The sequence below is a fragment of the Phyllobates terribilis genome, unplaced genomic scaffold, assembly GCF_046119375.1.
Source record: "Phyllobates terribilis strain yellow unplaced genomic scaffold, ASM4611937v1 Scaffold_12__6_contigs__length_324123572, whole genome shotgun sequence".
NCBI classification, from domain to species: Eukaryota; Metazoa; Chordata; class Amphibia; order Anura; family Dendrobatidae; genus Phyllobates; species Phyllobates terribilis.
This window is the reverse complement of record NW_027362772.1, coordinates 219,849,218-219,921,306: the sequence shown is the minus strand read 5'-3', so window position 1 is coordinate 219,921,306 and position 72,089 is coordinate 219,849,218.

Below are 72,089 nucleotides of genomic sequence, written 5' to 3'. Positions count from 1 at the left end.
TATATTGCTCCATGCAGAATAGTGGACCCCATATAATGTTTCATACAGAATTATGGGCCCCATATAATGCTCCATACAGAACAATAGACCCTGTGTATTGCTCTATACAGAATAATGGACCCCATATAGTGCTCCATACAGAATAATGGACCCCATATAATGCTCCATACAGAATAATGGACCCCATATAATACTCAATAAAGAATAATGGACCCATATATTTCTCCATACAGACTAATGGACCCCATGTATTGCTCCGTACAGAATAATGGACTCCATATATTGCTCCATACAGAATAAATGACCCCATATAATGCTCCTTACAGAATAATGGGCTCCATATATTGCTCTATACAGAATATTGGGCCCCATATAATGCTCCATACAGAATAATGGACCCATACATTGCTCCATACAGAATAATGGACCCTATATAATGCTCTATATAGAATAATGGACCCCATATATTGCTCCATACAGAATAATGGACCCCATATATTGCTCCATACAGAGTAATGGACCCATGTATTGCTCCATACAGAATAATGGACCCAATATATTGCTCCAAAAAGAATAATGGACCCCATATAATGCTCCATACAGAATAATAAACCTTTTTTATTGCTCTATACAGCATAATGGACCCATATATTGCTCCATACAGATTAATGGACCCCATATATTGCTTCATACAGTATAATGGACTCCATACAATGCTCCATACAGAATAAAGGGCCCCAGATATTCCTCTAATCAGAATAATGGACCCCATATATTGCTCCATACAAAATAATGGACCCATATATTGCTCCATACAGAATAATGGACCCCATATAATGCTCCATACAGAATAATGGACCCCATATAATGCTCCATAGAGAATAATGAGCCCCGTGTAATGCTCCATACAGAATAATGGGCCCCATATAATGCTCCATACAGATTAATGGACCCATATATTGCTCCATACAGAATAATGTACCCCAGATATTGCTCCATACAGAATAATGGGCCCTATATAATGCTCGATAAAGAATAATGTACCCCATATATTGCTCCATGCAGAATAATGGACCCCATATATTGCTCCATACAGAATAATGGACCCAATATAATGCTCTGTACAGAATAATGGACCCCATATATTGCTACATACAGAATAATGCTCCATAAAGAATAATAGACCCATATATAGCTCCATACAGAAAAATGGACCCAATATATTGCTCCATACAGAATAATGGGTCGCATATATTGCTTCATACAGAATAATGCACCCCATATATTGCTCCATACAGAATAATGGGTCCCATATACTGCTCCATGCAGAACAATGGACTCACTATATTGCTCCATACAGAGTAATGGTTCCCATACTGTTATAATCTGCTACAGGGACTAAGGAAAGACAGGAGAACTGTCCCTACAATAGAACTAAACTAGATCCCTACGATGTAACGGGGAACCTGATCCTGCGATCAGACCCGCTAAAGTCCTCGGCTAGTCTGAATGAAGACCTATAGATTTGAGGGAGGGATCCCTACAAGAACTAGGGACTGGGATAAGTTGGACACCTCCTAGCAGAAATAGTAGCAGTCAAAGACAAACACACAACAAAAAGCATAGAGGTCAGAAGACCTAGCAAAACTAACAGAGAACGGCAACAGAGCACCAATCTAGCTCAAGAGTAGTAAATACAATGAAGTCCAGCAAGACCAGGAGGGCGGAGCCGTATTAAATAGGCAAAAATGGTCATGTGACCAGCAAACTAAAAAAAAACTAACAGGAGAGTTCTAACAGCACCCCCTCTTCTAAGAGGATCCTCTGGATCCCCTAGGCCCAGGCTTACCAGGAAACCTCCTGTGAAACGCTCTGACAAGTCTGGAAGCAGAAACATCATCCGCCCTCACCCATGAGTTATCCTCAGGTCCGAAACCCTTCCAAGCGACGAGATACTGCAAACTCCCTCTATACCGTCTAGAATTTAGGATGCGGGAAATTTCATATTCCCCGTCCTCCACCACTGGAGGAACAGTGGCAGAGGCGTCACCATCAGACACATCAGCTTTTTTCAACAGAGAAACATGAAACACTGGGTTAATCTTCCAGGACGTAGGAACCTCCAACCTAACAGCAGATTGGTTAACTATCTGAAGCACCTTAAAGGGCCCTACTGTAACGGGTCCGGGAGGCGGAACCTCTGAGCTACTATACAAGGGGGCGGCCCTTGTAAGGGAGCGGGTGGCAGTCTCTGGATGAACGGACAGGGAGATACGGCAAGTGATCAGGGCAGTCTCTGGGTGAACGGACAGGGAGATACGGCAAGTGATCAGGGCAGTCTCTGGGTAAGGGGTAGGTACGACCTGTGATGGCAGAGCCTCCGGGTAGGCTAGCAGGCAGATGGTAGATGGGTGCTCCCAGGTGAGCAAGCGAGAGTCTCTGGAATAGCAGGTGGTCACGGCACGTGACGGCGGAGCCTCAGGGCTGGCAGGCAGGCAGGTAACGGAGAAGCGCTCCCAGGTGAGCGGGCAAGAGTCTCTGGAATAGCTGGTGGTCACCGCACGTGACAACGGGACCTCCGGGCTGGCAAGCAGGCAGGTAACGGAGATGCGCTCCCAGGTGAGCGGGCAAGAGTCTCTGAGATAGCTGGTGGTCACAGCACGTGACAACGGAGCCTCCGGGCTGGCAAGCAGGCAGGTAACGGAGAAGCGCTCCCAGGTGAGCGGGCAAGCTGGTCCAAAGACAGACTGACCGGAGTAGTAAAGCAGACCGTCGGACCTCAGACAAGCAGGCAGGTAGCTGATATGCGCTCCCAGGTGAGCGGGCAGGCTGGTCCTTAGACAGACTGACAGGAGTAGTAAGGCAGACCGTCGGACCTCAGACTGGCAGACAGGTAACAAGTATTCAGGCAGGAAACAGGCAGGTAACTGGCAGGAATCAGGCAGGTAACTGGCAGGTAACTGGCAACGGGACCTGAGGGCTGAAGCACAGGTGAGACACAGGTGCAAACAACATTGCTCGGGCACCTCCATTTTGGAGGAGGTGCCTTTTATATGATGAAGTCCTCCGGCCATTGGCCGGGGACTCTTTAGGGCGGCGCGCGCGGCCCCTTTAAGAGGAGGGGAGCGCGCGCGCGCGCGCCCTAAGCACAGGGGCCGGGAAGGAGCGCGCGCCGAGAGCAGAGCAGGAGGAGGACGCCGGGACGGAGCGCGCGCTGACAGCAGAGCGGGGAGAGGACGCCGGGCAGGAGCGCGCGCTGACAGCAGAGCGGGGAGAGGACGCCGGGCACGGAGCAGAGCGGTGAGGGGAGCAGCGTCCCTGCCTAGCAGAGGGCAGGGACGCCAGCGCTACAGTACCCCCCCCTTTAGGCCCCCCCTTTTTTAGGCCAGACAGAAATTTAGCTAGGATGAGAGGGGCATGGATGTTCTCCCGGGGCTCCCACGTTCTCTCCTCAGGACCAAACCCCCTCCAATCTACCAGAAAAAAGGTCTTTCCTCTTACCCTTTTGCTGGCAAGAATGTTCTCTACCTCAAACTTGTCCTCAGCAGAAACCAGAGCAGGAGGCGTACCTGTAGACTTAGAAAAAGAGTTAAGTACCACAGGTTTGAGGAGAGATACATGGAAGGAGTTAGGGATCCGTAAGTTGGCCGGGAGTTTCAATTTATAGGCTACCGGGTTGATCTGACCGATGACCACCAGTGGGCCGATGAACCGAGACCCTAACTTATAGGAAGGGATCTTGAGTCGGACATATTTGGACGAGAGCCAGACTTTATCCCCAGGACGGAATTGAGGAGGGTCCATCGCTAAATGCTGCCAGGGGGCAGCAGGTACTGGCAGAGGAAGAAGGCGGCCGGCCGACAGGTGTCTCGGAACTTTGTTGCGGGCGCAGGACACACAGGCAGAAACAAAGTCCATAACATCCTTGTGCAGGTTAGGCCACCAGTAGTGTCGGGTAATAAGCTGGAGGGTCTTTTTCCGACCGGCGTGGTCAGCTAGTTTAGACGAATGACCCCAGTGTAGGATTCTCTCCCGATCAGGTACCGATACGAACGTCTTACCAGGAGGGAGACAATTTAGACTCACGGGAGCCACCTGCATTACTCTGGCGGGATCGATGGGGCAGTCACATGGTCTATGAGGTGGTGATGTCTCTGCCTCCTCCTTAACAAAGACATCAGCACTAGACCAATAAGGAATCGGAAGTCCAGGTAGATTAGCTGGGATAGGAGAGGGACGGACGGAATGGACGGGAACCAGGCAGGTTTTATGACAGGCCTGTCCCCAGTGAAGGACTTCTCCGGTTTGCCAGTCAAGCACGGGTGCATGTCTCTGGAGCCAAGGCAGACCTAGCAAGAGGGCGTGAGGGAGACCAGGCAGAACGTGAAAGGAGATACTCTCTGAATGCAGCATTCCCACCTGCAGAGTAATGGATTCGGTGATGAATTGGATGGGGCGAGGTAAGAGGCCCCCATCCACGGCAACAACAGACAAGGGTACAGCCAGAGGTTTGGTGGGGATGCGGAATTTCTCCACCAGGGACTGTGAAATAAGATTTCCGGCTGCTCCAGAGTCAAGTTGGGCTAGTTCGGAATAACGATTCTCCCCGCAGATGATTGAGACTGACAACAGCAGGGATGGAGAGGATTTATTTTTGTCTAGATCGACCCCTCTGAGTGAACCTAGATACAGGCGTTCTCCCGACCTCTCCGGGCAGGCACGGATCAGATGCTCCTTACTGCCACAGTAGAAGCAGCTCCCCTCGGCACGGCGGAAATCCTGACGGGATTTGACCATCTTGGTCTGGTCGACCTGCATAGGCTCAGGAGAGTGTACCTGTGGAGAAACGGAAGGAATGACGGGTTCCTGGAAAGTAGGAGCTAGACGTGGAATCCTTCTCTCACGGGTGACCTCTTTGGCACGCTCCTGGAACCGTAGGTCAATCCGGGTGGCAAGGGTTATTAGATCATCGAGAGTGGTAGGAATGTCCCGACCAGCAAGTTCATCTTTAATACGGCCGGACAGACCCTCCCAGAAGACGGATACCAGGGCTTCGTTATCCCAGGCCAGCTCCGAGGCAAGGGTACGGAACCGTATGGCATATTGGCCCACGGTGAGGCTTCCCTGACGGAGGCGAAGCAGAGAAGATGCGGATGAGGTCCTCCGTCCGGGTTCGTCGAAGGCTTTCCGGAAAGCCATGAGAAAGGCAGGCAAGTCGGACACCAGGGGATCTCCTCTCTCCCATAGAGGATTTAGCCAGGCCAGGGCCTCCCCGGTGAGATGGGACATGATAAAGGCAATTTTGGCTCGGTCGGAGTTAAACTGGTGGGATAATAGTTCAAAATGCAGGGTGCACTGATTTATGAAGCCCCGAGCCAGGACGGAGTCGCCTCCGAAGCGAGGAGGTGCAGAGAGCCGGGGTCCGGAAAAGGATACCATGGTACTGGCGGAGGTTGTTGGTGGATCAGACAGAGTGTTCAGGCGAGTATTAACATTCCGCAGGTGACCCAGGATGGTCTCCTGTTGGGACCTCTGACGGGACAGTTCAAGACAGAGGTCCGAGAGCGAGGGAGCTTGGGTGCCACCGGGTTCCATGGCCCGAGCAAACTGTAACGGGTCCGGGAGGCGGAACCTCTGAGCTACTATACAAGGGGGCGGCCCTTGTAAGGGAGCGGGTGGCAGTCTCTGGATGAACGGACAGGGAGATACGGCAAGTGATCAGGGCAGTCTCTGGGTGAACGGACAGGGAGATACGGCAAGTGATCAGGGCAGTCTCTGGGTAAGGGGTAGGTACGACCTGTGATGGCAGAGCCTCCGGGTAGGCTAGCAGGCAGATGGTAGATGGGTGCTCCCAGGTGAGCAAGCGAGAGTCTCTGGAATAGCAGGTGGTCACGGCACGTGACGGCGGAGCCTCAGGGCTGGCAGGCAGGCAGGTAACGGAGAAGCGCTCCCAGGTGAGCGGGCAAGAGTCTCTGGAATAGCTGGTGGTCACCGCACGTGACAACGGGACCTCCGGGCTGGCAAGCAGGCAGGTAACGGAGATGCGCTCCCAGGTGAGCGGGCAAGAGTCTCTGAGATAGCTGGTGGTCACAGCACGTGACAACGGAGCCTCCGGGCTGGCAAGCAGGCAGGTAACGGAGAAGCGCTCCCAGGTGAGCGGGCAAGCTGGTCCAAAGACAGACTGACCGGAGTAGTAAAGCAGACCGTCGGACCTCAGACAAGCAGGCAGGTAGCTGATATGCGCTCCCAGGTGAGCGGGCAGGCTGGTCCTTAGACAGACTGACAGGAGTAGTAAGGCAGACCGTCGGACCTCAGACTGGCAGACAGGTAACAAGTATTCAGGCAGGAAACAGGCAGGTAACTGGCAGGAATCAGGCAGGTAACTGGCAGGTAACTGGCAACGGGACCTGAGGGCTGAAGCACAGGTGAGACACAGGTGCAAACAACATTGCTCGGGCACCTCCATTTTGGAGGAGGTGCCTTTTATATGATGAAGTCCTCCGGCCATTGGCCGGGGACTCTTTAGGGCGGCGCGCGCGGCCCCTTTAAGAGGAGGGGAGCGCGCGCGCGCGCGCCCTAAGCACAGGGGCCGGGAAGGAGCGCGCGCCGAGAGCAGAGCAGGAGGAGGACGCCGGGACGGAGCGCGCGCTGACAGCAGAGCGGGGAGAGGACGCCGGGCAGGAGCGCGCGCTGACAGCAGAGCGGGGAGAGGACGCCGGGCACGGAGCAGAGCGGTGAGGGGAGCAGCGTCCCTGCCTAGCAGAGGGCAGGGACGCCAGCGCTACACCTACGAACTTGGGACCCAATTTTTTAGAAGGAATCCTCAATCGCAGATTCTTAGAGGACAACCAAACCATGTCACCAACAGCAAACAAAACCTCTTGCCGTTTCCTATCAAAGTACCTCTTAGATTTTTTGTTAGCCTCCTGAAGATTACCACGCACATCCGTCCAAACTCTCTCCAAATCACCGGAAAAACTCTCCTCCTCAGGCACAGCCGAAACCAATTTGGAGAATGACCCAAAAGACGGATGTCTCCCAGAACAACAAAAAAAAGGCGAACACCCAGCAGAAGAGGATGTATGGTTGTTAAGAGCAAATTCAGCAAGTGGCAGAAACTCAGACCACCCCTCTTGATTGTCTGCCACAAAACAACGCAAGAACTGCTCAACATTCTGGTTCTTCCTTTCTGTCTGGCCATTAGACTCAGGATGATATCTGGATGAAAACGACAAATGAACTCCCAACCTGTCACAAAAGGCACGCCAAAAACGAGCCACGAACTGAGGTCCCCTATCAGAAACAATGTCAGTAGGAACACCATGTAGTCTGACAATTTCCTTGACAAAGGCCTTAGCGAGTGTCTTAGCGCAAGGCAGTTTGATGAAGGGAACCAAGTGACACATCTTGCTAAAACGGTCCACGACCACCCAGATGACCGTGAAACCTTCAGAGGGGGGAAGGTCAGTAATAAAGTCCATAGCCAGATGTGTCCAAGGTGCACTAAGAACCTCCAGAGGGCAAAGCAACCCCGCAGCAGGAGCATGCGAAGACTTGGATCTAGCACACACAGTACATTGGCGCACCCACTTAATGACTTCCTTCTGCCATCCAGGCCACCAAAAACTGCGACCCACAAGTCTCTTGGTCTCAGAAATTCCTGGATGACCTGCCAACCGAGACTCATGACACTCAACAAACAAATCTCTCCTAAAGGTCCTAGGCACAAACAACCTCCCATGGGGAGTGTTAGATGGGGCATTCTCCTGAGCTTTAAGAATCTCATCCTCCAAAATGGAGTCCAAAGCAGCAATCACAACACCTTCTTGTAAAATGCTCTCCTCTTCCTCCTCAACACCGACCATGGGAGAAAAGCTGCGAGACAAAGCATCCGCTTTAACATTCTTGGTACCCGGGATGTAAGTAACGGAAAAATTAAACCGCGAGAAAAAAAGTGCCCACCTAGCCTGACGGGCATTCAAGCGCTTGGCAGCATCAAGATAGATCAGATTTTTATGATCAGTGAAAACCTGAATGGGAAATTCAGCACCTTCCAAGAGGTGACGCCAGTGTTCAAATGCGAGTTTAATCGCCAGCAATTCCCGATTACCAATATCGTAATTAAGTTCAGTCTCAGAAAATTTTTTTGAAAAAAAGGCACAAGGATATAACTCCATCCTTGTTTTCCTGAGACAACACGGCACCGACCCACACCGAAGAAGCATCAACCTCAACCAAAAACGGCTTAGTCACATCAGGCTGCATAAGGATGGGAGCAGAGGTGAACCTCTCCTTTAGAAACACAAAAGCTTCAATGGCCTCAGAAGTCCACTGAACCGCATTAGCACCTTTCCTGGTGAGATCGGTCAGCGGTTTGACAATAATAGAAATTTTTTTTATGAATTTTCTGTAATAATTGGCGAAACCCAAAAACCTCTGTATCGATTTCAAACCAATAGGCCTAGGCCATTCCTGCACAGCTTGAACTTTAACCGGGTCCATCTCAAAACCTTCACTGGAGATAATGTAGCCCAAAAAACTAATTCTCTGTACAGCGAACTCACATTTCTCCAGCTTAGCAAAAAGCGAATTGTCCATTAATAACTGTAACACCTCACGTACGCTCCGCCAATGAGACTCCAGATCAGGCGAATAAATCAGAATGTTATCCAAATACACAACCACATTTTTGCCGATTAAAGGTCTAAGGATGTCATTAATAAGATTCTGAAAAAATGCTGGAGCATTGGTAAGACCAAAAGGCATAACCAGATTCTCAAAATGACCCACAGGAGTGTTAAAAGCAGTCTTCCATTCATCACCCTCCTTCATGCGCAACAAATTGTATGCCCCCCGGAGATCAATTTTAGAGAACCACTTGGCCCCCACTAACTGGTTAAATAAATCAGGAATCAATGGCAGTGGGTAAGGATTGCGTACAGTAATTTTATTAATCTCACGAAAGTCCAGACAAGGACGTAAACCGCCATCTTTTTTTTTTTACAAAAAAAAATCCAACAGCCACAGGAGACTTGGAAGGCCTAATGTGACCGGCGGCCAAGCTTGTCTGTATGTATTCCTCCAAAACCGTTCTCTCAGGAATAGTAAGATTAAATAAACGACTTTTAGGAAGAGTCGCTCCAGGGAAAAATTCAATGGTACAATCATAGTCTCTATGGGGAGGCAAAATTTGTGACTCCTCCTCAGAAAAAACTCTCCAAAAATCCTGAATAGGTACAGGCAATTCCCCTTTATCCACAGCAGCAATACGTCCGTTACAACACTTGTCATAACACTTACGGCTCCAGGACTTAATTTCATTGGTAGACCAATCCAGTACAGGATTGTGCAATTTTAACCAGGGTAACCCCAATATTACTGGAGAAGGCAAATTATCCAATACCACCTAATCCAAATTTTCTTGGTGAATACCATTAATAGTGAGGGGTAATTCACAGACCTTATGAGTAACACTTTTCAAGGGAGAGCCATCAACAGAAACCACAGCAATAGGGGATGACAAAGTTTTAGGTTCTAATCTAAGTTTTTCCAAGAATCCCCCATCAATCACATTCAGAGTGGAACCACAATCCACAAATACCCGAAATTCAATTAATTCATCCTGAGCAGCAGTAGTGGCAGATAGGAATACTCCCTTAGAATTTAAACAGGCAATACGGGCATAACTGACCATTTTTTTTTCTTTCTTCAAACGAAGCACACAGTTCTTAATAAAATGACCAGAATTTCCGCAATAGAAGCACAAGCCTTCAGAAAGCCTGCAATCTTTTTCCTGAGAGCGGGGTGTCATCGCTCCAATCTCCATCGGCTCTCCATTGTCAGCACAGACCCTCTCAAGACTCGGAGCTGACATAGCAGAGGATTTGCTCTCATTAACCCTTGCACGCAGTCTCCTGTCCACCCGTATAGCTAATTGCATAGCCTCCTGCAAGTTTCCAGGTGTGGGATAAGCAATCAGTAAATCCTTAACCCTTTCACCTAGCCCTGCAAGAAACAAGCTTTTCAAAGCTGAATCGTTCCACCCCACCTGGGCAGACCACCGACGGAAGTGAGAACAATATTTTTCCACATTACCTGATCCCTGCCTCAAACGTCTCAATTCAGACTCAGCAGATGAGACACGATCAGGATCATCATACAACAAACCCAAAGCAGAAAAAAAAAACTATCCACTGATCTAAAGCACGGATCACTAGGTTGGAGAGAGAAGGCCCATCCCTGAGGATCTTTGCGCAAAAGTGACATTATGAACCCTATGCGCTGTGATTCATTACCAGAGGATCCGGGTCTCAAACGAAAATACAATAAACAAGCATTTTTAAAAGAAAAAAAATCTTGTTGTTCGCCAAAAAATAAATCAGGCAGACGTACCTTTGGTTCCACAAAATGTGCTCCAGAACAGCTACTCACGTGTTGTTGGAGCTTGGCCACCTCCAGAGAGAGTCCCTGCAAGCGTTGAGCCAAATCTTGAACCGAGACCATGATGGAAAACTGGAGGTCTTTCCTTAGAGAAAATTTTTTTTTTTCTTTTAGGGCTGGACTTACTGTTATGATCTGCTACAGGGACTAAGGAAAGACAGGAGAACTGTCCCTACAATAGAACTAAACTAGATCCCTACGATGTAACGGGGAACCTGATCCTGCGATCAGACCCGCTAAAGTCCTCGACTAGTCTGAACGAAGACCTATAGATGTGAGGGAGGGTTTCCCTACAAGAACTAGGGACTGGGATAAGTTGGACACCTCCTAGCAGAAATAGTAGCAGTCAAAGACAAACACACAACAAAAAGCATAGAGGTCAGAAGACCTAGCAAAACTAACAGAGAACGGCAACAGAGCACCAAGCTAGCTCAAGAGTAGTAAATACAATGAAGTCCAGCAAGACCAGGAGGGCGGAGCCGGATTAAATAGGCAACAATGGTCATGTGACCAGCAAACTAAAAAAAAACTAACAGGAGAGTTCTAACACATATATTGCTCCATACAGAATAATGGACCCCATATATTGCTCTATGCAGAATAGTGGATCCCATATATTGCTCCATACAGAATAATGAGCCTCATATAATGCTCTATACAGAATGGATCCCATATATCGCTTCATACAGAAGAATGGATCCCATCTAATACTCCTTACCGAATAATGGATCCCATATATTGCTTCGTACAGAATAATGGGCCCCCTAGAATGCTCCATACAGAATAATAGACCCTTTATATTGCTCTGTGCAGAATAATGGACCCCACATATTGCTCTATACAGAAAAATTGTCCCCATATAATGCTCCATATGGAATAATGGACCCATATACAGTTATATGAAAAAGTTTGGGCACCCCTATTAATCTTAAGCTTATTGTTTTATAAAAATTGATGTTTTTGCAACAGCTATTTCAGTTTGATATATGTAATAACTGTTGGACACAGTAATGTTTGTGCCTTGAAATGAGGTTTATTGTACTAACAGAAAATGTGCAATCTGTATTCAAACAAAATTTGACAGGTGCATAAGTATGGGCACCTCACCAGAAAAGTGACATTAATATTTAGTAGATCCTCCTTTTGCAAAAATAACAGCCTCTAGTCGCTTCCTGTAGCTTTTAATGAGTTCCTGGATCCTGGATGAAGGAATTTTTGACCATTCCTCTTTACAAAACAATTCCAGTTCAGTTAAGTTTGACGGTCGCCGAGCATGGACAGCCCTCTTCAAATGATCCCACAGATGTTCAATGATATTCAGGTCTGGGGACTGGGATGGCCATTCCAGAACATTGTAATTGTTCCTCTGCATGAATGCCTGAGTAGATTTGGAGCGGTGTTTTGGATCATTGTCTTGCTGAAAGATCCACCCCCTGCGTAACTTTAACTTTATCACTGATTCTTGAACATTATTGTCAAGAATCTGCTGATACTGAGTGGAATCCATGCGTCCCTCAACATTAACAAGATTCCCGGTGCTGGTATTGGCCACACAGCCCCAAAGCATGATGGAACCTCCACCAAATTTTACTGTGGGTAGCAAGTGTTTTTCTTGGAATGCTGTGTTTTTTTGCCACCATGCATAACGCCTTTTTGTATGACCAAACAACTCAATCTTGGTTTCATCAGTCCACAGGACCTTCTTCCAAAAAGAAATTGGCTTCTCCAAATGTGCTTTTGCATACCTCAGCCGACTCTGTTTGTGGCATGCTTGCAGAAACGGCTTCTTTCGCATCACTCTCCCATACAGCTTCTCCTTGTGCAAAGTGCGTTGTATAGTTGACCGATGCACTGTGACACCATCTGCAGCAAGTTGATGCTGCAGCTCTCTGGAGGTGGTCTGAGGATTGTCCTTGACTGATCTCACCATTCTTCTTCTCTGTCTTTCTGATGTTTTTCTTGGCCTGCCACTTCTGGCCTTAACAAGAACTGTCCCTGTGTTCTTCCATTTCCTTACTATGTTCCTCACAGTGGAAACTGACAGGTTAAATCTCTGAGACAGCTTTTTGTATCCTTCCCCTGAACAACTATGTTGAATAATCTTTGTTTTCAGATCATTTGACAGTTGTTTTGAGGAGCCCATGATGTCACTCTTCAGAGGAGATTCAAACAGGAGAACAACTTGCAAGTGGCCACTTTAAGTAGCTTTTCTCATGATTGCATACACCTGGCTATGAAGTTCAAAGCTCAATGAGGTTACAAAACCAAAAAATGTGCTTTAGTAAGTCAGTAAAAAGTAGGAAGGAGTATTTAAGACAAGAAAATGATAAGGGTGCCCATACTTATGCACCTGTCAAATTTTGTTTGAATGCAGATTGCACATTTTCTGTACAATAAACCTCATTTCAAGGCAGAAACATTACTGTGTCCAATAGTTATTACATATAACAAACTGAAATAGCTGTTGCAAAAACACCAATTTTTATAAAACATTAAGCTTAAGATTAATAGGGGTGCCCAAACTTTTTCATATAACTGTATTGCTCCATACAGAATAATAGACCCCATATATTGCTCATTACAGAATAAATAACCCCATATAATGCTCCATGCAGAATAATGTACCCCATATATTGCTCCATACAGAATAATGGACCCATATACTGCTCCATACAGAGTAATGGACCCCATATAATGCTCTATACAGAATAATGGACCCCATATATTGCTGCATACAGAATAATGGACCCCATATATTGCTCTATACAAATTAATGGACCCATGTATTGCTCCATACAGAATAATGGACCCCGTATAATGCTCCCTACAGAATAATTGACCCTGTGTATTGCTCTATACCAGGGGTCTCAAACACGCGGCCCGCGGGCCGCATGTGGCCCCTGAGGCTGCTTTATGCGGCCCGCAGGCACCACAGAGTCAGACCCCTTGACGATCCCGACCTGGTCCAGGAGGAGCCGCCGACAGCAGCGCTGAATTGCCACACAGAGACTGTTTCCCAGCACAGCATTTCCAATGACAGCCGCTGGCCAATCAGAGTAACAGAGCTCTCAAGACAGTGTCTCAAACGTATCGTGTCTCAGCCCACAAGAACCTTAATACATTTACACAATTGATGGTGAGCCTTTAAACACCTATAAATATGTTAATGTAACGACCTCACCAGATAGAATGTTGGTTCTTGCTCTCTGGCTTTAAGACAGCTCCAGCTTATCCATTAGCATTAGACAGTCTAATGGATAAGCTGAGCGTTTGATGCCAGCTTCTATACCGCATGACACCCTCTTCTCCCCTGATGATTAGCTGAGGCAATGAAACGCGTTGGGAGCGGTGTGCTGTGAGTTGCTGGAGGCTGAATAAGGTTTTGGATGCCCCATCACATGGAGCTGTCTTAAAGCCAGAGAGCAAGAACCAACATTCTATCTGGTGAGGTCGTTACATTAACATATTTATAGGTGTTTAAAGGCTCACCATCAATTGTGTAAATGTATTAAGGTTCTTGTGGGCTGAGACACGATACGTTTGAGACACTGTCTTGAGAGCTCTGTTACTATTTTCCTGCCATTTTCTGTGTGATGTTACAGGTAAACTATGTTGGTATCACATATGGTTATATTCCTGGACATAATGAGCTATTGATTGTTAGGGTCACTCACTATCACAGACAGGCTTATACTTGTTTTTAGGTCCTTTGGACTTGTGTATTACTTTTTTATTCAGTTGTAATAAATGTTAAGTTTTAACTAATTGTAGCACTACACTCGCTTTAAATACTCATTTTTCCTGTGTGGTTTTCTTGAACCCCTTTTGCTGTACCCCATATAATGCTCCATACAGAATAATGAGCCCCATTTAATGCTCCATACAAAAAACGGGCCTCATAAAATGCTCCATAGAGAATAATGGTCCCCATATAATACACCCTACAGAATAATGTACCCATATATTGCTCCATACAGAATAATGGAACCAATATATTGCTCCACACAGAATAATGGATCCATATATTGCTCCATACAGAAAAATGGACCCCATATATTGCTCCATGCAGAATAGTGGACCCCATATATTGCTTCATACAGAATAATGGGCCCCATATAATGCTCCATACAGAATAATAGACCCTATGTATTGCTCTATACAGAATAATGGACCCCATATATTGCTCCATACAGAATAATGGGCCCCATATAATGCCCCATAAAGAATAATGGACCCATATATTGCTCCATACAGACTAATGGACCCCATATATTGCTCCATAGAGAATAATGGACCCCATATATTGCTCCATACAGAATAAATGACCCCATATAAAGCTCCATACAGTATAATGGACTCCATATATTGCTCTATACAGAATAATGGGCCCCATATAATGCTCCATACAGAATAATGGACCCATATATTGCTCCATACAGAATATTGGACCCCATATAAGGCTCTATACAGAATAATGGACCCGATATATTGCTCCATACAGAATAATGAACCCCATATATTTCTCCATACAGAGTAATGGACCCATGTATTGCTCCATAAAGAATAATGGACCCCATATAATGCTCCATACAGAATAAATGACCCCATATAAAGCTCCATGCAGAATAATGGACTCCATATATTGCTCTATACAGCATAATTGACCCATATATTGCTCCATACAGAATAATGGACCCTATATATTGATCCATACAGTATAATGGACTCCATACAATGCTCCAAACAGAATAATGGGCCCCAGATATTCCTCCAAACAGAATAATGGACCCCATATATTGCTCCATACAGAATAATGGACCCCATATGTTGCTTCATACAGAATAATGGGCCTCATAATGCTCCATACAGAATAATGGACCCATATATGACTCCATACAGAATACTGGACCCCATATATTGCTCCATACAGAATAATGGACCCATATATTGCTCCATACAGAATAATGGACCCCATATATTGCTCCATTCAGAATAATGGACCCCATATAATGATCCATGCAGAATAGTGGACCCCATATAATGCTCCATGCAGAATAATGAGCCCCATGTAATGCTCAATACAGAATAATGGGCCCCATATAATGCTCCATACAGAATAATGAACCCATATATTGCTCCATACAGAATTATGCGTCCCATATATTGCTCCATACAGAATAATGGACCCCATATATTGCTCCATACAGAATAATGGACCCCATATATTGCTCCATACAGAATAATGGTCCCGTATATTGCTCCATACAGAAAAATGGACCCCATATATTGCTCCATACAGAATTGTGGAACCCATATATTGCTTCATACAGAATAATGGGCCCGATATAATGCTCCATACAGAATAATACACCCTGTTTATTGCTCTATATAGAATAATGGACCCCATATATTGCTCCATACAGAATAATGGACCCCATATAATGATCCATAAAGAATAATGGACCCATATATTGCTCCATACAGACTAATGGACCCCATATATTGATCCATACAGAATAATGGACTCCATATATTGCTCAATACAGAATACATGACCCCATATAATGCTCCAAACAGAATAATGGACCCATATATTGCTCCATACAGAATAATGGACCCCATATAATGCTCTGTACAGAATAATGGACCCCATATATTGCTCCATACAGAATAATGGACCCCATATATTGGTCCATACAGAGTAATTGACCCATGTATTGCTCCATACAGAGTAATGAACCCCATATATTGCTCCAAAAAGAATAATGGACCCCATATAATGCTCCATACAAAATTATAAACCATTTTTATTGCTCTATACAGCATAATTGACCCATATATTGCTCCATACAGAATAATGGACCCTATATATTGATCCATACAGTATAATGGACTCCATACAATGCTCCATACAGAATAATTGGCCCCAGATATTCCTCCAAACAGAATAATGGACCCCATATATTGCTCCATACAGAATAATGGACCCTATATGTTGCTTCATACAGAATAATGGGCCTCATAATGCTCCATACAGAATAATGGACCCATATATGACTCCATACAGAATAATGGACCCCATATATTGCTCCATACAGAATAATGGACCCATATATTGCTCCATACAGAATAATGGACCCCATATATTGCTCCATACAGAATAATGGACCCCATATATTGCTCCATACAGAATAATGGACCCATATATTGCTCCATACAGAATAATGAACCCCATATATTGCTCCATTCAGAATAATGGACCCCATAAACTGCTCCATGCAGAATAATGGACCCCATATAATGCTCCATACAGAATAATGAGCCCCATGTAATGCGTCATACAGAATAATGGGCCCAATATAATGCTCAATACAGAATAATGGACCCATATATTGCTTCGTACAGAATAATGGACCCCATATAATGTTCCATACAGAATAATAGACCCATATATTGCTCCATACAGAATAATGGACCCCATATATTGCTCCATACAGAATAATGAGTCCCATATATTGCTCCATGCAGAATAGTGGACCCCATATATTGTTTCATACAGAATTATGGACCCCATATAATGCTCCATACAGAACAATAGACCCTGTGTATTGCTCTATACAGAATAATGGACCCCATATATTGCTCCATACAGAATAATGGACCCCATATAATGCTCAATAAAGAATAATGGACCCATATATTTCTCCATACAGACTAATGGACACCATGTATTGCTCCGTACAGAATAATGGACTCCATATATTGCTCCATACAGAATAAATGACCCCATATAATGCTCCATAAAGAATAATGGACTCCATATATTGCTCTATACAGAATATTGGGCCCCATATAATGCTCCATACAGAATAATGGACCCATATATTGCTCCATACAGAATAATGGACCCTATATAATGCTCTATACAGAATAATGGACCCCATATATTGCTCCATACAGAATAATGGACCCCATATATTGCTCCATACAGAGTAATGGACCCATGTATTGCTCCATACAGAATAATGGACCCAATATATTGCTCCAAAAAGAATAATGGACCCCATATAATGCTCCATACAGAATAATAAACCCTTTTTATTGCTCTATACAGCATAATGGACCCATATATTGTTCCATACAGAATAATGGACCCCATATATTGCTCCATACAGTATAATGGACTCCATACAATCCTCCATACAGAATAAAGGGCCCCAGATATTCCTCCAAACAGAATAATGGACCCCATATATTGCTCCATACAAAATAGTGGACCCTATATGTTGCTTCATACAGAATAATGGGCCTCATAATGCTCCATACAGTATAATGGACCCATATATTGCTCCATACAGAATAATGGGCCCGATATAATGCTCCATACAGAATAATGGACCCATATATTGCTCCATACAGAATATTGGACCCCATATATAGTTCCATACAGAATAATGGACCCCATATAATGCTCCATACAGAATAATGGACCCCATATAATGCTCCATAGAGAATAATGAGCCCCATGTAATGCTCCATACAGAATAATGGGCCCCATATAATGCTCCATACAGATTAATGGACCCATATATTGCTCCATACAGAACAATGTACCCCAGATATTGCTCCATACAGAATACTGGGCCCTACATAATGCTCGATAAAGAATAATGTACCCTATATATTGCTCCATGCAGAATAATAGACCCCATATATTGCTCCATACAGAATAATGGACCCAATATAATGCTCTGTACAGAATAATGGACCCCATATATTGCTCCATACAGAATAATGGACCCCATATATTGCTCCATACAGAGTAATTGACCCATATATTGCTCCATACAGAGTAATGAACCCCATATATTGCTCCAAAAAGAATAATGGACCCCATATAATGCTCCATACAAAATTATAAACCATTTTTATTGCTCTATACAGCATAATTGACCCATATATTGCTCCATACAGAATAATGGACCCTATATATTGATCCATACAGTATCATGGAATCTATACAATGCTCCATACAGAATAATTGGCCCCAGATATTCCTCCAAACAGAATAATGGACCCCATATATTGCTCCATACAGAATAATGGACCCTATATGTTGCTTCATACAGAATAATGGGCCTCATAATGCTCCATACAGAATAATGGACCCATATATGACTCCATACAGAATAATGGACCCCATATTTTGCTCCATACAGAATAATGGACCCATATATTGCTCCATACAGAATAATGGACCCATATATTGCTCCGTACAGAATAATGGACCCCATATAATGTTCCATACAGAATAATAGACCCATATATTGCTCCATACAGAATAATGGACCCCATATATTGCTCCATACAGAATAATGGACCCCATATATTGCTCCATACAGAATAATGAGTCCCATATATTGCTCCATGCAGAATAGTGGACCCCATATATTGTTTCATACAGAATTATGGACCCCATATAATGCTCCATACAGAACAATAGACCCTGTGTATTGCTCTATACAGAATAATGGACCCCATATATTGCTCCATACAGAATAATAGACCCCATATAATGCTCAATAAAGAATAATGGACCCATATATTTCTCCATACAGACTAATGGACCCCATGTATTGCTCCGTACAGAATAATGGACTCCATATATTGCTCCATACAGAATAAATGACCCCATATAATGCTCCATAAAGAATAATGGACTCCATATATTGCTCTATACAGAATATTGGGCCCCATATAATGCTCCATACAGAATAATGGACCCATATATTGCTCCATACAGAATAATGGACCCTATATAATGCTCTATACAGAATAATGGACCCCATATATTGCTCCATACAGAATAATGGACCCCATATATTGCTCCATACAGAGTAATGGACCCAATATATTGCTCCAAAAAGAATAATGGACCCCATATAATGCTCCATACAGAATAATAAACCCTTTTTATTGCTCTATACAGCATAATGGACCCATATATTGCTCCATACAGAATAATGGACCCCATATATTGCTCCATACAGTATAATGGACTCCATACAATGCTCCATACAGAATAAAGGGCCCCAGATATTCCTCCAAACAGAATAATGGACCCCATATATTGCTCCATACAAAATAGTGGACCCTATATGATGCTTCATACACAATAATGGGCCTCATAATGCTCCATACAGTATAATGGACCCATATATTGCTCCATACAGAATAATGGGCCCGATATAATGCTCCATACAGAATAATGGACCCATATATTGCTCCATACAGAATATTGGACCCCATATATTGTTCCATACAGAATAATGGACCCCATATAATGCTCCATACAGAATAATGGACACCATAAAATGCAACATAGAGAATAATGAGCCCCATGTAATGCTCCATACAGAATAATGGGCCCCATATAATGCTCCATACAGATTAATGGACCCATATATTGCTCCATACAGAATAATGTACCCCAGATATTGCTCCATACAGAATAATGGGCCCTACATAATGCTCGATAAAGAATAATGTACCCCATATATTGCTCCATGCAGAATAATGGACACCATATATTGCTCCATACAGAATAATGGACCCAATATAATGCTCTGTACAGAATAATGGACCCCATATATTGCTCCATACAGAATAATGCTCCATAAAGAATAATAGACCCATATATAGCTCCATGCAGAAAAATGAACCCAATATTTTGCTCCATACAGAATAATGGGTCGCATATATTGCTTCATACAGAATAATGCACCCCATATATTGCTCCATACAGAATAATGGGTCCCATATACTGCTCCATACAGAACAATGGACCCACTATATTGCTCCATACAGAGTAATGGTTCCCATATATTGCTCCATACAGAATAATGGACCCCATATATTCCTCCATGCAGAATAGTGGATCCCATATATTGCTCCATACAGAATAATGAGCCTCATATAATGGTCTATACAGAATGGATCCCATATATCGCTTCATACAGAAGAATGGATCCCATCTAATTCTCCTTACCGAATAATGGACCCCATATATTGCTTCGTACAAAATAATGGGCCCCCTAGAATGCTCCATACAAAATAATAGACCCTTTATATTGCTATGTGCAGAATAATGGACCCCACATATTGCTCTATACAGAATAATTGTCCCCATATAATGCTTCATATGGAAAAATAGACCTATATATTGCTCCATACAGAATAATAGAACCCATATATTGCTCCATACAGAATAAATAACCCCATATAATGCTCCATACAGAATAATGTACCCCATATATTGCTCCATACAGAATAATGGACCCATATACTGCTCCATACAGAGTAATGGACCCCATATAATGCTCTATACAGAATAATGGACCCCATATATTGCTGCATACAGAATAATAGACCCCATATATTGCTATATACAAATTAATGGACCCATGTATTGCTCCATACAGAATAATGGACACCGTATAATGCTCCCTACAGAATAATTGACCCTGTGTATTGCTCTATACAGTATAATGAACTCATATATTGCTCCATACAGAATAATGGGCCCTGTATGTTGCTCCATAAAGAATAATTGGCCTCATAATGAACATATAGAATAATGGACCCATATATTGCTCCATGCAGAATAATGGACCCCATATATTGCTTCATAAAGAATAATGGGCCCCATATAATGCTCCATACAGAATAATAGACCCTTTATATTGCTCTACACAGAATAATGGACCCCACATATTGCTCCATACAGAATGATTGTCCCCATAAAATGCTCCATACTGAATAATGGACCCATATATTGCTCCATACAGAATAAAGGACCCATATATTGCTCCATACTGAATAATGGACCCCATATATTGCTCCATAAAGAATAATAGACCCCATATAATGCTCTATACAGAATGATGGACCCCATATCTTGCTCCATACAGAATAATGGACTCCATATAATGCTCCATACAGAATAATGGACCCAATATAATGCTCCATACAGAATAATGAGCCCCATTTAATGCTCCATACAAAAAAACGGGCCTCATAAAATGTTCCATAGAGAATAATGGTCCCCATATAATACACCCTACAGAATAATGTACCCATATATTGCTCCATACAGAATAATGGACCCAATATATTGCTCCACACAGAATAATGGACCCATATATTGTTCCATACAGAATAATGGACCCCATATATTGCTCCATGCAGAATAGTGGAAACCATATATTGCTTCATACAGAATAATAGGCCCCATATAATGCTCCATACAGAATAATAGACCCTATGTATTGCTCTATACAGAATCATGGACCCCATATATTGCTCATACAGAATAATGGGCCCTATATGATGCCCCATAAAGAATAATGGACCCATATATTGCTCCATACAGACTAATGGACCCCATATATTGCTCCATAGATTATAATGGACCCCATATATTGCTCTATACAGAATAAATGACCCCATATAAAGCTCCCTACAGAATAATGGACTCCATATGTTGCTCTATACAGAATAATGGGCCCCATATAATGCTCCATACAGAATAATGGACCCATATATTGCTCCATACAGAATATTGGACCCCATATAAGGCTCTATACAGAATAATGGACCCGATATATTGCTCCATACAGAATAATGAACCCCATATATTTCTCCATACAGAGTAATGGACCCATATATTGCTCCATACAGAATAATGGACCCCATATAATGCTCCATACAGAATATATGACCCCATATAAAGCTCCGTACAGAATAATGGACTCCATATATTGCTCTATACAACATAATGGACCCATATATTGCTCCTTACAGAATAATGGACCCCATATATTGCTCCATACAGTATAATGGACCTCATAAAATGATCCATACAGAATAATGGGCCCCAGATATTCCTCCAAACAGAATAATGGACCTCATATATTGCTCCATACAGAATAATGGACCCGTATATTGCTCCATACAGAATAATGGACCCCATATAATGCTCTGTACAGAATAATGGACCCCATATATTGCTCCATACAGAATAATGGACCCCATATATTGCTCCATACAGAGTAATTGACCCATGTATTGCTCCATACAGAGTAATGAACCCCAATATATTGCTCCAAAAAGAATAATGGACCCCATATAATGCTCCATACAAAATTATAAACCATTTTTATTGCTCTATACAGCATAATTGATCCATATATTGCTCCATACAGAATAATGGACCCTATATATTGATCCATACAGTATAATGGACTCCATACAATGCTCCATACAGAATAATGGGCCCCAGATATTCCTCCAAACAGAATATTGGACCCCATATATTGCTCCATACAGAATAATGGACCCCATATATTGCTCCATACAGAATAATGGACCCCATATATTGCTCCATACAGAGTAATTGACTCATGTATTGCTCCATACAGAGTAATGAACCCCAATATATTGCTCCAAAAAGAATAATGGACCCCATATAATGCTCCATACAAAATTATAAACCATTTTTATTGCTCTATACAGCATAATTGACCCATATATTGCTCCATACAGAATAATGGACCCTATATATTGATCCATACAGTATAATGGACTCCATACAATGCTCCATACAGAATAATGGGCCCCAGATATTCCTCCAAACAGAATATTGGACCCCATATATTGCTCCATACAGAATAATGGACCCTATATGTTGCTTCATACAGAATAATGGGCCTCATAATGCTCCATACAGAATAATGGACCCATATATGACTCCATACAGAATAATGGACCCCATATATTGCTCCATACAGAATAATGGACCCATATATTGCTCCATACAGAATAATGGACCCCATATATTGCTCCATACAGAATAATGGGCCCCATATATTGCTCCATACAGAATAATGGACCCATATATTGCTCCATACAGAATAATGGACCCCATATATTGCTCCATTCAGAATAATGGACCCCATAAACTGCTCCATGCAGAATAATGGACCCCATATAATGCTCCATACAGAATAATGAGCCCCATGTAATGCGTCATACAGAATAATGGGCCCAATATAATGCTCAATACAGAATAATGTACCCATATATTGCTCCGTACAGAATAATGGACCCCATATAATGTTCCATACAGAATAATAGACCCATATATTGCTCCATACAGAATAATGGACCCCATATATTGCTCCATACAGAATAATGGACCCCATTTATTGCTCCATACAGAATAATGAGTCCCATATATTGCTCCATGCAGAATAGTGGACCCCATATATTGTTTCATACAGAATTATGGACCCCATATAATGCTCCATACAGAACAATAGACCCTGTGTATTGCTCTATACAGAATAATGGACCCCATATATTGCTCCATACAGAATAGTGGACCCCATATAATGCTCAATAAAGAATAATGGACCCATATATTTCTCCATGCAGACTAATGGACCCCATGTATTGCTCCGTACAGAATAATGGACTCCATATATTGCTCCATACAGAATAAATGACCCCATATAATGCTCCATACAGAATAATGGACTCCATATATTGCTGTATACAGAATATTGGGCCCCATATAATGCTCCATACAGAATAATGGACCCATACATTGCTCCATACAGAATAATGGACCCTATATAATGCTCTATACAGAATAATGGACCCCATATATTGCTCCATATAGAATAATGGACCCCATATATTGCTCCATACAGAGTAATGGACCCATGGATTGCTCCACACAGAATAATGGACCCAATATATTGCTCCAAAAAGAATAATGGACCCCACATAATGCTCCATACAGAATAATAAACCTTTTTATTGCTCTATGCAGCATAATGGACCCATATATTGCTCCATACAGAATAATGGACCCCATATATTGCTCCATACAGTATAATGGACTCCATACAATGCTCCATACAGAATAAAGGGCCCCAGATATTTCTCCAAACAGAATAATGGACCCCATATATTGCTCCATACAAAATAATGGACCCTATATGTTGCTTCATACAGAATAATGGGCCTCATAATGCTCCATACAGTATAATGGACCCATATATTGCTCCATACAGAATAATGGGCCCTGTATGTTGCTCCATAAAGAATAATTGGCCTCATAATGAACATATAGAATAATGGACCCATATATTGCTCCATACAGAATAATGGACACCATATATTGCTTCATAAAGAATAATGGGTCCCATATAATGCTCCATACAGAAAAATAGACGCTTTATATTGCTCTATACAGAATAATGGACCCCACATATTGCTCCATACAGAATAATTGTCCCCATAAAATGCTCCATACTGAATAATGGACCCATATATTGCTCCATACAGAATAAAGGACCCATATATTGCTCCATACAGAATAATGGACCCCATATATTGCTCCGTAAAGAATAATAGACCCCATATAATGCTCTATACAGAATAATGGACCCCATATCTTGCTCCATACAGAATAATGGACTCCATATAATGCTCAATAAAGAATAATGGACCCCATATAATGCTCCATACAGAATAATGAGCCCCATTTAATGCTCCATACAAAAAACGGGCCTCATAAAATGCTCCATAGAGAATAATGGTCCCCATATAATACACCCTACAGAATAATGTACCCATATATTGCTCCATACAGAATAATGTAACCAATATATTGCTCCACACATAATAATGGACCCATATATTGCTCCATACAGAATAATGGACTCCATATATTGCTCCATGCAGAATAGTGGACCCCATATATTGCTTCATACAGAATAATGGGCCCCATATAATGCTCCATACAGAATAATAGACTCTATGTATTGCTCTATACAGAGTAATGGACCCCATATATTGCTCCATACAGAATAATGGGCCCCATATAATGCCCCATAAAGAATAATGGACCCATATATTGCTCCATACAGACTAATGGACCCCATATATTGCTCCATAGAGAATAATGGACCCCATATATTGCTCCATACAGAATAAATGACCCCATATAAAGCTCCATACAGAATAATGGACTCCATATATTGCTCTATACAGAATAATGGGCCTCATATAATGCTCCATACAGAATAATGGACCCATATATTGCTCCATACAGAATATTGGACCCCATATAAGGCTCTATACAGAATAATGGACCAGATATATTGCTCCATACAGAATAATGAACCCCATATATTTCTCCATACAGAGTAATGGACCCATGTATTGCTCCATACAGAATAATGGACCCCATATAATGGTCCATACAGAATAAATGACCCCATATAAAGCTCCATGCAGAATAATGGACTCCATATATTGCTCTATACAGCATAATGGACCCATATATTGCTCCATGCAGAATAATGGACCTCATAAAATGCTCCATACAGAATAATGGGGCCCAGATATTCCTCCAAACAGAATAATGGACCCCATATATTGCTCCATACAGAATAATGAGTCCCATATATTGCTCCATGCAGAATAGTGGACCCCATATATTGTTTCATACAGAATTATGGACCCCATATAATGCTCCATACAGAACAATAGACCCTGTGTATTGCTCTATACAGAATAATGGACGCCATATATTGCTCCATACAGAATAATGGACCCCATATATTGATCTATACAGAATAATGGACCCCATATATTGCTCCATACAGAATAATGGACCCCATATATTTCTCCATACAGAGTAATGGACCCATGTATTGCTCCATATAGAATAATGGACCCCAGATATTGCTCCAAAAAGAATAATGGACCCAATATAATGCTCCATACAGAATAATAAAAACTTTTTATTGCTCTATACAGCATAATGGACCCATATATTGCTCCATACAGAATAATAGACCCCATATATTGCTCCATACAGTATAATGGACCCTATAAAATGCTCCATACAGAATAATGGGCCCCAGATATTCCTCTGAACAGAATAATGGACCCCATATATTGCTCCATACAGAATAATGGACCCTATATGTTGCTACTAACAGATTAATGGGACTCATAATGCTCCATACAGAATAATGGACCCATATATTACTCCATACAGAATAATGGACCCCATATATTGCTCCATACAGAATAATGGATCCATATATTGCTCCATACAGAATAATGGACCCCATATATTGTTCCATACAGAATAATGGGCCCCATATATTGCTCCATACAGAATAATCGACCCATATATTGCTCCATACAGAATAATGGACCCCATATATTGCTCCATACAGAATAATGGACCCCATAAACTGCTCCATGCAGAATAATGGACCCCATATAATGCTCCATACAGAATAATCAGCCCCATGTAATGCGTCATACAGAATAATGGGCCCAATATAATGCTCAATACAGAATAATGGACCCATATATTGCTCCGTACAGAATAATAGACCCCATATAATGTTCCATACAGAATAATAGACCCATATATTGCTCCATACAGAATAATGGTCCCCATATATTGCTCCATACAGAATAATGGACCCCATATATTGCTCCATACAGAATAATGGGTCCCATATATTGATCCATACAGAATAATGGGTCCCATATATTGCTCCATGCAGAATATTGGCCCCAATATATTGCTTCATACAGAATTATGGGCCCCATATAATGCTACATACAGAACAATAGACCCTGAGTATTGCTCCATACAGAATAATGGGCCCCAGATATTCCTCTGAACAGAATAATGGACCCCATATATTGCTCCATACAGAATAATGGACCCTATATGTTGCTACATACAGATTAATGGGACTCATAATGCTCCATACAGAATAATGGACCCATATATTACTCCATACAGAATAATGGACCCCATATATTGCTCCATACAGAATAATGTATCCATATATTGCTCCATACAGAATAATGGACCCCATATATTGCTCCATACAGAATAATGGGCCCCATATATTGCTCCATACAGAATAATCGACCCATATATTGCTCCATACAGAATAATGGACCCCATATATTGCTCCATTCAGAATAATGGACCCCATAAACTGCTCCATGCAGAATAATAGACCCCATATAATGCTCCATACAGAATAATGAGCCCCATGTAATGAGTCATACAGAATAATGGGCCCAATATAATGCTCAATACAGAATAATGGACCCATATATTGCTCCGTACAGAATAATAGACCCCATATAATGTTCCATACAGAATAATAGACCCATATATTGCTCCATACAGAATAATGGTCCCCATATATTGCTCCATACAGAATAATGGACCCCATATATTGCTCCATACAGAATAATGGGTCCCATATATTGATCCATACAGAATAATGGGTCCCATATATTGCTCCATGCAGAATATTGGCCCCAATATATTGTTTCATGCAGAATTATGGGCCCCATATAATGCTCCATACAGAACAATAGACCCTTTGTATTGCTCTATACAGAATAATGGACCCCATATATTGCTCCATACAGAATAATGGACCCCATATAATGCTCAATAAAGAATAATGGACCCATATATTTCTCCATACAGCCTAATGGACCCCATGTATTGCTCCGTACAGAATAATGGACTCCATATATTGCTCCATACAGAATAAATGACCCCATATAATGCTCCATACAGAATAATGGATTCCATATATTGCTCTGTACAGAATATTGGGCCCCATATAATGCTCCATACAGAATAATGGACCCATGCATTGCTCCATACAGAATAATGGATCCTATATAATGCTCTATACAGAATAATGGACCCAAATGTATTGCTCCATACAGAATAATAGACCCCATATATTGCTCCATACAGAGTAATGGACCCATGTATTGCTCCATACAGAATAATGGACCCAATATATTGCTCCAAAAAGAATAATGGACCCCATATAATGCTCCATACAGAATAATAAACCCTTTTTATTGCTCTATACAGCATAATGGACCCATATATTGCTCCATGCAGAATAATGGACCCCATACATTGCTCCATACAGTATAATGGACTCCATACAATGCTCCATACAGAATAAAGGGCCCCTGATATTCCTCGAAACAGAATAATGGACCCCATATATTGCTCCATACAAAATAATGGACCCTATATGTTGCTTCATACAGAATAATGGGCCTCGTAATGCTCCATACAGAATAATGGACCCATATATTGCTCCATACAGAATAATGGGCCCACTATAATGCTCCATAGAGAATAATGGACGAATATATTGCTCCATACAGAATATTGGACCCCATATATTGTTCCATACAGAATAATGGACCCCATATAATGCTCCATACAGAATAATGGACACCATATAATGCTCCATAGAGTAAATGAGCCCAATGTAATGCTCCATACAGAATAATGGGCCCCATATAATGCTCCATACAGATTAATGGACCCATATATTGCTCCATACAGAATAATGCACCCCAGATATTGCTCCATACAGAATAATGGGCCCTATATCATGCTCGATAAAGAATAATGTACCCCATATATTGCTCCATGCAGAATAATGGACCCCATATATTGCTCCATACAGAATAATGGACCCAATATAATGCTCTGTACAGAATAATGGACCCCATATGTTCCTCCATACAGAATAATGCTCCATAAAGAATAATAGACCCATATATAGCTCCATACAGAAAAATGGAACCAATATATTGCTCCATACAGAATAATGGGTTGCATATATTGCTTCATACAGAATAATGCACCCCATATATTGCTCCATACAGAATAATGGGTCCCATATACTGCTCCATACAGAACAATGGACTTACTACATTGCTCCATACAGAGTAATGGTTCCCATATATTGCTCCATACAGAATAATGGACCCCATATATTGCTCCATGCAGAATAGTGGATCCCATATATTGCTCCATACAGAATTATGAGCCTCATATAATGCTCTATACAGAATGGATCCCATATATCGCTTCATACAGAAGAATGGATCCCATCTAATTCTCCTTACCGAATAATGGACCCCATATATTGCTTCGTACGGAATAATGGGCCCCCTAGAATGCTCCATACAGAATAATAGACCCTTTATATTGCTCTGTGCAGAATAATGGACCCCACATATTGCTCTATACAGAATAATTGTCCCCATATAATGCTACATATGGAATAATGGACCCAATATATTGCTCCATACAGAATAATAGACCCCATATATTGCTACATACAGAATAAATAACCCCATATAATGCTCCATACAGAATAATGTTCCCCTTATATTCCTCCATACAGAATAATAGACCCCATATATTGCTCCATACAGAATAAATAACCCCATATAATGCTCCATACAGAATAATGTACCCCTTATATTGCTCCATACAGAATAATGGACCCATATACTGCTCCATACAGAGAAATGGACCCCATATAATGCTCTATACAGAATAATGGACCCCATATATTGCTGCATACAGAATAATGGACCCCATATATTGCTCTATACAAATTAATGGACCCATGTATTGCTCCATACAGAATAATGGACCCCGTATAATGCTCCCTACAGAATAATTGACCCTGTGTTTTGCTCTATACAGTATAATGAACCCATATATTGCTCCATACAGAATAATGGACCCCGTATAATGCTCCCTACAGAAAAATTGACCCTGCGTTTTGCTCTATACAGTATAATGAACCCACATATTGCTCCATACAGAATAATGGGCCCTGTATGTTGCTCCATAAAGAATAATGGGCCTCATAATGAACATATAGAATAATGGACCCCATATATTGCTTCATAAAGAATAATGGGTCCCATATAATGCTCCATACAGAATAATAGACCCTTTATATTGCTCTATACAGAATAATGGACACCACATATTGCTCCATACAGAATAATTGTCCCCATAAAATGCTCCATACTGAATAATGGACCCATATATTGCTCCATAAAGAATAAAGGACCCATATATTGCTCCATACAGAATAATGAACCCCATATATTGCTCCATAAAGAATATTAGACCCCATATAATGCTCTATACAGAATAATGGACCCCATATCTTGCTCCATACAGAATAATGGACTCCATGTAATGCTCCATACAGAATAATGGACCCCATATAATGCTCCATACAGAATAATGAGCCCCATTTAAGGCTCCATACAAAAAACGGGCCTCATAAAATGCTCCATAGAGAATAACGGTCCCCATATAATACACCCTACAGAATAATGTACCCATATATTGCTCCATACAGAATAATGGACCCAATATATTGCTCCACACAAAATAATGGACCCATATATTGCTCCATGCAGAATAATGGAACCCATATATTGCTCCATGCAGAATAGTGGACCCCATATATTGCTTCATACAGAATAATGGGCCCCATATAATGCTCCATACAGAATGATAGACCCTATGTATTGCTCCATACAGAATAATGGACCCCATATATTGCTCCCTTCAGAATAATGGGCCCCATATAATGCTCCATAAAGAATAATGGACCCCTATAATGCTCCATACAGACTAATGGACCCCATATATTGCTCCATAGAGAATAATGGACCCCATATATTGCTCCAAACAGAATAAATGACCCCATATAAAGATCCATACAGAATAATGGACTCCATATATTGCTCTATACAGAATAATGGGCCCCATATAATGCTCCATACAGAATAATGGACCCATATATTGCTCCATACAGAATATTGGACCCCATATAACGCTCTATACAGAATAATGGACCCGATATATTGCTCCATACAGAATAATGAACCCCATATATTTCTCCATACAGAGTAATGGACCCATGTATTGCTCCATACAGAATAATGGACCCCATATATTGCTCCATACAGAGTAAATGATCCCATATAAAGCTCCATGCAGAATAATGGACTCCATATATTGCTCTATACAGCATAATGGACCCATATATTGCTCCATACAGAATAATGGACTCCATATATTGCTCCATACAGTATAATGGACCTCATAAAATGCTCCATACAGAATAATGGGCCCCAGATATTCCTCCAAACAGAATAATGGACCTCATATATTGCTCCATACAGAATAATGGACCCTATATGTTGCTTCATACAGAATAATGGGCCTCATAATGCTCCATACAGAATAATGGACCGAAATATTACTCCATACAGAATAATGGACCCCATATATTGCTCCATACAGAAAAATGGACCCATATATTGCTCCATACAGAATAATGGACCCCATATATTGCTCCATACAGAATAATGGACCCATATATTGCTCCATACAGAATAATGGACCTCATATATTTCTCTTTCAGAATAATGGACCCCATATAATGCTCCATGCAGAATAATGGACTCCATATAATGCTCCATACAGAATAATGAGCCCCATGTAATGCTCAATACAGAATAATGGGCCCCATATAATGCTCCATACAGAATAATGAACCCATATATTGCTCCATACAGAATTATGGGTCCCATATATTGCTCCATACAGAATAATGGACCCCATATATTGCTCCAAACAGAATAATGGACCCCATATATTGCTCCATACAGAATAATGGGTCCCGTATATTGCTCCATACAGAATAATGGACCCCATATATTGCTCCATACAGAATTGTGGACCCCATATATTGCTTCATACAGAATAATGGGCCCCATATAATGCTCCATACAAAATAATAGACCCTGTTTATTGCTCTATACAGAATAATGGACCCCATATATTGCTCGATACAGAATAATGGACCCCATATATTGCTCCATACAGAATAATGGACCCTATATGTTGCTTCATACAGAATAATGGGCTTCATAATGCTCCATACAGAATAATGGACCCATATATGACTCCATACAGAATAATGGACCCCATATATTGCTCCATAAAGAATAATGGACCCATATATTGCTCCGTACAGAATAATGGACCCCATATATTGCTCCATACAGAATACTGGACCCTATATGTTGCTTCATACAGAATAATGGGACTCATAATGCTCCATACAGAATAATGGACCCATATATGATTCCATACAGAATAATGGACCCCATATATTGCTCCATACAGAATAATGGACCCATATATTGCTCCATACAGAATAATGGACCCCATATATTGCTCCATACAAAATAATGGGCCCCATATATTGCTCCATACAGAATAATGGACCCATATATTGCTCCATACAGAATAATGGACCCCATATATTGCTCCATTCAGAATAATGGACCCCATAAACTGCTCCATGCAGAATAATGGACCCCATATAATGCTCCATACCGAATAATGAGCCCCATGTAATGCGTCATACAGAATAATGGGCCCAATATAATGCTCAATACAGAATAATGGACCCATATATTGCTCCGTACAGAATAATGGACCCCATATATTGCTCCATACAGAATAATGGACCCCATATATTGCTCCATACAGAATAATGAGTCCCATATATTGCTCCATGCAGAATAGTGGACCCCATATATTGTTTCATACAGAATTATGGGCCCCATATAATGCTCCATACAGAACAATAGACCCTGTGTATTGCTCTATACAGAATAATGGACCCCATATATTGCTACATACAGAATAATGGACCCCATATAATGCTCAATAAAGAATAATGGACCCATATATTTCTCCATACAGACTAATGGACCCCATGTATTGCTCCGTACAGAATAATGGACTCCATATATTGCTCCATACAGAATAAATGACCCCATATAATGCTCCATACAGAATAATGGACTCCATATATTGCTCTATACAGAATATTGGGCCCCATATAATTCTCCATACAGAATAATGGACCCATACATTGCTCCATACAGAATAATGGACCCTATATAATGCTCTATACAGAATAATGGACCCCATATATTGCTCCATACAGAATAATGGACATCATATATTGCTCCATGCAGAGTAATGGACCCATGTATTGCTCCATACAGAATAATGGACCCAATATATTGCTCCAAAAAGAATAATGGACCCCATATAATGCTCCATACAGAATAATAAACCATTTTTATTGCTCTATACAGCATAATGGATCCATATATTGATCAATACAGAATAATGGACCCCATATATTGCTCCATACAGTATAATGGACTCCATACAATGCTCCATACAGAATAAAGGGCCCCAGATATTCCTCCAAACAGAATAATGTTCCCCATATATTGCTCCATACAAAATAATGGACCCTATATGTTGCTTCATACAGAATAATGGGCCTCATAATGCTCCATACTGTATAATGGACCCATATATTGCTCCATACAGAATAATGGGCCCGATATAATGCTCCATAGAGAATAATGGACCCATATATTGCTCCATACAGAATATTGGACCCCATATATTGTTCCATACAGAATAATGGACCCCATATAATGCTCCATACAGAATAATGGGCCCCATATAATGCTCCATACAGATTAATGGACCCATATATTGCTCCATACAGAATAATGTACCCCAGATATTGCTCCATACAGAATAATGGGCCCTATATAATGCTCGATAAAGAATAATGTACCCCATATATTGCTCCATGCAGAATAATGGACCCCATATATTGCTTCATACAGACTAATGGACCCAATATAATGCTCTGTACAGAATAATGGACCCCATATATTGCTCCATACAGAATAATGCTCCATAAAGAATAATAGACCCATATATAGCTCCATACAGAAAAATGAACCCAATATATTGCTCCATACAGAATAATGGGTCGCATATATTGCTTCGTACAGAATAATGCACCCCATATATTGCTCCATACAGAATAATGGGTCCCATATACTGCTCCTTACAGAACAATGGACCCACTATATTGCTCCATACAGAGTAATGGTTCCCATATATTGCTCCATACAGAATAATGGACCCCATATATTGCTCCATGCAGAATTGTGGATCCCATATATTGCTCCATACAGAATAATGAGCCTCATATAATGCTCTATACAGAATGGATCCCATATATCGCTTCATACAGAAGAATGGATCCCATCTAATTCTCCTTAACGAATAATGGACCCCATATATTGCTTCGTACAGAAAAATGGGCCCCCTAGAATGCTCCATACAGAATAATAGACCCTTTATATTGCTCTGTGCAGAATAATGGACCCCACATATTGCTCTATACAGAATAATTGTAAGCATATAATGCTCCATATGGAAAAATGGACCCATATATTGCTCCATACAGAATAATAGACCCCATATATTGCTCCATACAGAATAAATAACCCCATATAATGCTTCATACAGAATAATGTACCCCATATAGAATAATGGACCCATATACTGTTCCATACAGAGTAATGGACCCCATATAATGCTCTATACAGAATAATGGACCCCATATATTGCTGCATACAGAATAATGGACCCCATATATTGCTCTATACAAATTAATGGACCCATGTATTGCTCCATACAGAATAATGGACCCCGTATAATGCTCCCTACAGAATAATTGAACCTGTGTATTGCTCTATACAGTATAATGAACCCATATATTGCTCCATACAGAATAATGGGCCCTGTATGTTGCTCCATAAAGAATAATGGGCCTCATAATGAACATATAGAATAATGGACCCATATAATGCTCCATACAGAATGATAGACCCCATATATTGCTTCATAAAGAATAATGGGCCCCATATAATGCTCCATACAGAATAATAGACCCTTTCTATTGCTCTTTACTGAATAATGGACCCCACATATTGCTCCATACAGAATGATTGTCCCCATAAAATGTTCCATACTGAATAATGGACCTATATATTGCTCCATTCAGAATAAAGGACCCATATATTGCTCCATACTGAATAATGGACCTCATATATTCCTCCATAAAGAATAATAGACCCCATATAATGCTCTATACAGAATAATGGACTCCATATCTTGCTCCATACAGAATAATGGACTCCATTTAATGCTCCATACAGAATAATGGACCCCATATAATGCTCCATACAGAATAATGGACCCATATATTGCTCCATACAGAATATTGGACCCCATATAAGGCTCTATACAGAATAATGGACCCGATATATTGCTCCATACAGAATAATGAACCCCATATATTTCTCCATACAGAGTAATGGACCTATGTATTGCTCCATATAGAATAATGGACCCCATATATTGCTCCATACAGAATAAATGACCCCATAGAAAGCTCCGTACAGAATAATGGACCCCATATATTGCTCCAAACAGAATAATGGACCTCATATATTGCTCCATACAGAATAATGGACCCTATATGTTGCTTCATGTTGTTCCCCTCACCTCTCCACTCCGAGCCCGGCGTCCTCCTCCCGCTCTGCTGGCAGCGCGCGCTCCTTCACGGCCGCGGTGCTTAGGGCGCGCGCGCGAGCGCTCCCCCCCTCTTAAAGGGGCCGCGCGCGCCGTCCTAAGGAGTCCCCGGCCAATGGCCGGAGGACTTCACCATATATAAGGCACCTCCTCCAAAATGGAGGTGCCCGAGCAATGTTGTTGCACTGTTCACTACTCTGCTTCAGCCCTCAGGTCCTGTTTCCAGTTACCTGCCAGTTGCCTGCCAGTTTCCTGCCAGATTGCTGTCTGATTCCTGCCTGTTATCCGCTTACCTGCTTGCTAGCCTGAGGTCCGACGGTCTGCCTTCCGACACCTGTCAGTCTGTCTATGGACCAGCTTGCCCGCTCACCTGGGAGCGCCCACCTGCTACCTGCCTGCTAGCCTACCAGGAGGTTCCGCCGTCACGTGCTGTGACCACCTGCCAGTCCAGAGACTCTTGCCCGCTCACCTGGGAGCGCTCATCTGCTACCTGTCTGCTAGCCTACCTGGAGGCTCCGCCGTCACGTGCTGTGACCACCTGCCAGTCCAGAGACTCTTGCCCGCTCACCTGGGAGCACTCATCTGCCACCTGCCTGTTAGCCTACCTGGAGGCTCCGCCGTCACATGCTGTGACCACCTGCTTATCCAGAGACTCTCGCCTGCTCACCTGGGAGCACACATCTGCCATCTGCCTGCTAGCCTACCTGGAGGCTCAGCCGTCACAGGTCGTACCTACCCTTTACCCAGAGACTGTCCCGGTCACTTGCCGTGATCTCCTGCCCGTTCACCCAGAGACTGTCCCGGTCACTTGCCGTGACCTCCTGCCCGTTCATCCAGAGACTGCCCCAGTCACTTGCTGTGACCTCCTGCCCGTTTACCCAGAGACTGTCCCGGTCACCTGCTGTGAGTGCCTGCCTGTCTTCCCTGGTCGCCACCCGCTTCCTTACAAGGACCGCCCCCTTGTATAAGTTGCTCAGAGGTTCCGCCTCCCAGACCCGTTATAGTTTGCTCGGGCCATGGAACCCGGTGGCACCCAAGCTTCCTCGCTCTCGGACCTTTGTCATGAACTGTCCCGTCAGAGGTCCCAACAGGAGTCCATCCTGAGTCACCTGCAGAATGTCAATTCTCACCTGGACACTCTGACTGCTCCACCAGCAACCACCGCTAGTGTCTTGACTCGCAACCCGTCAGCTCCGCTGCCCACCAATACCATGGTATCCTGCTCCGGACCCCGGCTTTCTGCACCTCCTCGCTTCGGAGGCGACTCCGCTCTGGCTCGGGGCTTCATAAACCAGTGCACCCTGCACTTTGAACTCCTGTCCCACCAGTTTAACTCCGACCGGGCCAAAGTAGCCTTCATCATGTCCCATCTCACGGGGGAGGCACTGGCTTGGCTAAATCCTCTATGGGAGAGAGGAGACCCCCTGGTGTCCGACTTGCCTGCCTTTCTCACGGCTTTCCGGAAAGTCTTCGACGAACCCGGACGGAAGACCTCATCCGCATCGTCTCTGCTACGCCTCCGTCAGGGAAGTCTCACCGTGGGCCAATATGCCATACGGTTCCGTACCCTTGCCTCGGAGCTGGCCTGGGATAACGACGCTCTGGTGTCTGTCTTCTGGGAGGGTCTGTCCGGCCGTATTAAAGATGAACTCGCCGGTCGGGACATTCCTACCACTCTCGATGACTTAATAACTCTTGCCACCCGGATTGACCTACGGTTCCAGGAGCGTGCCAAAGAGGTCACCCGTGAGAGGAGGTTTCCACGTCTAGCTCCTACCTTCCAGAAACCCGTCACTCCCTCCGTTTCTCCCCATGGTACACTCTCCTGAGCCTATGCAGGTCGACCAGACCAAGATGGTCAAAACCCGTCAAGAGTTACGCCGTGCCGAGGGGAGCTGCTTCTACTGTGGTAGCAAGGAGCACCGGATCCGTACCTGCCCGGAGAGGTTGGGAAACGCCTGTGTCTAGGTTCGCTCAGAGAGGTCGACCTAGACAAGAATAAATCCTCTCCATCTCTGCTGCTGTCAGTCTCAATTATCTGCGGGGAGAACCGTTTTTTCGAACTAGCCCAACTTGACTCTGGAGCAGCCGGGAATCTTATTTCACAGTCCCTGGTAGAAAAACACCGCATTCCCACCAAACCTCTGGCTGTACCCTTATCTGTCGCTGCCGTGGATGGGGGCCTCTTACCACGTCCCATCCAACTCATCACCGAATCCATTACTCTGCAGGTGGGAATGCTGCATTCTGAGAGCATCTCTTTTCATGTTCTGCCTGGACTCTCTCACGCCCTCTTACTAGGCCTACCTTGGCTCCAGAAACATGCACCCGTGCTTGACTGGAAGACCGGAGAAGTCCTTCGTTGGGGACAGGACTGCCATAAGACTTGTTTGGTTCCCGTTCATCCCGTCCATCCTTCTCCTACCCCAACTAATCTACCTGGACTTCCGATTCCTTACTGGTCATTTGCTGATGTCTTTAATAAAAAGGAGGCAAAGACATTACCCCCTCATAGACCATACGACTGTCCTATCGACCTGTTACCCGGTACTACGCCTCCCCGTGGGCGTATTTACCCATTGTCCGCTGCTGAGACCCGGTCGATGTCCGAATATATTGAGGAGAATCTGGCCCGGGGATTCATCCGGAAATCTACCTCCCCGGCGGGAGCAGGCTTCTTTTTCGTTAAAAAGAAGGACGGCTCTCTCCGTCCCTGTATAGACTATAGAGGCCTTAACCAGATCACGGTGAAGAATAAGTACCCCCTTCCGCTCATTCCGGAGTTATTTGATCGTCTGAGGGGGGCTAGAATCTTCACCAAACTGGACCTCCGTGGGGCGTACAACCTGGCCCGTGTCCGTCAGGGGGATGAATGGAAGACTACATTCAACACCCGGGACGGCCACTATGAATATCTGGTAATGCCCTTTGGTCTCTGTAATGCTCCTGCCGTCTTTCAAGAGTTGGTCAATGACATCTTCCAGGACCTTCTCTACTCCTGCGTAGTGGTGTACCTGGACGACATCTTGGTCTTCTCTCCAGATCTCCAGACTCACCGGAGGGATGTTCGTCAGGTCCTGCTCAGGCTCAGGCAGAATCACCTCTTCGCTAAATATGAGAAGTGCCTCTTTGAGCAGACCTCGCTTCCGTTTTTGGGCTACATTATTTTTCAGACCGGCCTCCGAATGGATCCAGAGAAACTGTTTGCCATCGAGAAATGGCCTCGACCGGAGGGGTTGAAGGCTATTCAGCGGCTCCTGGGCTTCGCCAACTACTACCGCCTCTGCATACCGCACTTCTCTTCCCGGACTGCCCCAATTTCCGCGCTCACCCATAAGGGCACTAATCCCAGAGAGTGGCCGCCCGAAGCAGAGGAGGCCTTTCTTTCCTTAAAACAGGCCTTCTCTTCCGCCCCGGTGCTGCATCGCCCGGACGGCAACAAGCAGTTCTTCCTGGAAGTTGACGCCTCCTCCTCTGGAGCCGGAGCGGTACTTACCCAAAAATCGTCTTCCGGGAGAATGGTAACTTGTGGCTTCTTCTCCAAACTCTTCTCCTCTTCTGAGCGCAACTATTCCATAGGAGACCGAGAGTTATTGGCCATCAAGCTGGCATTGGAGGAGTGGCGTTACCTACTCGAGGGGGCTCTTCACCCGGTAATAATTTACACTGACCACAAGAACTTGGCTTACCTCCAGCATGCCCAGAGACTTAACCCGCGCCAAGCCCGGTGGTCCTTGTTTTTTGCTCGCTTTGATTTTGTTCTTCATTTTCGCCCGGCTGACAAAAACATCAAAGCAGACGCCTTGTCCCGATCCTTTCTGGTGTCCGATCTCGAGGAAGAACCTAAACATATCATCGATCCCGCCAGAGTAATGCAGGTGGCTCCCGTGAGTCTAAATCGTCTCCCTCCCGGTAAGACGTTCGTTTCAGTACCTGATCGGGAGAAGATCCTACACTGGGGCCATTCGTCTAAACTAGCTGGCCACGCCGGTCAGAAAAAGACCCTCCAGCTTATTACCCGGCACTACTGGTGGCCTACCCTGCACAAGGACGTAATAGACTTTGTTTCTGCCTGTGTGTCCTGCGCCCGCAACAAAGTCCCGAGACACCTGCCAGCCGGTCGCCTCCTTCCGCTTCCTGTGCCTGCTGCCCCCTGGCAGCATATTGCTATGGACTTCATAACTGATCTCCCCGTCTCTGCCGGTTGTACGGTCATTTGGGTGGTCGCTGACCGCTTTTCCAAGATGGCTCACTTTATTCCCCTGCCAGGCCTCCCGTCTGCACCCGAGCTGGCTAAAGACTTTATCCGCCACATCTTCCGTCTTCATGGCCTGCCCCTCCACATCGTGTCGGATCGTGGGGTACAGTTCACCTCACGTTTCTGGAGAGCCACTTGTAAATTGCTAGACGTCACCCTGGACTTCTCCTCCGCTTACCACCCACAGTCTAATGGTCAAGTGGAGCGGATCAATCAGATCCTGACCAGTTACCTCCGGCACTTCGTTAATGCCCACCATTCTGACTGGGTGGATCTCCTGCCATGGGCCGAATTCTCTTACAACAATCACGAGAGCGAATCTTAGTCCAAATCCCCGTTTTTTGTAGTCTTCGGTCAGCATCCTCGGATCCCATTTCCCATCTCCACCTCGGTGGATAATCCGGCTGCGGAATCTCTTGTTAACAAATTTTCCTCCATGTGGGAGAGTACCCGGTCCGCACTCCTTCAGTCGTCCGAGCATTTGAAAAGACATGCTGACAAAAAACGTCTGGATCCTCCTCAATTCCGTCCAGGGGATAAGGTCTGGCTCTCGTCCAAGTATGTCCGGCTCAAGATTCCTTCCTATAAGTTACGGCCTCGGTTCATCGGTCCTCTGTAGGTCATCAGTCAGATCAACCCGGTGGCCTATAAATTGAAACTCCCGGCCAACTTGCGGATCCCTAACTCCTTCCATGTATCTCTCCTCAAACCCGTGGTACTTAACTCTTTTTCCAAGTCTACAGGTACGCCTCCTGCTCCGGTTCCCGCTGAAAACGAGTTTGAGGTAGAGAACATTCTGGCCACAAAAAGGGTAAAAGGAAAGACCTTTTTTCTAGTAGATTGGAAGGGGTTTGGTCCTGAGGAGAGAACGTGGGAGCCCCGGGAGAACATCCATGCCCCTCTCATCCTTGCTAAATTTCTGTCTGGCCTAAAAAAGGGGGGGCCTAAAGGGGGGGGTACTGTAGCGTCGGCGTCCTTGCCCTCTGCTAGGCAGGGACGCTGTTCCCCTCACCTCTCCGCTCCGAGCCCGGCGTCCTCCTCCCGCTCTGCTGGCAGCGCGCGCTCCTTCACGGCCACGGTGCTTAGGGCGCGCGCGCGCTCCCCCCCTCTTAAAGGGGCCGCGCGCGCCGTCCTAAGGAGTCCCCGGCCAATGGCCGGAGGACTTCACCATATATAAGGCACCTCCTCCAAAATGGAGGTGCCCGAGCAATGTTGTTGCACTGTTCACTACTCTGCTTCAGCCCTCAGGTCCCGTTTCCAGTTACCTGCCAGTTACCTGCCAGTTTCCTGCCAGATTGCTGTCTGATTCCTGCCTGTTATCCGCTTACCTGCTTGCTAGCCTGAGGTCCGACGGTCTGCCTTCTGACACCTGTCAGTCTGTCTATGGACCAGCTTGCCCGCTCACCTGGGAGCGCCCACCTGCTACCTGCCTGCTAGCCTACCAGGAGGTTCCGCCGTCATGTGCTGTGACCACCTGCCAGTCCAAAGACTCTTGCCCGCTCACCTGGGAGCGCTCATCTGCTACCTGTCTGCTAGCCTACCTGGAGGCTCCGCCGTCACGTGCTGTGACCACCTGCCAGTCCAGAGACTCTTGCCCGCTCACCTGGGAGCGCTCATCTGCTACCTGCCTGTTAGCCTACCTGGAGGCTCCGCCGTCACATGCTGTGACCACCTGCTTATCCAGAGACTCTCGCCTGCTCACCTGGGAGCACACATCTGCCATCTGCCTGCTAGCCTACCTGGAGGCTCAGCCGTCACAGGTCGTACCTACCCTTTACCCAGAGACTGTCCTGGTCACTTGCCGTGATCTCCTGCCCGTTCACCCAGAGACTGTCCCGGTCACTTGCCGTGACCTCCTGCCCGTTCATCCAGAGACTGCCCCGGTCACTTGCTGTGACCTCCTGCCCGTTTACCCAGAGAATGTCCCGGTCACCTGCTGTGACTACCTGCCTGTCTTCCCTGGTCGCCACCTGCTTCCTTACAAGGACCGCCCCCTTGTATAAGTTGCTCAGAGGTTCCGCCTCCCAGACCCGTTACACTTCATACAGAATAATGGGCCTCATAATGCTCCATACAGAATAATGGACCAAAATATTACTCCATACAGAATAATGGACCCCATATATTGCTCCATACAGAAAAATGGACCCATATATTGCTCCATACAGAATAATGGACCCCATATATTGCTCCATACAGAATAATGGACCCATATATTGCTCCATACAGAATAATGGACCCCATATATTGCTCCATTCAGAATAATGGACCCCATATAATGCACCATGCAGAATAATGGACCCCATATAATGCTCCATACAGAATAATGAGCCCCATGTAATGCTCAATACAGAATAATGGGCCCCATATAATGCTCCATACAGAATAATGAACCCATATATTGCTCCATACAGAATTAAGGGTCCCATATATTGCTCCATACAGAATAATGGACCCCATATATTGCTCCATACAGAATAATGGGTCCCATAAATTGCTCCATACAGAATAATGAACCCCATATATTGCTCCATACAGAATAATGGACCCCATATATTGCTCCATACAGAATAATGGGTCCCGTATATTGCTCCATACAGAATAATGGACCCCATATATTGCTCCATACAGAATAGTGGACCCCATATATTGCTTCATGCAGAATAATGGGCCCCATATAATGCTCCATACAGAATAATAGACCCGGTTTATTGCTCTATACAGAATAATGGAACCCATATATTGCTCCATACAGAATAATGGACCCCATATAATGATCTATAAAGAATAATGGACCGATATATTGCTCAATACAGACTAATCGACCCCATATATTGATCCATACAGAATAATGGACTCCATATATTGCTCAATACAGAATAAATGACCCCATATAATGCTCCATAAAGAATAATGGATCCATATATTGCTCCATACAGAATAATGGACCCCATATAATGCTCTGTACAGAATAATGGACCCCATATATTGCTCCATACAGAATAATGGACCCCATATATTGCTCCATACAGAGTAATTGACCCATGTATTGCTCCATACAGAGTAATGAACCCCATATAGTGCTCCAAAAAGAATAATGGACCCCATATAAAGCTCCATACAAAATTAAAAAACATTTTTATTGCTCTATACAGCATAATCGACCCATATATTGCTCCATCCAGAATAATGGACCCTATATATTGCTCCATACAGTATAATGGACTCCATACAATGCTCCATACAGAATAATGGGCCCCAGATATTCCTCCAAACAGAATAATGGACCCCATATATTGCTCCATACAGAATATTGAACCCTATATGTTGCTTCATACAGAATAATGGGCCTCATAATGCTCCATACAGAATAATGGACCCATATATTGCTCCATACAGAATAATGGGCTCGATATATTGCTCCATACAGAATAATGGACCCATATATTGCTCCATACAGAATAATGTACCCCAGATATTGCTCCATACAGAATAATGGGCCCTATATAATGCTCGATACAGAATAATGTACCCCATATATTGCTCCATGCAGAATAATGAACCCCATATATTGCTCCATACCGAATAATGGACCCCATATAATGCTCTGTACAGAATAATGGACCCCATATATTGCTCCATACAGAATAATGAACCCCATATAATGCTCCATACAGAACAATAGACCCATATATAGCTCCAAGCAGAATAATGGACCCCATATATAGCTCCATACAGAATAAAGGACCCAATATATTGCTCCATACAGAATAATGGGCCCCATATAATACACCATACAGAATAATGGACCCATATATTGCTCCATTCAGATTAATGGACCCAACATATTGCTCCATACAGTATAAGGGACCCATATATTGCTCCGTATAGAATAATGGACCCCATATATTGCTCCATACAGAATATTGGGCCCCATATAATGTTCGATGCAGAATAATGGACCCATATATTGCTCCATACAGAATAATGTACCCCATATAATGCTCTATCCAGAACAATGGACCCCATATATTTCTCCATACACAATATTGGACCCCATATATTGCTTCATACAGAATACTGGACCCCATATATTGCTCAATACAGAATAATAGACCCCATATATTGCTCCATACAGAAAAATGGGTCCATATATTGGTCCATACAGAAAAATGGATCCCATATATTGCTCCGTGCAGAATAGTGGACCCTATATATTGCTCCAAATAGAATAATGGGCCTCATGCAATGCTCCTTACAGAATGAATCCCATATATCGCTTCATACATAATAATGGATCCCATATAATAATCCATACAGAATAATAGACCCCGTATATTGCTCTACACAGAATTATGGACCCCATATATTGCTCCATACTGAATAATAGACCCCAAATATAGCTCCATGCAGAATAATGGACCCCATATAATGCTCTATACAGAATAATGGACCCCATATATTGCTCCATACAGAATAATCGACTCCATATATTGCTCCAAGCAGAACTGTGGACCCCATATATTGCTCCAAACAGAATAATGGGCCTCATATAGTGCTCCAAACAGAATGGATCCCATATATCTCTTCATACAGAATAATGGACCCCATATAATGTTTCATACAGAATAATAGACCCATATATTGCTCCATACAGAATAATGGACCCCATATATTGCTCTATACAGAATAATGGACCCCATATATTGCTCCATACAGAATAATGGGTCCCATATGTTGCTCCATACAGAATAATGGACCCCATATATTGCTCCATGCAGAATAGTGGACCCCATATATTGCTTCATATAGAATAATGGGCCCCATATAATGCTCCATACAGAATAATAGACCCTATGTATTGCTCTATACAGAATAATGGACCCCATATATTGCTCCATACAGAATAATGGACCCCATATAATGCTCCATAAAGAATAATGGACCCATATATTGCTCCATACAGACTAATGGACCCCATATATTGCTCCATACAGAATAATGGACCCCATCTATTGCTCAATACAGAATAAATGACCCCTTATAATGCTCCATTCAGAATAATGGACCCATATATTGCTCTATACAGAATAATGGACCCCATGTAATGCTCTATACAGAATAATGGACCCCATATGTTGCTCCATACAGAATAATGGACCCCATATATTGCTCCATACAGAGTAATTGACCCATGTATTGCTCCATTCAGAGTAATGGACCCCATATATTGCTCCAAAAAGAATAATGGACCCCATATAATGCTCCATACAAAATTATAAACCATTTTTATTGCTCTATACAGCATATTCGACCCATATATTGCTCCATACAGAATAATGGACCCTATATATTGCTCCATACAGTATAATGGACTCCATACAATGCTCCATACAGAATAATGGTCCCCAGATATTCCTCCAAACAGAATAATGGACCCCATATATTGCTCCATACAGAATAATGGACCCTATATGTTGCTTCATACAGAATAATGGGCCTCATAATGCTCCATACAGAATAATGGACCCATATAATGCTCCATACAGATTAATGAACGCCATATAATGCTCCATACAGAATAATGAGCCCCTTTTAATGCTCCATACAAAATAACGGGCCTCTTAAAATGCTCCATAGAGAATAATGGGCCCCATATAATACACCCTACAGAATAATGGACCCATTTATTGCTCCATACAGAGTAATGGACCCAATATATTGCTCAATAAAGAATAATGGACACATATATTGATCCATATAGAATAATGGACCCCATATATTGCTCCATACAGAATATTGGGCCCTATATAATGCTCGATGCAGAATAATGGACACATATATTGCTCCATACAAAATAATGCACCCCATATATTGCTCTAGGCAGAATAATTAACCCCATATATTGCTCCATACAGAATAATGGATCCCATATATCGCTCATGCAGAATAATGGATCCCATATAATTATCCTTACCGAATAATGGACCCCATATATTGCTTCATACATAATAATGGACCCCAAATATTGCTCCATACAGAATAATGGACCCCATATAATGCTCCGTACAGAATAATGGACCCCATATTATGCTCCATACAGAATTATGAGCTCCAAGCAATGCTTAATACAGAATAACGGGCCCCATATAATGGTCCATACGGAATAATGGGCCCCATATCATGCTCCATAAAGAATAATGGACCCCATATATTTCTCCATACAGAATAATGGACCCCATATATTGCTCTATACAGAATAATGGACCCCATATATTGCTCCATACAGAATAATGGGTCCCGTATATTGCTCCATACAGAATAATGGACCCCATATATTGCTCCATACAGAATAATGGACTCCATATGTTGCTCTATACAGAATAATGGGCCCCATATAATGCTCCATACAGAATAATGGACCCATATATTGCTCCATACAGAATATTGGACCCCATATAAGGCTCTATACAGAATAATGGACCCGATATATTGCTCCATACAGAATAATGAACCCCATATATTTCTCCATACAGAGTAATGGACCCATGTATTGCTCCATACAGAATAATGGACACCATATATTGCTCCATACAGAATAAATGACCCCATAGAAAGCTCCATACAGAATAATGGACTCCATATATTGCTCTATACAGCATAATGGACCCATATATTGCTCCATACAGAATAATGGACCCCATATGTTGCTCCATACAGTATAATGGACCTCATAAAATGCTCCATACAGAATAATGGGCCCCAGATATTCCTCCAAACAGAATAATGGACCTCATATATTGCTCCATACTGAATAATTGACCCTATATGTTGCTTCATACAGAATAATGGGCCTCATAATGCTCCATACAGAATAATGGACCAAAATATTACTCCATACAATATAATGGACCCCATATATTGCTCCATACAGAAAAATGGACCCATATATTGCTCCATACAGAATAATGGACCACATATATTGCTCCATACAGAATAATGGACCCATATATTGCTCCATACAGAATAATGGACCCCATATATTGCTCAATACAGAATAATGGGCCCCATATAATGCTCCATACAGAATAATGAACCCATATATTGCTCCATACAGAATTATGGGTCCCATATATTGCTCCATACAGAATAATGGACCCCATATATTGCTCCATACAGAATAATGGGTCCCATAAATTGCTCCATACAGAATAATGGACCCCATATATTGCTCCATACAGAATAATGGACCCCATATATTGCTCCATACAGAATAATGGGTCCCGTATATTGCTCCATACAGAATAATGGACCCCATATATTGCTGCATACAGAATAGTGGACCCCATATATTGCTTCATACAGAATAATGGGCCCCATATAATGCTCCATACAGAATAATAGACCCTGTTTATTGCTCTATACAGAATAATGGAACCCACATATTGCTCCATACAGAATAATGGACCCCATATAATGATCTATAAAGAATAATGGACCCATATATTGCTCCATACAGACTAATGGACCCCATATATTGATCCATACAGAATAATGGACTCCATAAATTGCTCAATACAGAATAAATGACCCCATATAATGCTCCATAAAGAATAATGGACCCATATATTGCTCCATACAGATTAATGGACCGCATATAATGCTCTGTACAGAATAATGGACCCCATATATTGCTCCATACAGAATAATGGACCCCATATATTGCTCCATACAGAGTAATTGACCCATGTATTGCTCCATACAGAGTAATGAACCCCATATATTGCTCCAAAAAGAATAATGGACCCCATATAAAGCTCCATACAAAATTATAAACCATTTTTATTGCTCTATACAGCATAATCGACCCATATATTGCTCCATACAGAATAATGGACCGTATATATTGCTCCATACAGTATAATGGACTCCATGCAATGATCCATACAGAATAATGGGCCCCAGATATTCCTCCAAACAGAATAATGGACCCCATATATTGCTCCATACAGAATAATGGACCCTATATGTTGCTTCATACAGAATAATGGGCCTCATAATGCTCCATACAGAATAATGGACCCATATATTGCTCCATACAGAATAATGGGCCCGATATAATGTTCCATACAGAATAATGGACCCATATATTGCTCCATACAGAATAATGTACCCCAGATATTGCTCCATACAGAATAATGGGCCCTATATAATGCTCGATACAGAATAATGTACCCCATATATTGCTCCATGCAGAATAATGGACCCCATATATTGCTCTATACCGAATAATGGACCCCATATAATGATCTGTACAGAACAATGGACCCCATATATTGTTCCATACAGAATAATGGACCCCATATAATGCTCCATACAGAACAATAGACCCATATATAGCTCCATGCAGAATAAAGGACCCAATATATTGCTCCATACAGAATAATGGGCCCCATATAATACACCATACAGAATAATGGACCCATATATTGCTCCATTCAGATTAATGGACCCAATATATTGCTCCATACAGAATAATGGACCCATATATTGCTCCATACAGAATATTGGACCCCATATAAGGCTCTATACAGAATAATGGACCCGATATATTGCTCCATACAGAATAATGAACCCCATATATTTCTCCATACAGAGTAATGGACCCATGTATTGCTCCATACAGAATAATGGACACCATATATTGCTCCATACAGAATAAACGACCCCATAGAAAGCTCCATACAGAATAATGGACTCCATATATTGCTCTATACAGCATAATGGACCCATATATTGCTCCATACAGAATAATGGACCCCATATGTTGCTCCATACAGTATAATGGACCTCATAAAATGCTCCATACAGAATAATGGGCCCCAGATATTCCTCCAAACAGAATAATGGACCTCATATATTGCTCCATACTGAATAATTGACCCTATATGTTGCTTCATACAGAATAATGGGCCTCATAATGCTCCATACAGAATAATGGACCAAAATATTACTCCATACAATATAATGGACCCCATATATTGCTCCATACAGAAAAATGGACCCATATATTGCTCCATACAGAATAATGGACCACATATATTGCTCCATACAGAATAATGGACCCATATATTGCTCCATACAGAATAATGGACCCCATATATTGCTCAATACAGAATAATGGGCCCCATATAATGCTCCATACAGAATAATGAACCCATATATTGCTCCATACAGAATTATGGGTCCCATATATTGCTCCATACAGAATAATGGACCCCATATATTGCTCCATACAGAATAATGGGTCCCATAAATTGCTCCATACAGAATAATGGACCCCATATATTGCTCCATACAGAATAATGGACCCCATATATTGCTCCATACAGAATAATGGGTCCCGTATATTGCTCCATACAGAATAATGGACCCCATATATTGCTGCATACAGAATAGTGGACCCCATATATTGCTTCATACAGAATAATGGGCCCCATATAATGCTCCATACAGAATAATAGACCCTGTTTATTGCTCTATACAGAATAATGGAACCCACATATTGCTCCATACAGAATAATGGACCCCATATAATGATCTATAAAGAATAATGGACCCATATATTGCTCCATACAGACTAATGGACCCCATATATTGATCCATACAGAATAATGGACTCCATAAATTGCTCAATACAGAATAAATGACCCCATATAATGCTCCATAAAGAATAATGGACCCATATATTGCTCCATACAGATTAATGGACCGCATATAATGCTCTGTACAGAATAATGGACCCCATATATTGCTCCATACAGAATAATGGACCCCATATATTGCTCCATACAGAGTAATTGACCCATGTATTGCTCCATACAGAGTAATGAACCCCATATATTGCTCCAAAAAGAATAATGGACCCCATATAAAGCTCCATACAAAATTATAAACCATTTTTATTGCTCTATACAGCATAATCGACCCATATATTGCTCCATACAGAATAATGGACCGTATATATTGCTCCATACAGTATAATGGACTCCATGCAATGATCCATACAGAATAATGGGCCCCAGATATTCCTCCAAACAGAATAATGGACCCCATATATTGCTCCATACAGAATAATGGACCCTATATGTTGCTTCATACAGAATAATGGGCCTCATAATGCTCCATACAGAATAATGGACCCATATATTGCTCCATACAGAATAATGGGCCCGATATAATGTTCCATACAGAATAATGGACCCATATATTGCTCCATACAGAATAATGTACCCCAGATATTGCTCCATACAGAATAATGGGCCCTATATAATGCTCGATACAGAATAATGTACCCCATATATTGCTCCATGCAGAATAATGGACCCCATATATTGCTCTATACCGAATAATGGACCCCATATAATGATCTGTACAGAACAATGGACCCCATATATTGTTCCATACAGAATAATGGACCCCATATAATGCTCCATACAGAACAATAGACCCATATATAGCTCCATGCAGAATAAAGGACCCAATATATTGCTCCATACAGAATAATGGGCCCCATATAATACACCATACAGAATAATGGACCCATATATTGCTCCATTCAGATTAATGGACCCAATATATTGCTCCATACAGAATAAGGGACCCATATATTGCTCCATACAGAATAATGGACCGCATATATTGCTCCATAAAGAATATTGGGCCCCATATAATGTTCGATGCAGAATAATGGACCCATATATTGCTCCATACAGAATAATGTACCCCATATAATGCTCTATCCAGAACAATGGACCTCATATATTTCTCCATACACAATATTGGACCCAATATATTGCTTCATACAGAATACTGGACCCCATATATTGCTCAATACAGAATAATAGACCCCATATATTGCTCCATACAGAAAAATGGTTCCCATATATTGGTCCATACAGAAAAATGGACCCCATATATTGCTCCATGTAGAATAGTGAACCCTATATATGCTCCAAATAGAATAATGGGCCTCATGCAATGCTCCTTACAGAATGAATCCCATATATCGCTTCATACATAATAATGGATCCCATATAATGCTCCATACAGAATAATAGACCCCGTATATTGCTCTATACAGAATTATGGACCCCATATATTGCTCCATACTGAATAATAGACACCATATATTGCTCCATACAGAATAATGGACCCCATATAATGCTCTATACAGAATAAAGGACCCCATATATTGCTCCATACAGAATAATGGACCCCATATATTGCTCCATGCAGAACAGTGGACCCCATATATTGCTCCAAACAGAATAATGGGCCTCATATAGTGCTCCATACAGAATGGATCCTATATATCTCTTCATACAGAATAATGGACCCCATATAATGTTTCATACAGAATAATAGACCCATATATTGCTCCATTCAGAATAATGGACCCCATATATTGCTCCATACTGAATAATGGACCCCATATATTGCTCCATGCCGAATAATGGGTCCCATATATTGCTCCATACAGAATAATGGACCCCATATATTGCTCCATGCAGAATAGTGGACCCCATATATTGCTTCATATAGAATAATGGGCCCCATATAATGCTCCACACAGAATAATAGACCCTATGTATTGCTCTATACAGAATAATGGGCCCCATATAATGCTCCATAAAGAATAATGGACCCATATATTGCCCCATACAGACTAATGGACCCCATATATTGCTCCATACAGAATAATGGACCCCATATATTGATCCATACTGAATAAATGACCCCATATAATGCTCCATACAGAATATTGGACCCCATATAAGGCTCTATACAGAATAATGGACCCCATATATTGCTCCATACAGAATAATGAACCCCATATATTTCTCCATACAGCGTAATGGACCCATGTATTGCTCCATACAGAATAATGGACCCCATATTTTGCTCCATACAGAATAATGGACTCCATATATTGCTCTATACAGCATAATGGACCCATATATTGCTCCATACAGAATAATGGACCCCATATATTGCTCCATACAGTAAAATGGACCTCATAAAATCTTCCATACAGAATAATGGGCCCCAGATATTCCTCCAAACAGAATAATGGACCTCATATATTGCGCCACACAGAATAATGGACCCTATATGTTGCTTCATACAGAATAATTGGCCTCATAATGCTCCATATAGAATAATGGACCGAAATATTACTCCATACAGAATAATGGACCCCATATATTCCTCCATACAGAAAAATGGACCCATATATTGCTCCATACAGAATAATGGACCACATATATTGCTCCATACAGAATAATGGACCCATATATTGCTCCATACAGAATAATGGACACCATATATTGCACCATTCAGAATAATGGACCACATATAATGCTCCATGCAGAATAATGGACCCCATATAATGCTCCATACAGAATAATGAGCCCCATGTAATGCTCAATACAGAATAATGGGCCCCATATAATGCTCCATACAGAATAATGAGCCCCATGTAATGCTCAATACAGAATAATGGGCCCCATATAATGCTCCATACAGAATAATGAACCCATATATTGCTCCATACAGAATTATGGGTCCCATATATTGCTCCATACAGAATAATGGACCCCATATATTGCTCCATACAGAATAATGGGTCCCATAAATTGCTCCATACAGAATAATGGACCCCATATATTGCTCCATACAAAATAATGGATCCCATATATTGCTCCATAGTGAATAATAGGTCCCGTATATTGCTCCATACAGAATAATGGACCCCATATATTGCTCCATACAGAATAGTGGACCCCATATATTGCTTCATACAGAATAATGGGCCCCATATAACGCTCCATACAGAACAATAGACCCTGTTTATTGCTCTATACAGAATAATGGACCCCATATATTGCTCCATACAGAATAATGGACCCCATATAATGCTCCATAAAGAATAATGGACCCATATATTGCTCCATGCAGACTAATGGACCCCATATATTGCTCCATACAGAATAATGGACTCCATATATTGCTCAATACAGAATAAATGACCCCTTATAATGCTCCATTCAGAATAATGGACCCATATATTGCTCTATATAGAATAATGGACCCCATATAATGCTCTATACAGAATAATGGACCCCATATATTGCTCCATACAGAATAATGGACCCCATATATTGCTCCATACAGAGTAATTGACCCATGTATTGCTCCATACAGAGTAATGGACCCCATATATTGCTCCAAAAAGAATACTGGACCCCATATAATGCTCCATACAAAATTATAAACCATTTTTATTGCTCTATACAGCATATTTGACCCATATATTGCTCCATACAGAATAATGGACCCTATATATTGCTCCATACAGTATAATGGACTCCAAACAATGCTCCATACAGAATAATGGGCCCCAGATATTCCTCCAAACAGAATAATGGACCCCATATATTGCTCCATACACAATAATGGACCCTATATGTTGCTTCATACAGAATAATGGGCCTCATAATGCTCCATACAAAATAATGGACTCATATAATGCTCCATACAGAATAATGAACGCCATATAATGCTCCATACAGAATAATGAGCCCCTTTTAATGCTCCATACAAAATAACGGGCCTCATAAAATGCTCCATAGAGAATAATGGGCCACATATAATACACCCTACAGAATAATGGACCCATATATTGCTCCATACATAATAATGGACCCAATATATTGCTCAATAAAGAATAATGGACACATATATTGATCCATATAGCATAATGGACCCCATATATTGCTCCATACAGAATATTGGGCCCCATATAATGCTCGATGCAGAATAATGTACACATATATTGCTCCATACAAAATAATGCACCCCATATATTGCTCTAGGCAGAATAGTTAACTGCATATATTGCTCCATACAGAATAATGGACCCCATATATTGCTCCATTCTGAATAGTGGACCCCATATATTGCTCAATACAGAATAATGGGCCTCATATAATGCTCCATACAGAATGGATCCCATATATCGCTCATGCAGAATAATGGATCCCATATAATTCTCCTTACCGAATAATGGACCCCATATATTGCTTCATACAGAATAATGGACCCCAAATATTGCTCCATACAGAATAATGGACCCCATATAATGCTCCGTACAGAATAATGGACCCCATATTATGCTCCATACAGAATTATGAGCTCCAAGCAATGCTCAATACAGAATAACGGGCCCCATATAATGGTCCATACAGAATAATGGGCCCCATATAATGCTCCATAAAGAATAATGGACCCCATATATTTCTCCATACAGAATAATGGACCCCATATATTGCTCTATACAGAATAATGGACCCCAGATATTGCTCCATACAGAATAATGGGTCCCGTATATTGCTCCATACATAATAATGGACCCCATATATTGCTCCATACAGAATAATGGACCCCATATATTGCTCCATACAGAATAATGAACCCCATATATTTCTCCATACAGATTAATGGACCCATGTATTGCTCCATACAGAATAATGGACCCCATATTTTGCTCCATACAGAATAATGGACTCCATATATTGCTCTATGCAGCATAATGGACCCATATATTGCTCCATACAGAATAATTGACCCCATATATTACTGCATACAGTATAATGGACCTCATAAAATGTTCCATACAGAATAATGGGCCCCAGATATTCTTCCAAACAGAATAATGGACCTCATATATTGCGCCACACAGAATAATGGACCCTATATGTTGCTTCATACAGAATAATGGGCCTCATAATGCTCCATACAGAATAATGGACCGAAATATTACTCCATACAGAATAATGGACCCCATATATTGCTCCATACAGAAAAATGGACCCATATATTGCTCCATACAGAATAATGGACCCCATATATTGCTCCATACAGAATAATAGACCCATATATTGCTCCATACAGAATAATGGACCCCATATATTGCTCCATTCAGAATAATGGACCACATATAATGCTCCATGCAGAATAATGGACCCCATATAATGCTCCATACAGAATAATGAGCACCATGTAATGCTCAATACAGAATAATGGGCCCCATATAATGCTCCATACAGAATAATGAGCCCCATGTAATGCTCAATACAGAATAATGGGCCCCATATAATGCTCCATACAGAATAATGAACCCATATATTACTTCATACAGAATTATGGGTCCCATATATTGCTCCATACAGAATAATGGACCCCATATATTGCTCCATACAGAATAATGGGTCCCATAAATTGCTCCATACAGAATTATGGACCCCATATATTGCTCCATACAAAATAATGGACCCCATATATTGCTCCATAGAGAGTAATAGGTCCCGTATATTGCTCCATACAGAATAATGAACGCCATATATTGCTCCATACAGAATAGTGGACCCCATATATTGCTTTATACAGAATAATGGGCCCCATATAACGCTCCATACAGAACAATAGACCCTGTTTATTGCTCTATACAGAATAATGGACCCCATATATTTCTCCATACAGAATAATGGACCCCATATAATGCTCCATAAAGAATAATGGACCCATATATTGCTCCATACAGACTAATGGACCCCATATATTGCTCCATACACAATAATGGACTCCATATATTGCTCAATACAGAATAAATGACCCCTTATAATGCTCCATTCAGAATAATGGACCCATATATTGCTCTATACAGAATAATGGACCCCATATATTGCTCCAAAAAGAATAATGGACCCCATATAATGCTCCATACAAAATTATAAACCATTTTTATTGCTCTATTCAGCATATTCGACCCATATATTGCTCCATACAGAATAATGGACCCTATATATTGCTCCATACAGTATAATGGACTCCATACAATGCTCCATACTGAATAATGGGCCCCAGAAATTCCTCCAAACAGAATAATGGACCCCATTTATTGCTCCATACACAATAATGGACCCTATATGTTGCTTCATACAGAATAATGGGCCTCATAATGCTCCATACAGAATAATGGACCCATATAATGCTCCATACAGAATAATGAACGCCATATAATGCTCCATACAGAATAATGAGCCCCTTTTAATGCTCCATACAAAATAACGGGCCTCATAAAATGCTCCATAGAGAATAATGGGCCACATATAATACACCATAAAGAATAATGGACCCATATATTGCTCCATACAGAATAATGGACCCAATATATTGCTCAATAAAGAATAATGGACACATATATTGATCCATATAGAATAATGGACCCAATATATTGCTCTATACGGAATATTGGGCCCCATATAATGCTCGATGCAGAATAATGTACACATATATTGCTCCATACAAAATAATGCACCCCATATATTGCTCTAGGCAGAATGATTAACCCCATATATTGCTCCATGCAGAATAATGGACCCCATATATTGCTCCATTCTGAATAGTGGACCCCATATATTGCTCAATACAGAATAATGGGCCTCATATAATGCTCCATGCAGAATGGATCCCATATATCGCTCATGCAGAATAATGGATCCCATATAATTCTCCTTACCGAATAATGGACCCCATATATTGCTTCATACAGAATAATGGACCCCAAATATTGCTCCATACAGAATAAAGAACCCCATATAATGCTCCGTACAGAATAATGGACCCCATATTATGCTCCATACAGAATTATGAGCTCCAAGCAATGCTCAATACAGAATAACGGGCCCCATATAATGGTCCATACGGAATAATGGGTCCCATATAATGCTCCATAAAGAATAATGGACCCCATATATTTCTCCATACAGAATAATGGACCCCATATATTGCTCTATACAGAATAATGGACCCCATATATTGCTCCATTCAGAATAATGGGTCCCGTATATTGCTCCATACAGAATAATGGACCCCATATATTGCTCCATACAGAATAGTGGACCCCATATATTGCTTCATACAAAATAATGGGCCATATATAATGCTCCATACAGAATAATAGACCCTGTTTATTGCTCTATACAGAATAATGGACCCCATATATTGCTCCATACAGAATAATGGACCCCATATAATGCTCCATAAAGAATAATGGACTCATATATTGCTCCATACAGACTAATGGACCCCATATATTGCTCCATACAGAATAATGGACTCCATATATTGCTCAATACAGAATAAATGACCCCTTATAATGCTCCATTCAGAATAATGGACCCATATATTGCTCAATACAGAATAATGGACCCCATATAATGCTCTATACAGAATAATGGACCCCATATATTGCTCCATACAGAGTAATTGACCCATGTATTGCTGCATACAGAGTTATGGACCCCATATATTGCTCCAAAAGAATAAAGGACCCGATATAATGCTCCATACAAAATTATAAACCATTTTTATTGCTCTATACAGCATATTCGACCCATATATTGCTCCATACAGAATAATCGACCCTACATATTGCTCCATACAGTATAATGGACTCCATACAATGCTCCATACAGAATAATGGGCCCCAGATATTCCTCCAAACAGAATAATGGACCCCATATATTGCTCCATACAGAATAATGGACCCTATATGTTGCTTCATACAGAATAATGGGCCTCATAATGCTCCATACAGAATTATGGACCCATATAATGCTCCATACAGAATAATGAACGCCATGTAATGCTCCATACAGAATAATGATCCCCTTTTAATGCTCCATAGAAAATAACGGGCCTCATAAAATGCTCCATAGAGAATAATGGGCCCCATATAATACACCCTACAGAATAATGGACCCATATATTGCTCCATACAGAATAATGGACCCAATATATTGCTCAATAAAGAATAATGGACACATATATTGATCCATATAGAATAATGGAACCCATATATTGCTAAATACAGAATATTGGGCCCAATATATTGCTCGATGCAGAATAATGGACAAATATATTGCTCCATACAAAATAATGCACCCCATACATTGCTCTAGGCAGAATAATTAACCCCATATATTGCTCCATACAGAATAATGGACCCCATATATTGCTCCATTCTGAATAGTGGACCCCATATATTGCTCAATACAGAATAATGGGCCTCATATAATGCTCCATACAGAATGGATCCCATATATCGCTCATGCAGAATAATGGATCCCATATAATTCTCCTTACCGAATAATGGACCTCATATATTGCTCAATACAGAATAATGGACCCCAAATATTGCTCCATACAGAATAATGGACCCCATATAATGCTCCGTACAGAATAATGGACCCCATATTATGCTCCATACAGAATTATGAGCTCCAAGCAATGCTCAATACAGAATAACGGGCCCCATATAATGGTCCATACGGAATAATGGGCCCCATATAATGCTCCATAAAGAATAATGGACCCCATATATTTCTCCATACAGAATAATGGACCCCATATATTGCTCTATACAGAATAATGGACCCCATATATTGCTCCATACAGAATAATGGGTCCAGTATATTGCTCCATACAGAATAATGGACCCCATATATTGCTCCATACAGAATAATGGACTCCATATGTTGCTCTATACAGAATAATGGGCCCCATATAATGCTCCATACAGAATAATGGACCCATATATTGCTCCATACAGAATAATGGACCCCATATATTGCTCCATACAGAATAATGGACTCCATATGTTGCTCTATACAGAATAATGGGCCCCATATAATGCTCCGTACAGAATAATGGACCCCATATTATGCTCCATACAGAATTATGAGCTCCACGCAATGCTCAATACAGAATAACGGGCCCCATATAATGGTCCATACGGAATAATGGGCCCCATATAATGCTCCATAAAGAATAATGGACCACATATATTTCTCCATACAGAATAATGGACCCCATATATTGCTCTATACAGAATAATGGACCCCATATATTGCTCCATACAGAATAATGGGTCCCGTATATTGCTCCATACAGAATAATGGACCCCATATATTGCTCCATACAGAATAGTGGACCCCATATATTGCTTCATACAGAATAATGGGCCCCATATAATGCTCCATACAGAATAATAGACCCTGTTTATTGCTCTATACAGAATAATGGACCCCATATATTGCTCCATACAGAATAATGGACCCCATATAATGCTCCATAAAGAATAATGGACCCATATATTGCTCCATACAGACTAATGGACCCCATATATTGCTCCATACAGAATAATGGACTCCATATATTGCTCAATACAGAATAAATGACCCCTTATAATGCTCCATTCAGAATAATGGACCCATATATTGCTCTATACAGAATAATGGACCCCATATAATGCTCTATACAGAATAATGGACCCCATATATTGCTCCATACAGAATAATGGACCCCATATATTGCTCCATACAGAGTAATTGACCCATGTATTGCTCCATACAGAATAATGGACCCCATATATTGCTCCAAAAAGAATAATGGACCCCATATAATGCTCCATACAAAATTATAAATCATTTTTATTGCTCTATACAGCATATTCGACCCATATATTGCTCCATACAGAATAATGGACCCTATATATTGCTCCATACAGTATAATGGACTCCATACAATGCTCCATACAGAATAATGGGAACCAGATATTCCTCCAAACAGAATAATGGACCCCATATATTGCTCCATACAGAATAATGGACCCTATATGTTGCTTCATACAGAATAATGGGCCTCATAATGCTCCATACAGAATAATGGACCCATATAATGCTCCATACAGAATAATGAACGCCATATAATGCTCCATACAGAATAATGAGCCCCTTTTAATGCTCCATACAAAATAACGGGCCTCGTAAAATGCTCCATAGAGAATAATTGGCCCCATATAATACACCCTACAGAATAATGGACCCATATATTGCTCCATACAGAATAATGGACCCAATATATTGCTCAATAAAGAATAATGGACACATATATTGGTCCATATAGAATAATGGACCCCATATATTGCTCCATACAGAATATTGGGCCCCATATAATGCTCGATGCAGAATAATGGACACATATATTGCTCCATACAAAATAATGCACCCCATATATTGCTCTAGGCAGAATAATTATCCCCATATGTTGCTCCATACAGAATAATGGACCCCATATATTGCTCCATTCTGAATAGTGGACCCCATATATTGCTCAATACAGAATAATGGGCCTCATATAATGCTCCATACAGAATGGATCCCATATATCGCTCATGCAGAATAATGGATCCCATATAATTCTCCTTACCGAATAATGGACCCCATATATTGCTTCATACAGAATAATGGACCCCAAATATTGCTCCATACAGAATAATGGACCCCATATAATGCTCCGTACAGAATAATGGACCCCATATTATGCTCCATACAGAATTATGAGCTCCAAGCAATGCTCAATACAGAATAACGGTCCCCATAAAATGGTCCATACGGAATAATGGGCCCCATATAATGCTCCATAAAGAATAATGGACCCCATATATTTCTCCATACAGAATAATGGACCCCATATATTTCTCCATACAGAATAATGGACCCCATATATTGCTCTATACAGAATAATGGACCCCATATATTGCTCCATACAGAATAATGGGTCCCGTATATTGCTCCATACAGAATAGTGGACCCCATATATTGCTTCATACAGAATAATGGGCCCCATATAATGCTCCATACAGAATAATAGACCCTGTTTATTGCTCTATACAGAATAATGGACCCCATATATTGCTCCATACAGAATAATGGACCCCATATAATGCTCCATAAAGAATAATGGACCCATATATTGCTCCATACAGACTAATGGACCCCATATATTGCTCAATACAGAATAATGACCCGTTATAATGCTCCATTTAGAATAATGGACCCATATATTGCTCTATACAGAATAATGGACCCCATATAATGCTCTATACAGAATAATGGACCCCATATATTGCTCCATACAGAATAATGGACCCCATATTATGCTCCATACAGAATTATGAGCTCCAAGCAATGCTCAATACAGAATAACGGGCCCCATATAATGGTCCATACGGAATAATGGGCCCCATATAATGCTCCATAAAGAATAATGGACCCCATATATTTCTCCATACAGAATAATGGACCCCATATATTGCTCTATACAGAATAATGGACCCCATATATTGCTCCATACAGAATAATGGGTCCAGTATATTGCTCCATACAGAATAATGGACCCCATATATTGCTCCATACAGAATAATGGACTCCATATGTTGCTCTATACAGAATAATGGGCCCCATATAATGCTCCATACAGAATAATGGACCCATATATTGCTCCATACAGAATAATGGACCCCATATATTGCTCCATACAGAATAATGGACCCCAAATATTGCTCCATACAGAATAATGGACCCCATATAATGCTCCGTACAGAATAATGGACCCCATATTATGCTCCATACAGAATTATGAGCTCCAAGCAATGCTCAATACAGAATAACGGGCCCCATATAATGGTCCATACGGAATAATGGGCCCCATATAATGCTCCATAAAGAATAATGGACCCCATATATTTCTCCATACAGAATAATGGACCCCATATATTGCTCTATACAGAATAATGGACCCCATATATTGCTCCATACAGAATAATGGGTCCAGTATATTGCTCCATACAGAATAATGGACCCCATATATTGCTCCATACAGAATAATGGACTCCATATGTTGCTCTATACAGAATAATGGGCCCCATATAATGCTCCATACAGAATAATGGACCCATATATTGCTCCATACAGAATAATGGACCCCATATATTGCTCCATACAGAATAATGGACCCCAAATATTGCTCCATACAGAATAATGGACCCCATATAATGCTCCGTACAGAATAATGGACCCCATATTATGCTCCATACAGAATTATGAGCTCCAAGCAATGCTCAATACAGAATAACGGTCCCCATAAAATGGTCCATACGGAATAATGGGCCCCATATAATGCTCCATAAAGAATAATGGACCCCATATATTTCTCCATACAGAATAATGGACCCCATATATTTCTCCATACAGAATAATGGACCCCATATATTGCTCTATACAGAATAATGGACCCCATATATTGCTCCATACAGAATAATGGGTCCCGTATATTGCTCCATACAGAATAGTGGACCCCATATATTGCTTCATACAGAATAATGGGCCCCATATAATGCTCCATACAGAATAATAGACCCTGTTTATTGCTCTATACAGAATAATGGACCCCATATATTGCTCCATACAGAATAATGGACCCCATATAATGCTCCATAAAGAATAATGGACCCATATATTGCTCCATACAGACTAATGGACCCCATATATTGCTCAATACAGAATAATGACCCCTTATAATGCTCCATTTAGAATAATGGACCCATATATTGCTCTATACAGAATAATGGACCCCATATAATGCTCTATACAGAATAATGGACCCCATATATTGCTCCATACAGAATAATGGACCCCATATATTGCTCCATACAGAGTAATTGACCCATGTATTGCTCCATTCAGAGTAATGCATCCCATATATTGCTCCAAAAAGAATAATGGACCCCATATAATGCTCCATACAAAATTATAAACCATTTTTATTGCTCTATACAGCATATTCGACCCATATATTGCTCCATACAGAATAATGGACCCTAAATATTGGTCCATACAGTATAATGGACTCCATACAATGCTCCATACAGAATAATGGGCCCCAGATATTCCTCCAAACAGAATAATGGACTCCATACAATGCTCCATACAGAATAATGGGCCCCAGATATTCCTCCAAACAGAAAAATGGACCCCATATATTGCTCCATACAGAATAGTGGACCCTATATGTTGCTTCATACAGAATAATGGGCCTCATAATGCTCCATACAGAATAATGGATCCATATAATGCTCCATACAGAATAATGAACGCCATATAATGCTCCATACAGAATAATGAGCCCCTTTTAATGCTCCATACAAAATAACGGGCCTCATAAAATGCTCCATAGAGAATAATGGGCCCCATATAATACACCTTACAGAATAATGGACCCATATATTGCTCCATACAGAATAATGGACCCAATATATTGCTCAATAAAGAATAATGGACACATATATTGATCCATATAGAATAATGGACCCCATATATTGCTCCATACAGAATATTGGGCCCCATATAATGCTCGATGCAGAATAATGGACACATATATTGCTCCATACAAAATAATGCACCCCATATATTGCTCTAGGCAGAATAATTAACCCCATATATTGCTCCATACAGAATAATGGACCCCATATATTGCTCCATTCTGAATAGTGGACCCCATATATTGCTCAATACAGAATAATGGGCCTCATATAATGCTCCATACAGAATGGATCCCATATATCGCTCATGCAGAATAATGGATCCCATATAATTCTCCTTACTGAATAATGGACCCCATATATTGCTTCATACAGAATAATGGACCCCAAATATTGCTCCATACAGAATAATGGACCCCATATAATGCTCCGTACAGAATAATGGACCCCATATTATGCTCCATACAGAATTATGAGCTCCAAGCAATGCTCAATACAGAACAACGGGCCCCATATAATGGTCCATACGGAATAATGGGCCCCATATAATGCTCCAAAAAGAATAATGGACCCCATATATTTCTCCATACAGAATAATGGACCCCATATATTGCTCTATACAGAATAATGGACCCCATATATTGCTCCATACAGAATAATGGGTCCAGTATATTGCTCCATACAGAATAATGGACCCCATATATTGCTCCATACAGAATAATGGACTCCATATGTTGCTCTATACAGAATAATGGGCCCCATATAATGCTCCTTACAGAATAATGGACCCATATATTGCTCCATACAGAATAATGGACCCCATATATTGCTCCATACAGAATAATGGACTCCATATGTTGCTCTATACAGAATAATGGGCCCCATATAATGCTCCGTACAGAATAATGGACCCCATATTATGCTCCATACAGAATTGTGAGCTCCAAGCAATGCTCAACACAGAATAACGGGCCCCATATAATGGTCCATACGGAATAATGGGCCCCATATAATGCTCCATAAAGAATAATGGACCCCATATATTTCTCCATACAGAATAATGGACCCCATATATTGCTCTATACAGAATAATTGACCCCATATATTGCTCCATACAGAATAATGGATCCCGTATATTGCTCCATACAGAATAATGGACCCCATATATTGCTCCATACAGAATAGTGGACCCCATATATTGCTTCATACAGAATAATGGGCCCCATATAATGCTCCATACAGAATAATAGACCCTGTTTATTGCTCTATACAGGATAATGGACCCCATATATTGCTACATACAGAATAATGGACCCCATATAATGCTCCATAAAGAATAATTGACCCATATATTGCTCCATACAGACTAATGGACCCCATATATTTCTCCATACAGAATAATGGACTCCATATATTGCTCAATAGAGAAGAAATGACCCCTTATAATGCTCCATTCAGAATAATGGACCCATATATTGCTCTATACAGAATAATGGACCCCATATAATGCTCTATACAGAATAATGGACCCCATATATTGCTCCATACAGAATAATGGACCCCATATATTGCTCCATACAGAGTAACTGACCTATGTATTGCTCCATTCAGAGTAATGGACCCCATATATTGCTCCAAAAAGAATAATGGACCCCATATAGTGCTCCATACAAAATTATAAACCATTTTTCTTGCTCTATCCAGCATATTCGACCCATATATTGCTCCATACAGAATAATGGACCCTATATATTGCTCCATACAGTATAATGGACTCCATACAATGCTCCATACAGAATAATGGGCCCCAGATATTCCTCCAAACAGAATAATGGACCCCATATATTGCTCCATACAGAATAATGGACCCTATATGTTGCTTCATACAGAATAATGGGCCTCATAATGCTCCATACAGAATAATGGACCCATATAATGCTCCATACAGAATAATGAACGCCATATAATGCTCCATACAGAATAATGAGCCCCTTCTAATGCTCCATACAAAATAACGGGCCTCACAAAATGCTCCATAGAGAATAATGGGCCCCATATAATACACCCTACAGAATAATGGACCCATATATTGCTCCATACAGAATAATGGACCCAATATATTGCTCAATAAAGAATAATGGACACATATATTGATCCATATAGAATAATGGACCCCATATATTGCTCCATACAGAATATTGGGCCCCATATAATGCTCGATGCAGAATAATGGACACGTATATTGCTCCATACAAAATAATGCACCCCATATATTGCTCTAGGCAGAATGATTATCCCCATATGTTGCTCCATACAGAATAATGGACCCCATATATTGCTCCATTCTGAATAGTGGACCCCATATATTGCTCAATACAGAATAATGGGCCTCATATAATGCTCCATACAGAATGGATCCCATATATCGCTCATGCAGAATAATGGATCCCATATAATTCTCCTTACCGAATAATGGACCCCATATATTGCTTCATACAGAATAATGGACCCCAAATATTGCTCCATACAGAATAATGGACCCCATATAATGCTCCGTACAGAATAATGGACCCCATATTATGCTCCATACAGAATTACGAGCTCCAAGCAATGCTCAATACAGAATAACGGGCCCCATATAATAGTCCATATGGAATAATGGACCGAAATATTACTCCATACAGAATAATGGACCCAATATATATTGCTCCATACAGAAAAATGGAACCATATATTGCTCCATACAGAATAATGGACCCCATATATTGCTCCATACAGAATAATGGACCCATATATTGCTCCATACAGAATAATGGACCCCATATATTGCTCCATTCAGAATAATGGACCCCATATAATGCTCCATGCAGAATAATGGACCCCATATAATGCTCCATACAGAATAATGAGCCCCATGTAATACTCAATACAGAATAATGGGCTCCATATAATGCTCCATACAGAATAATGAACCCATATATTGCTCCATACAGAATTATGGGTCCCATATATTGCTCCATACAGAATAATGGACCCCATATATTGCTCCATACAGAATAATGGGTCCCATAAATTTCTCCATACAGAATAATGGACCCCATATATTGCACCATACAAAATAATGGACCCCATATATTGCTCCATAGAGAATAATAGGTCCCGTATATTGCTCTATACAGAATAATGGACCCCATATATTGCTCCATACAGAATAGTGGACCCCATATATTGCTTCATACAGAATATTGGGCCCCATATAATGCTCCATACTGAATAATAGACCCTGTTTATTGCTCTATACAGAATACTGGACCCCATATATTGCTCCATACAGAATAATGGACCCCATATAATGCTCCATAAAGAATAATGGACCCATATATTGCTCCATACAGACTAATGGACCCCATATATTGCTCCATACAGAAAAATGGACTCCATATATTGCTCAATACAGAATAAATGACCCCTTATAATGCTCCATTCAGAATAATGGACCCATATATTGCTCTATACAGAATAATGGACCCCATATATTGCTGCATACAGAATAATGGACCCCATATATTGCTCCATACAGAGTAATTGACCCATGTATTGCTCCATACAGAGTAATGGACCCCATATATTGCTCCAAAAAGAATAATGGACCCCATATAATGCTCCATACAAAAAAATAAACCATTTTTATTGCTCTATACAGCATATTCGACCCATATATTGCTCCATACAGAATAATGGACCCTACATATTGCTCCATACAGTATAATGGACTCCATACAATGCTCCGTACAGAATAATGGGCCCCAGATATTCCTCCAAACAGAATAATGGACGCTATATGTTGCTTCATACAGAATAATGGGCCTCATAATGCTCCATACAGAATAATGGACCCATATAATGCTCCATACAGAATAATGAGCCCCATGTAATGCTCCATATAGAATAATGAGCCCCTTTTATTGCTCCATACAAAATAACGGGCCTCATAAAATGCTCCATAGAGAATAATGGGCCCCATATAATACACCCTACAGAATAATGGACCCATATATTGCTCCATACAGAATAATGGACCCAATATATTGCTCAATAAAGAATAATGGACACATATATTGATCCATATAGAATAATGGACCCCATATATTGCTCCATACAGAATATTGGGCCACATATAATGTTCGATGCAGAATAATGTACACATATATTGCTCCATACAAAATAGTGCACCCCATATATTGCTCTAGGCAGAATAATTAACCCCATATATTGCTCCATACAGAACAATGGACCCCATATATTGCTCCATTCTGAATAGTGGACCCCATATATTGCTCAATACAGAATAATGGGCCTCATATAATGCTCCATACAGAATGGATCCCATATATCGCTCATGCAGAATAATGGATCCCATATAATTCTCCTTACCGAATAATGGACCCCATATATTGCTTCATACAGAATAATGGACCCCATATAATGCTCCGTACAGAATAATGGACCCCATATTATGCTCCATACAGAATAATGAGCCCCATGTAATGCTCAATACAGAATAATGGGCCCCATATAATGCTCCATACAGAATAATGAACCCATATATTGCTCCATACAGAATTATCGGTCCCATATATTGCTCCATACAGAATAATGGACCCCATATATTGCTCCATACAGAATAATCGGTCCCATAAATTGCTCCATACAGAATAATGGACCCCATATATTGCTCCATACAGAATAATGGACCCCATATATTGCTCCATACAGAATAATGGGTCCCGTATATTGCTCCATACAGAATAATGGACCCCATATATTGCTCCATACAGAATAGTGGACCCCATATATTGCTTCATACAGAATAATGGGCCCCATATAATGCTCCATACAGAATAATAGACCCTGTTTATTGCTCTATACAGAATAATGGAATCCATATATTGCTCCATACAGAATAATGGACCCCATATAATGATCTATAAAGAATAATGGACCCATATATTGCTCCATACAGACTAATGGACCCCATATATTGATCCATACAGAATAATGGACTCCATATATTGCTCAATACAGAATAAATGACCCCATATAATGCTCCATAAAGAATAATGGACCCATATATTGCTCCATACAGAATAATGGACCCCATATAATGCTCTGTACAGAATAATGGACCCCATATATTGCTCCATACAGAATAATGGAACCCATATATTGCTCCATACAGAGTAATTGACCCATGTATTGCTCCATACAGAGTAATGAACCCCATATATTGCTCCAAAAAGAATAATGGACCCCATATAAAGCTCCATACAAAATTATAAACCATTTTTATTGCTCTAAACAGCATAATCGACCCATATATTGCTCCATACAGAATAATGGACCCTATATATTGCTCCATACAGTATAATGGACTCCATACAATGCTCCATACAGAATAATGGGCCCCAGATATTCCTCCAAACAGAATAATGGACCCCATATATTGCTCCATACAGAATAATGGACCCTATATGTTGCTTCATACACAATAATGGGCCTCATAATGCTCCATACAGAATAATGGACCCATATATTGCTCCATACAGAATAATGGGCCCTATATAATGCTCCATACAGAATAATGGACCCATATATTGCTCCATAGAGAATAATGTACCCCAGATATTGCTCCATACAGAATAATGGGCCCTATATAATGCTCGATACAGAATAATGTACCCCATATATTGCTCCATGCAGAATAATGGAACCCATATATTGCTCCATGACGAATAATGGACCCCATATAATGCTCTGTACAGAATAATGGACCCCATATATTGCTCCATACAGAATAATGGACCCCATATAATGCTCCATACAGAACAATAGACCCATATATAGCTCCATGCAGAATAATGGACCCCATATATAGCTCCATACAGAATAAAGGACCCAATATATTGCTCCATACAGAATAATGGGCCCCATATAATACACCATACAGAATAATGGACCCATATATTGCTCCATTCAGATTAATGGACCCAATATATTGCTCCATACAGAATAAGGGACCCATATATTGTTCCATACAGAATAATGGACCCCATATATTGCTCCATACAGAATATTGGGCCCCATATAATGTTCGATGCAGAATAATGGACCCATATATTGTTCCATACAGAATAATGGACCCCATATAATGCTCTACCAGAACAATGGACCCCATATATTTCTCCATACACAATATTGGACCCCATATATTGCTTCATACAGAATACTGGACCCCATATATTGCTCAATACAGAATAATAGACCCCATATATTGCTCCATACAGAAAAATGGGTCCCATATATTGGTCCATACAGAAAAATGGACCCCATATATTGCTCCATGCAGAATAGTGGACCCTATATATTGCTCCAAATAGACTAATGGGCCTCATGCAATGCTCCTTACAGAATGAATCGCATATATCGCTTCATACATAATAATGGATCCCATATAATGCTCCATACAGAATAATAGACCCCGTATATTGCTTTATACAGAATTATGGACCCCATATATTGCTCCATACTGAATAATAGACCCCATATATTGCTCCATACAGAATAATGGACCCCATATAATGCTCTATACAGAATAATGGACCCCATATATTGCTCCATACAGAATAATGGACCCCATATATTGCTCCATGCAGAACAGTGGACCCCATATATTGCTCCAAACAGAATAATGGGCCTCATATAGTGATCCATACAGAATGGATCCCATATATCTCTTCATATAGAATAATGGACCCCATATAATGTTTCATACAGAATAACAGACCCATATATTGCTCCATACAGAATAATGGACCCCATAATTTATTGCTCCATACTGAATAATGGACCCAATATATTGCTCCATGCCGAATAATGGGTCCCATATATTGCTCCATACAGAATAATGGACCCCATATATTGCTCCATGCAGAATAGTGGACCCCATATATTGCTTCATATAGAATAATGTGCCCCATATAATGATCCACACAGAATATTAGACCCTATGTATTGCTGTATACAGAATAATGGACCCCATATATTGCTCCATACAGACTAATGGACCCCATATATTGCTCCATACAGAATAATGGACCCCATATATTGATCCATACAGAATAAATGACCTCATATAAAGCTCCATACAGAATAATGGACTCCACATATTGCTCCATACAGAATAATGGACCCCATATTTTGCTCCATACAGAATAATGGACTCCATATATTGCTCTATACAGCATAATGGACCCATATATTGCTCCATACAGAATAATGGACCCCTTATATTGCTCCATACAGTATAATGGACCTCATAAAACGCTCCATACAGAATAATGGGCCCCAGATATTCCTCCAAACAGAATAATGGACCTCATATATTGCGCCATACAGAATAATGAACCGTATATGTTGCTTCATACAGAATAATGGACCCCATATATTGCTCCATACAGAATAATGGACCCCATATATTGCTCCATACAGAGTAATTGACCCATGTATTGCTCCATACAGAGTAATGGACCCCATATATTGCTCCAAAAAGAATAATGGACCCCATATAATGCTCCATACAAAATTATAAACCATTTTTATTGCTCTATACAGCATATTCGACCCATGTATTGCTCCATACAGAATAATGGACGATATATATTGCTCCATACAGTATAATGGACTCCATACAATGCTCCATACAGAATAATGGGCCCCAGATATTCCGCCAAACAGAATAATGCACCCCATATATTGCTCTAGGCAGAATAATTAACCCCATATATTGCTCCATACAGAATAATGGACCCCATATATTGCTCCATTCTGAATAGTTGACCCCATATATTGCTCAATACAGAATAATAAAGGCCTCATATAATGCTCCATACAGAATGGATCCCATATATCGCTCATGCAGAATAATGAATCCCATATAATTCTCCTTACCGAATAATGGACCCCATATATTGCTTCATACAGAATAATGGACACCAAATATTGCTCCATACAGAATAATGGACCCCATATAATGCTCCGTACAGAGTAATGGACCCCATATTATGCTCCATACAGAATTATGAGCTCCATCCAATGCTCAATACAGAATAACGGGCCCCATATAATGGTCCACACGGAATAATGGGCCCCATATAATGCTCCATAAAGAATAATGGACCCCATATATTTCTCCATACAGAATAATGGACGCCATATATTGCTCTATACAGAACAATGGACCCCATATATTGCTCCATACAGAATAATGGGTCCCGTATATTGCTCCAAACAGAATAATGGACCCCATATATTGCTCCATACAGAATAATGGACTCCATATGTTGCTCTATACAGAATAATGGGCCCCATATAATGCTACATACAGAATAATGGACCCATATATTGCTCCATACAGAATATTGGACCCCATATAAGGCTCTATACAGAATAATGGACCCGATATATTGCTCCTTACAGAATAATGGACCCCATATATTGCTCCATTCAGAATAATGGACCCCCTATATTGCTCCATTCAGAATAATGGACCCCATATATTGCTCCATTCAACA